This window comes from Lactuca saligna, chromosome 5 (genome assembly GCF_052625555.1).
Source record: "Lactuca saligna cultivar CGN05327 chromosome 5, ASM5262555v1, whole genome shotgun sequence".
Classification (NCBI taxonomy): Eukaryota; Viridiplantae; Streptophyta; class Magnoliopsida; order Asterales; family Asteraceae; genus Lactuca; species Lactuca saligna.
The window spans coordinates 203,460,636-203,532,724 of NC_136421.1; the positions used below are offsets into that span (position 1 = coordinate 203,460,636).

At 35.8% G+C, this 72,089-nt stretch overlaps 1 protein-coding gene and 1 pseudogene across 2 annotated transcripts; one reads left to right on the forward strand and one right to left on the reverse strand.

The window, feature by feature from the left end:
- Positions 1-16,523: 16,523 nt before the first annotated feature.
- LOC144998565 (trigger factor-like protein TIG, Chloroplastic) lies at positions 16,524-21,997 on the reverse strand (annotated as a pseudogene). The gene is made up of 17 exons (XR_013660368.1): positions 21,727-21,997; positions 21,101-21,589; positions 20,736-20,944; positions 20,532-20,625; positions 20,225-20,431; positions 19,977-20,125; positions 19,738-19,858; positions 19,497-19,643; positions 19,248-19,402; positions 19,082-19,174; positions 18,899-18,982; positions 18,592-18,672; positions 18,354-18,505; positions 18,183-18,278; positions 17,993-18,051; positions 17,915-17,949; positions 16,524-17,171 (listed from the first exon to the last, which is right to left on the reverse strand). The product of XR_013660368.1 is annotated as a trigger factor-like protein TIG, Chloroplastic (transcript).
- A 2,884-nt stretch (positions 21,998-24,881) lies between these two features.
- LOC144998567 (thioredoxin H1-like) lies at positions 24,882-25,663 on the forward strand. The gene is made up of 3 exons (XM_078958313.1): positions 24,882-25,075; positions 25,165-25,287; positions 25,388-25,663. The coding sequence occupies exons 1-3, from the start codon at positions 24,983-24,985 to the stop codon at positions 25,523-25,525; spliced, it is 354 nt and encodes a 117-aa protein (XP_078814439.1). The 5' UTR covers positions 24,882-24,982; the 3' UTR covers positions 25,526-25,663.
- The last annotated feature ends 46,426 nt before the right edge of the window (positions 25,664-72,089 follow it).

The following is a 72,089-nucleotide window of genomic DNA, read 5'->3' on the forward strand; positions in this document are numbered from 1 at the left end:
TTTCTATTAATCTAAGAAACTCATAAGAACAAGATAATTCAAATCAAACTTTTTCATGTAATTAGTCTAACCTTTAAAATAATACAAAACATGAATCTATTGACAATTATCTTTGAAAATGGATTAGCATGAACATTACCACATCAAAAAACAAGTTTATAAGTTCAAAAACAACTTAGGGTAATGTTCCTAGTCCATTTCTAGCCAAAAACCTCGAAAGTATGCTGTCTGTGGTCCAACTCGTCGAGTGCATGAACACAACTCGGCGAGTTGGATGCATTTTGCCTTGGACTCGTCGAGTCCCTTCATGGACTCGGCAGGTCTGCTGGGCTGACAGCATCAATTTCGATTTTTCAGCTTCTATTGCAAGTATAACAAGAAAACAAGCCTAGGCTTTGATACCACTGTTGGGTTTTGAGCATTCTAACACTCCTAAGTGTACATGCAACCCTAAATACCTTGGATCTATGTTTTCTCTATTATACATGCAAATATGAACATCCAAGGTATTATCCTAATCTAGCATACAAAACTATCAATATAACAAGATAGAATACATACCTCTTTGATGTAGAATGTCTTCATGAAGCTTGAGTGCCTAGTGCCCCAAGTGTGACACCTCAAATGGTTCACACAACACCAAATACACTTGGAATAACTTGAGAGAATTCTACACTTCATAAAATCGGCTAGCCCTCTCTAGAATAATACTAGTGGCCGATTTTCCTCAAGAATAAGATGCTTATATAGTTATACAATTAGGGTAAACCCTAATTGTCATGACTTTCCATTTCCTTGGATCCATGGGTTCAAATACACCATGGAGCATCATATGGGTTTTGGCCCAACTAGATAATCCATGGAGCATTAGCCCACTATACAAGTATGGATGATTTACACAATTAACCCACATATTTAATTAGTCTTCTTTTGATCACTCAATTAATGCTAGATTAATTCTTGATCAATACTAATTAAATAATATCATTATTCTTATTATTAATATACTAGAACTTATAATATATTAATAACCATAAGTGTCTTATTTCTCTCATTTAGTCTATCCAAGTGCATGATGCCATGCAACCCAAATGGACCATGCCGGGTCGGGTCAAGTCTTACCAATTATAGTTATGGACTTAGACATTAATCCAACACATACAACTCTACTGGTGGGCCGGCATTGTGGCCGTAGACCTACCGCTACTGGAAGGTAACTCACCTCACGCCGCTGAAGTCACGTAGACATAATTCCACTGCTGAAGTCCCGCAGACTCAACTGCAACTGTTGGCTGACATATTCCCGAACTGTCAACACCAAAATAACACACAATTAATAATTGGGTTCCACTACACAAGCATGAGTACATACTTTGGATAATTACTACATTACCCTAAGCTTGGCTTTATGCAAGCCCAAGGCCCAATCCATAGGCCTAAATTCAACTAGGAAATCAAAGCCCAATACATGGCCTAATTTTCTAAATTGGGCCCATGCCTATACATGGTCTTATTCAAAGGCCCAACCAAAAAGTCTAGTCCAAGATTTGGTATTCTAATAGCCCAATACCTCATAATCATGAAGGCCCAAACTATGGCCCATATATGCCTCAATTTTCCAAATTGGGCCCAACTCCTCATATGGGCCTTACCATAAAGCCCATTAATTATGTCGGTCCATTTGCTTGATCTTGGATGACCCATTAATAACCTAATCATCAAGGCCCAATAGAAAGGCTCAACAATAAACCCAAGTGAAATTAGGGTTTCACATAAAATGACGATTAGGGTTAAGTGTTTCTAACTTAACCCATTGAGGACTTAATCCATTAAGTCCATCACTCTTCTAAATAAATCATATGGTGTGATTGGGCTTAACACACAATTCCATTCAAGTGGCCCAAATGTGGGTCCCGATAGGTCCAAGCCCATAAATCAAATATTAGGGTTTCCAATCCCCATCTTAGCCCAATTGGCCCAATAGCTAGGTCCTTAAGCCCATTATGGTTTCCTAAGGTCAATTAGGGTCCATTAGACCCATTAAACACATGTTTGGGCTTTAATGTCAATTAGGGCTTTATTAGGCCCAATAGGGTTTCACTAAGCCCATTAAGGCTTCTTTGGGCCCATTAGGGTTTTAGTCCCTTGTCCAAACATCCAAATCTAATCACGACATCAACGAGGCACACCGCCACCCGGCACGGTGGTCGGTGGCGGCAGGAGGTGGCCGACACCACCTCACTGTGGTGGTTTTCAGTTTTCCTTTCATTATTCCAACTTATAATTACACTTTACAATGCTAAATCTCAAATAAACACACACACACACATAAACACGATGGTGCATGGTGGTAGCCACCACCTCACGGTGGTGACGGTGGATTTCTTGATCTATCCAGCCAACAAACCCAATCATACATCACTGATATAACACATACCCACTATTATACTTAGAACAATAACACAACCACCAACCCGGTGGCGTTTGGCGGCGGAAGAAGCGGTGGCAGCCACCACTTTGAGGTGGTGGCGGTGGGTTATCCGTCCAAAATCACTCCAATAATCATCACCACACAACAACTACATAAACACTTGACTACACACCCATGATATAACGCATACCACTAGGACTTGAAGCAACAGCACACTCGAACCCATGTGAAACACAAACATGGCAATCCTTTGGGGTGACATACGGTGACCGAAGCACATGAGAGTTGCACAGGCGGCGGCTAGTAGTGACTGCGTGAAGCACTGAAGATATGAGAAAAAGGAATGGAACGAGCAACAGTAACATTGACGAAGGAGGAGGGAATTCGTTCGCTCTTCGTCTTCTTCACGGAGGTGAGTAGCGGCAACAGTCGGCTGGAACTCGTCGGATCTGAACAACGAATAAAGGGTGTTGGCTGGAGGTTGACGAACGACGTTAGGAGGATCCGGAGACGGCAGCGCCAGTGAGGGTGGAATAAGGGTGGGGGAAAAGTGGCGGTTGTGCTCTCATGCTAGGGTTAGGGTTAAACGGGGTGGTGATGGCTATATACTCCCCTCTCATTCCAACTTTTGTCATAATGACACTTATGGCCCCTCCTTTCAGCAATACTTACAAAGCTAACTCCAAATTTTACCCTTTCAGCCCCCAACATCAAAACCTATAAAAATTCAACTCTATCTTTTACCAAACGGCCCTTCACTTGAGAATCTTTTGCAAAATAAATCCAAAAATTACCTTTTTATCCCCGACTTTCAACCCTCTTTACAAATTGAGTCCGAAATTTACCATTCAACCCTTTAAACTTCCAATTATAACTTTTTAACCCCCAAAACTTTCAATTATTTATTTTAGGGCTACTATTCGTTCATTAATTTATATATTTATCTAATAAATAAACAGGGTATTACATGAACTCTACTCTCTCTCTCTCTCTCTCTCTCTCTCTATATATATATATATATATATATATATATATATATATATATATATATATATATATATGATCAGGTTCATTTGAGACCATGCAAATTTTGTCAAACCGTGAGACCAAATCTAAAAATAATTTTAAAATGAAAAACAAAATGAAAAATCCAAAAATTCTTTTTTTAATTATTATTTACGGAACTTTAATTACCTACAAAAATATAAAAAAAATATTAAAAATTACCGTCTTTTTTTTTTAAAACACGTAAAATATTCTAATAGAATATTACACTGTTAATATTCTAATGTGATTCTTAGAATGTTAGAATATTATACTAGATTTTTAAGATATGTAGAATATTCTACTTATTCTACTACAATATATATAAAAAAAAGTATTTTTTTATAATGTTTTAGTATTTTTTTTATTTGGGAAATATAAATTCCGAAAATAATATTTGAAAAAAAACTTTCGAAAATTTTCACTTATTTTGAATTTTAAAAACGTTTTTGTTTTATCTACTAAATAAATTGCTAGGATTGCGTCTCACAGTCTCATAAAATTAGGTCGTCTCACTTGAATATAACCTTATATATATATATATATATATATATATATATATATATATATATATATATATATATACACACACACACACACACACACACACACCGAGGCGGGTAAAGATAAATATGTGATTTTTTTACTTTAGATTGGTTACAAGCTGTGCGGCTAGCCCTTTCTGGATGGCAAAACCAATTCTTTTGAAAACAATATTTGTGGATCTAGGAGATATGACATTAGAATGCATGACCCGTTGGATTCTATTGAGGAGCTCCACCGCCTCTGGTGCGAGAAAACGAAATGTATCGAATGCAAAAGGTACAAACACATGTTGATTTTCTATTCATGCATTCTCGTGCTTTACCACTTTTCACGCATCGGCTTTCAAAGCGGCATGCCTAACTGTGAAACCCCCGCTCCCCAAACCAACGAGAGGAGAGACCCCAGTAAGATCCACGCACACATGATTTCCTCCTGTCCGTCCAAAGACCAAATTGTCAGTCGGTCTAAGTGTGGAACTTCCATCATGCAGATCCGTCAAAAAGTTCACCGGCACTTCTTTCTTTACAGAAATACCATCACGTCAACAAGAATCAAAGAGAACAACCCAAAGCACATCATGTCTATACCTAAAACCAAGGAGCTCTCTACAATGAACTGCGTGTTCCCCAAAGGTATCCAAACATGCCTTGCGGCAAACTGGGCATATCTCATCAATTGGGAATATGAGAATCATGAGGCGGCAACGAAGGATAGTTCGGTACTCCACAGGAGACATATCCTAGCCAAGACCATCAATAGGAACAGTTAGTAGAAAATCCTGAGCATGAGCTACCCGCAGACACTCAAAGACTGCTTTCTGTCTGACACTCATGTCGAAGTCGACTTCCATATCTTGGACGATTTTGCTAAAAAGGGCACACGCCAAAGCTTTTTAGGATTTAGTGGGGTAGTGTCCTTATTAATGAAACCGCTACAGTCAAATCCCGGAATCGTATCGCAAAGACAATTCAAAGCACATAGGTAATCCGAGTCCATACCACATACGCTACTGTCACGTAAGATGTGGTCTTGTAATGCCCAAGATTGGGCCCTCGAGGCTACAAATGCGTAGGAGGAAACCTCGTATGCCGAATACAAACCCAAACGACCAAAATGTATAGGTAAGGAAGCCAGGCGCCATTGAATGTCTCCAAAGAAGTGGCCTCCACATACCACCATATCCTCGATAGACTTGCACAATCCTTCGTCAAAGAACAAAGCTGCCTCTTCTATGTCTACCGGATGGCATGTCCTTAAACCGAAGAAAAGTTTTGCAATGCCCATACATGATCGAAGCAAAAGGAGCTCACTCTGCGGGTCACATAGTTGTGGAAGAAGGCCCATCAAATCAACAACATTGACCGTTCTCTTCATGGCCAACCCGCTAATAAACCCTACGTCTCTGCTAACAGCCCCCCAAGGAGCTTCACCCCCAAAGAAGGTCTCCGTATATCCGTTGGGAATAAATTGGCACGAAGCTTCCTACCATCACAGGATGGCCAAAAAAAACTCCGTTTTCTTGATGTTCAACTCAAGACCCAAACCTATACCATGCAACCGAATAATGTTTAACACTCTAGCCACCTCCTCTGAATCCCCAATGACAGTCCCATCATCTAGATACCAAGCTTCGAGAAGGAGCTTACAATTGTCTCTAATCTTGTGTACAAGCGGGTGCAAAACAAGGGCAAAAATAAGAGGGCCCAAGGGGTCACCTTGCTGCACCCCAGTGGAACACCATATATATATTGGTCTCCGATATAAAGCCTCGCTGCTTTCCCGTACAAGAAATTCACCCACAAAGAAATTGAAGGGCACATCTTCTTAACCTTGTGGAGCAATGCTGATCGATCTACCAGATTAAAGGCATTCGATAAATCCACAGTCAGCATTACAAGAGACCCATCAGCATGGTGTTCACTCAACACCCTATTGGCACTGTGTAACACAGCCTCGGCACCGCCGAATACACCAACCCCGAACTAAAAATCATTAAGGTACTTGGCCATTTCTTTACCCACATCTTTCATGGCAACCTTGGAAACCAAACGTCTCCATATGGTGCCTACTATAATTGGACGGATCCCGTTGTTAGGTTTAAGTAGAGGCGTGAGAGGAGCGGACGCAACAAACTCTGCCAAAATGGTTGGACATCTTCCTGCTAACCATAAATTAACCACTGAAGTGATAGCATGTATGAGATCTATGGCAATAGCAGACCCTTCTCCACAAAGGGAATCTAGTAAGTATTGAGCCCTCAAGCCATCTCTCCCGTAAGAAGTTCCTTTAAGGAAGGGCTTGATGCAACTAAATACAAAGTCAAAGTCTGCTACAAGGGGAGGTTCAGAAATATGTGATATACTTATCCATTGATATATTGCAAAGAGAAATAAATTAATTTGAGGCCAAGTTGGATTTTTTTTTTCTTGAAGTAGATGCGAACAAAAATTTTAATAGGTAATGTCATTTAAATAATTTCCATTTTGGGCTACAAAATCTAATTTATTATTAGCATTTTCTTCATTTTCATTTTGAAATACTATAGAAAATAAAATAGTGAAAGAATTTTTTTTTTTTTTTTGGTTTTGGATATCAAATATCCGAATCATCAAAAAATTTATAAAATAATTATCCGTATTTGAATTCGAAAATTTTGATATCCGAAATTTCGGATTGAATTTTCGAATCAGATTTACAGATATGAATATTTTTGAACACCCTAAATGTATATACATTTACCCCATAAAAATTATATATACTATTAATTGTTAAAATTTTTGGGGAACATGAAATTTTTTTCTCTTTCTTCTTCTTCCACTCAAGTTTTCCTTTTCATAAAAGCACCCCAGCTCTTCTCCTTTTTCCTTTCCATCTTATCTGTTTTCGTGGCCACCTTGCCACCCTCCTCCAATACAATTTGAGTCACATTGAAAACTCCCCGTTCCCATGTTTCTTCATCCAAGAAGATACACATACTAACTTCATTTGGCAACCTCTCTCTTTCCCTCTCTCTCTCTCTCTATCTCTCTCTCTCTCTCTCTCTCTCTCTCTCTAGAGTTTACGTGTGAAGTCGGCACCAGCATCCACTTCAGTTTCAGTGACCACCGCGACGTACCGCTACCCCTTCTTGACTGTTGAGTGAGCGGACGACATTTCTACGACGACATGCTTCGGTTTTACTTCCACCGTTACCAAACCCCCAACACCCATCGAAAACGTGTTTTCCCCTTTCTCTATTTAAATATCATCCACCACCCTTCCCTTCATTCATTTCACCCATACCCTCGAATCAATATGTTTATCCCTTTTCAAATTCAAATCCTTTTCTCAGATTTCTTTCAAATTCATCCAACCATGTCTCAGGTATATGTAATTTTATTGTCAATGATATTATTAGGGTTACGTGATTGAGCTGTTTTATCCATGTTCCTTTGATGTTTTTTATTATCAAGTTATCTAATTTCTGATTTTCATGCTCCGATCATTTTGATTTGATCTTGTAACTTTTGTTTCGATCGGTCTTAAACCACTCTTAAATTTTTGTTTATGTTATCAAGGTTTAGAGTTGGATTATTATTCAATTTTAATGGAATCATGTAAAAATAATTTTGCTATTAGTAATTGTTTTGTAGAAGAATTAGATTCTAATTTTTGGACCTTTATTTATGTTGTTTTTGGAGCTTTCCAACGCGGGTGGAATGTCGTTTTCCTCTGCCTCTCTTCTCTGATCCACTTTCCTCAACAAACAATTTCAAACATTCACTTTACACTTTACACTCTTTGCTTCCCACCTTTTTCTCTTAATTTCTTCATAGTCTTTTTGGTGATCAATCCTAAAAAGTATGATGAAAACCTCAAAAAGGAGTAAACAAAAAGCATGTCAAGAGATTGAAGTTACCATTGATTGGGAAGTAAGACTTGGAGGTATGCTTGTACATAAGAGAGTTGTCGGGTCGGATCCTGGTTGTGTCGATTCCCAATCATTAAATTCAAAGTCTCTCATGAATTTTATCATCATCATATATCCTTACCCTCTCACTCAACTTTTGGTAACCCTCTGCTTTCTTTCTTCTTCACTCATTTGTTTGGATCAACGATGTCATCTTTAAGTAATCTTGAATCAGGGTTGCGAATCTTTCATGTTATTTTTTAATTAAAAATGTGACCTTTAAAAAATCTTGAATTTGGGTTATTGAGGTTGTTTTTTTATCATTATTCATTTAGCTCTTTTCCCATGTTTTGGTTGGATGTTGAGTTAACTTTTCTATATCTTACTAAGCCTATGAATCTTGATTATGCTACATGTTATAACATAGTGATTGTTTGACTGTCTAACTTTCAAGATCATTATTCGTTCTATCATGATACTATCATTCAAAATTGACCTTTGGTTGTAAACTATCATCACTCAATCTTGATCCCTGTCAAAGTTAAGTTGATCATTTTGCCATATGGTTAAACAATCATACAAGATTTCTTTAACAAACAACTTACAAATCTATTTTAATAGGAATGCAGACTGTTATATATATATATATATATATATATATATATATATATATATATATATATATATATATATATATATATATATATATAAGCGGTGTGTACTTCAGAGAATGCGGCTTCAACCCTAACCTTCAAAAGTAGTAAAGTATGTTTACTTTCTGGGGAACGGGAAGGATCAGAAGTGAAAAATGTTCCTGCTGCAGAGAGTAAAGGTATGATGGAATGGAATCACAAGCGAATGGAATTAGAATGAATGGAATGAAATGGGTCATTACATTCCATTTATAATGTTTGGTTGGATTTGCAGGTTTCCAATTTGATACAAAAGATGGAGATAGAGTTATTCCTAGTTTTCTTGATGCCATAATTGGAATTCAAGGAGGTGAAACAAAATCTTTCTCACTTACATTTCCAGATTCATGGAAACAAGAAGATCTACGTGGCCTTCCTTGTCAATTTATAGTAAGCCCCCTCCTCTTACAAAATTTGTTAATAATCTACACGAATATTAATTTTCTTGCAAATGTATCACTAGGTTGAATGTAAAGAACTCTTCTATAGAGAATTACGAGAGATGAATGACTCCATTGTTGATAAGGTTCTTACTCGATGCACCAAATTTCACCATTTTTGCCTCATAATTATAGAGATAATACCATTCCCACTTCAGTTTTTGTTTATACGCATGATAACCTTATTTACGAAATCAGATGGCAATTTCTTTTTAATTTCAATAAAGAATTAATTAGTTTCTAATAAAACCAGTTATTTTAAAGATTAACCTTTCATATATACCATTTTCATGTGAAACTAGAAAATGTAAAGCTTATTTCCAGACTCTCCATCTCGCCTTCTTTGCTGAAAGGTTTTTGTCATTTTCCCAGTTATGTTATTGTAAAGTGTTTTAGAAATTACAACTCATTATAAACAACATCAAGAATATTTGATAGTTGCTTTAGTTAGGCAAGTGAACTTTGGAATTTCCTTTGAGGTAGATGACAAATATGGAGCCCTAGATGTTGGGACAAAACTTCATGCTGCAGAAGAATCATCTTGCTAACAAATGAAGGATGGGATTTCTCTCTTTCGTGACATAATTTTTTGCTTCTCAGGATAAAGCATCTTTGCAAAATATATATATATATATATATATATATATATATATATATATATATATATATATATATAATTATTATAGCATTTATTATTCTCCTGGTGTAAATTTTATTTGTCTTTTCGATAGATTCTGAAATGATAATTGAAAATCCGGGCAAGTAATAAACAAACGGATGAATGACTCCCCAATAGAATTAGCAACAGGGCATAACAAAAAATCATAATAAATGTCATTCTTTCTTAACTTGAACATTATAGAAATTTTGTCATTTCGAATTACATATACAACCTGAAAGAATAAAAAAAATAAGATGACTCAGCGTCAACGGACGCACATGATTCTTATCTAGTTCTAATAAAAAGTAAAAAATATAGATTTTTGATAAATTATGGAATAAAGATAAGATGAAAAGTGCTAATATTGTAACATTGCATTTTAATTAATAATTTAAAACATAAGAACGGAGAAAGAAGCAAGGCAGGTGGCATATAACTCATAAGTCTAAAACCATAACATGGAAGAAGACAAATGGAAAAAAGATTTATTATTATTATTAAATAATAAAAATGTGGATTATCAATTAACGGACCTACAATATTCAATATCTATGAGTTTTTTATCATAATAGGGTGGATGGAAAAAATATTTACCATTTTAGTGTTCTTTCAAAACTATTTACCATTTTAGTGTTTTTCTTCTTTTTCTTTATTTTTTAGTTTCCTTTTCAGTTTTTTTTTAATTTAAATATCTTATTTTTCTGTTTTTCTTTTTTATTCCACTTTTTATTGTTTTTTTCATTTTTCTTTACTTTTTAGTTTCTTTTCAGTTTTTTTTTTTAAATTTAAATATCTTATTTCTTTTTCTTTTTTATTCCACCTTTATATATATATATATATATATATATATATATATATATATATATATATATATATATATATATATATATATATATAAATGACAACTTTCATTTTAGTTTTTTTTATCATTTTTTACTGTTTTTTAAATATACGTTTTTTTTTATTTAATTTTTTCTGTTTTATTTAAATATCCGATTTTCTTATACAGCCTTTTTACCATCAAATTTTAGCCTCAACATTAAAAAATCATCAAAAACCACCACTATAATCAAATTTTAAGGTGCAAAAATTCCAACATTCACATACAATGTTTTTAAAGTGAAAAAAAAATCTCAATATTGTTTCTTACAAAAAACATTGTAGGTGAATGTCACCACAAAAAAAATCCAACATTGTTTATTACAAAAAGAAAAACATCACAATTAGCTTCATATTGAACCGGTAAAAAATCATTACCTGTAAAAAATATATATATTATTTTTTAAATTACCTTGGCATAGACGGACATCTATTAAGTGGATGACTCTCCAACCATTCTCGAGCACGTGGATTTAACAGGACATAATCGAAAACGATGTCCGTCTATACCAAGGTAATTTAAAAAAATAATATTTTTATGGTATTTGTTATAGTTATTCTCTTGTTATTATTTTTTTTACAAGTAATAATTTTTTACCGATTCAAGATGAATCGAATTGTGATGTTTTTCTTTTTGTAATAAACAATATTGGGTTTTTTTGTGATGTTTTTTTTGAAAGAAACAATGTTGAGATTTTTTTCACTTTAAAAACATTGTATGTGAATGTTGGAATTTTTACACCTTAAAATTTGATTATAGTGATGTTTTTGATGATTTTTTGATGTTGAGGTTAAAATTTGATGGTAAAAAGGTTGTATAAGAAAACCAAATATTTAAATAATACAGAAAAAAACAAATAAAAAAACATATATTTAAAAAAAACAATAAAAAAAGGATAAAAAAACTAAAATGAAAGTTGTCATTTATATATATATATATATATATATATATATATATATATATATATATATATATATATATATATATATATATATATATATATATATATATAAAATAAAAATGTGGAATAAAAAAGAAAAAAAATAAAATATTTAAATTAAAAAAACACTGAAAAGAAACTAAAAAGTAAAGAAAATGAGAAAAACAATAAAAAGGAGGAATAAAAAAGGAAAAAAGAAAAATAAGATATTTAAATTAAAAAAAAAAAAAAAAAAGACAAAACTGCACAAATGGTCCCTGTGGTTTGCTCGAATTTGCCACTTTGGTCCAAAAAAGTTTGGACTAGCACTACAGGTCCAAAGTTTTCATTTTATTGCGTCTTTGGTCCAAAGCATTTTAAAAATTCTTCAAATGACGGATTTACCCTTCTCTTTTTGTTTTTCTCCTTTTCTTTTTCCTTTACTATTTTTTTATTATTTAATTACGTAGGGTCCCACCCTCTTTCTCTCTCTCTCTCTCTCTCTCTTTTCTCTCTCTGTGTGTGTGTGTGTGTACCAAGCTTCCATGAATTACTACCACTGCAAACACAAACAATACGATGCTTACAACCTCAAAAATCCATAATTTTCAAACCTTTATAACCAAAAGAAGTCCTATAAAACAAATAAAAATTGGTACTTAAAGAACACCGTTCATTTGTTTCTCTCTCCTCTTGCTAGTGCTACAATTTGAAGCATTATCATGTCCATTGAAACTGTCTAGTCCATTACCAAATCAATTTGTAGCTTCTGGGTTCGAATGAAAGAAAGATTATGATGGAGAAAAAGATGTTTTCGCTGATAACATTTGGAATGAATCAGAGCAGGGTTTGTTGTGGATCTTCATAGCAACGAGGGTTTTTACAGTGGATCTTCATAGCAACGACGGTGAGGGATTTCAGATTGACGGTGAGAGAAATGAATCTGAAGCGGAGGCGAAGCCCTAATTGGATCTTCATAGCAGCGACGACGGAGCCCCAATCGAAGCTAGGGTTCGTTGTGGCTCCGGCGACCTCGATCTTTATATCTAGCCTTCTTCGATTTTTCTAGGACTACCGTTAGCATATCGACTAGTTAATCCGATGAAGGCTTTGAAAAGTGACATCTTTCTCTTCAACGATGATGCCTTCGACAACGCCTTTGACGACGAAGGATACCTTATCTGCCGATGATGGAAGATGAAACCCAAAAAATTGGGTTGGAGAAGATGAAACCAGAAATTGATTCTCCCCAAAAAATGATTCACAACAAATATTTTGAACACAAAAATCGATTTTGGAAGACGATAGTCACTGGAGAAAGACAGAGGAAGGTTATTAATGGGTTTGGGTTGTAGGGAGGAAGAACAACGGGAAGGGAGTATGTTTTTTATTGTATATGTTCTTGAGAGAGAGAGAGAGAGAGAGAGAGAGAGAGAGAGAGAGGGGGACCCTATGTAGTTAAATAATAAAAAATAGTAAAGGAAAAAAAGAAAAGAAAAAAACAAATAAAGAGGGGCAAATCCATCATTTGAAGAATTTTTAAAATGCTTTGGACCAAAGACGCAACAAAATGAAAACTTTGGACCTGTGGTGCTAGTCCAAGTTTTTTTGGACCAAAGTGACAATTTTGAGCAAACCACAGGGACCATTTGTGCAGTTTTGTCAAAAAAAAACTGAAAAGAAAACTAAAAAGTAAAAGAAAAAGGAGAAAAACACTAAAATGGTAAATAGTTTTGAAAGAACACTAAAATGGTAAATATTTTTTCCACCCACCCTATTATGGTCAAAAACTCCAATATCTATGGCCACCAAGCGTAGGTCTACATCACCTCTCTCAAAATATCTATCATCCCAAAACCGATATGCCTTGCTTTTGTGCTTATAAAAATAGTGATTCCATGTTGCACAATTTCGTCTATACTCAAAGCTAAAGTACGCATTCGCATACTAATTAAACAGCTTCGAATTAGGTTAATTTACTTGAGAGAAACAGACTTAGGGCGAAGATGGCGACTTGGGGAGAAGGAGCGTTGATTAGCTGCCACACCGTCGAGTTATGGCAACAACTCTTTGAAAACCACAAACAAATTAAAAAATTGGTAACTCTAATCTCTTTGTCATATTCTTGTTTATCGAAAGTTGTTATCGTTTTTACATACACTTAATATTTGGATGGACTTGTTGACAGTTGGTTATGGATTTCACGCCCTATGGTAAATTTAATATCTATAACAACCTTGTCGTCTTCAATATCACCTGTATTATTTTTATTCATCATTTCATATTGTACAACCTACATTTTCAAATATAAAATATGAACACATATATTCATATATGCTAATAAAGTAAAATAAATAATGTAGTGTGTAACTAACATGTTCATCAAATTTTGTTTGGAATACTGCAGGCTCCTCAAAACTGATGTTATTCCATAAATCTTCATTATTCACTTCTTCTACAAAAGCCTCTCTAGGTTCTCGGTTCGTAAACACATGCTGCTCCAGTGCATGTAGCCGTTTCAACACCTCCTTTAGGTTGTGTTTCCTACTGCCCCTACCTCTATCATAAGAGCGACCACTAGACGACATACTAGACGAAGATTCGTCTTGTCTCCTAAAATGGTCCCGTATTGGGGATGGAACTGATTTTCGTTCACTATATACATACTATTGAAATGACATATAATAACAAGATATCATCTCACCATCACTCGGTAATATGTTTTGTCTTGATTGTTGTCCCTTCTAAAAAATTGAACATATTAAAAATGCATATAAAAGTATAATAATGAAGTTTATTAATAATAAAAAAATATCTATAAACCTGTATCTTTGAAAAAATCTTCTTCAAATCAAACCATTTCAATTTTTTTGTTGCACTCCATCATTTCATCCGAGACATGTCTCTGTTTTTTCTCAATACAAATCCACATGCACGAACAGCCGGAAGCATCTCATATATTAATATCTACAATTTTTACAATTATAGTAATAAAAGTTAAAATTAAAATAACAAACATAACAATAAAACCATTTAAATATATGTGAATTGGAGCTGTAAATCCTGAAACGGAGTATTTTAAAGTTTAACGACGCTTAGGAAGTGATAAATATTTATTTATCTTGTTCAATGTATCTTCAAGATCATCATACGTAAAATCTCATAGATGGCTACCCCAAGCGAAACTAACAAAACAAAATTTTTTTAGTTATAATATACATTAACATTAATAATATAAAACTTTTAAAGTAAACAAAAAATACATGTTCCAAACATCCAAATTCTCAGCAAAAAAAAAAAAAACAATCTTGTGGTACCCGATCATTTATTTCTTTTCCCAAAAAACATTCACACAAATGTATATCAAACATACTCTAACTGTATCGGCGTCGTCAACTTCTAAGAATAGTTGATTTAAAATAAAACTTTTCAGGTCGCCGATTATCACCGAACTATTTGTATACTTCGGAAATAGCAGCCCACGCAATAAACATTTTTTTTACTACTAACTATTTTTACTGACACTTTTTTCCCGATGTTTTTTGGATACTCCCCAAAATTGAAGCCGGTTATCAAACAAAACTCTTCCGGCTCATATACCATTTTCGTATCGCCTAATCTAAAGTATAACCGTTTTATTCCATCTGGAGATAAAACAATGTCCGGTCGTATCTGATGAAGAAACATTTTGTAGAACAGCAATCCTTCCCCTTGTAAACGAGGGACGTCCAACAAAATAACCAAATACGATATCTCTAAATATATCACGTCTGATACCATCTAACACTTCAAATAATTCTTATATATTACATCCCGATCATTTTAAGTTTACAATTGCTTTCACATTGAAATTATTATAATCATGTTGCACAAAACACAATAACATATTAGAAAACTAAACAAACATTTCATTTTAAAATATATGATTATTAAATGCAATAATAATATAAACAATAGTAACAATGCAAATACAAATATTTAATAAATATTTTATATATTTACGCTAAAAAACAACATACTATAACAATTTTTCAACTTAAACGATAACTATATAAACAATTTTCCAAGTTATACGACAAATATACAAACAATTTCTATCTTTCTAATTATATAAAATAACATTTTCTAACAATATAAACAAATAATTTTTCAACTAAAACGATAACTAAATTAACAATTTTCAAAATTATATTACAAATATACAAACAATTTTTAACTTTCAAATTATATAAAATAACATTTTCTAACCATACTACAAAAATTTTTCTACTAAAACAACAAATATACACAAATTTTCAAGTTGTACGACAAATATATAAACAACTATTGTACACATATTATAAAATTTTCTAACCATACTATAAAAAATTTTATACTTCACCAACAAATAGATACAAATTTTCAACTTATACGACAAATATACAAACGACTATTCTATACATATTGTAAACATTTTTTTTAACCATTTTTCAATTTATAAAAGCAATTATACGATAAGAATATACAATTTTTCAAGTTATAGAACAACTATACAAACGACAAATAACATATTCTAACCATGCTATATCAATTTATCAACTTAAACCACTAAGCAAAACATATTCTGAACAAATATTATAACAATTTATTTAACTAATAACTTAAAAAAAATTAGTATATTCTAACCATTTACCAAATATACAACTACCCGATACATACTTTACACAGTCTCTACTTGTATATTAATACAACCACTAACAAAATAGCATTTAAACTTCAAGTTTACTAATAACAAATATTAAAACTATCAAATACAACAAAATTAACCTATCACAAACAATATAATTCCATTTTTTTACACTAACTAATACAATAAATAATAAAATAATAAAGACATATACTAAATAAATTTTAATTAAAACATAAATAGAATTAAAATCTAACCATATTTGTGGGATTGTTGAAATACTCCTTTATTTTCTTCAAAAAATCATCAAAAGGAATCCCCGAGAGAAAGTTTTTTTATATTGAAAAGTGAAAAATGAAGAAAAAAAACGCTTTTATAGATTTTTCCCCATAAAATCGCAGATGAACAGTACAAATCGCAAATGGACTTTTCCATCCTGCGAATGTACAAGTACCTAAAGCACAACTGTGCTGTAGGCAATTGTACATTCGCAGATGGAAAGCAAAAATCGCAGATAGAGCTTTTCCATCTGCGAAATTAGTGGTTATTTTTGCAATTTCTATTTTTTTTTTTTTTTTTGGCTAAATTTGTAAAGTAATTAGTGTATTTGGCTAATTTTGTCATTTTATCTAATTGTATTATATATCTTATACAAATTTACTTTTGAAACTCCAATATTTTAAGTATGGAAGAATAATTAAAAGCTTGAAGTTGGCGGTGTACTTCAGTGATTATTCATATAGTTTGGTTTAAGATTCTATCTAAACTAGAGGGGAATCATGTGCGCCGTTGGCACTGTGTTATTTTTTTTCTCTTGGCAGCAAAAACCTCCTCTGTCAACATTTCGCCATCTCTTTTTCCTCTTTAGGTATGTATTGTAACTCGTCTTACCTAAGAACACATAACTATAGTTTTTTATATCATTTGTAGCAAATGAATACAAAAGGTGTTGCACCTGTTGTGATGGAGCCTTCCATCTACTATCACTTAAAGTTTTCCCAACCTGAAACAGTTAAACAATCACAAAGCTTTAAATATTGTCACATGATTAGTAAGAATGAGATTGTATTCAGTTTGTAGGTATAAGAAACCGAATATAAAAATTACACCAGAAACCAAAAAACATAACAAAAAAGGAACCAATGAGTAACAACTTATAGTGAGTTAACTGTTATTTCTTTAAAGAAATGATCCATAAAATGATTAAATTTCTATAATCTCAATTTAAATTATTCCCAAATCTGCATTATTATGGTATTTGCACTTTAGTAGTTGTATGAAATATGCATTTTAATACCCCAATTCCAATGTTGAAAGTAAACTAATAGCAGAGATGTAAGAAGGCTTTGGAATGGGAATATTGTAGATCTTTTAAAAATGGTTTGTTAATGTCTATTGGGAAGCTGGAATCTTCAAAGAATAGTTTCATGACGTGTTCTTTGACATATGATGATGTGTCAGAGCCACCACGTCCATCAAAATCACCTTGTTGTGGGTTAGAACTCCACCAATCAACTTAAAATAATAAATCAACATTTTGCCAAAACAAAAAAAGATTCTCACTCCATCATCCACTGCAATAGGTCTTCCAAGGCAATCCAACTCAGCTTCCATCTCCTTAAAACCATTATTTATCATGGAAATAATTCCCGGTATTCTTAACCAATATGCTCATAATTCATAAAGTTAAAAACAAACAACACGTAAGTTAAAATAGGAAAAAAGAGAAAAGAAAAAAAAACTCACATCTATGCATTAGTTCCTTTGTCTATGAGATCAACCTTGGTCAACACACATCTTTCAAAAAAAAAAAAAAAAAAAAACCTTGGTCAACACACCAAAGCTCCTTTCACCACTTTTGCTCCCTCTAGCACCTCTTGCACCTAACAACATTCAATGAAACAAAACCCGATATAAATTATCTATCAACAAAAAAAAAAGTAAAATAGTAGATATTAAGAGCCTGTTTGATAACCTCTGAATGGAACCATTCAGTGGTAACCTCTAAATATACCTGCTCTTGAATGCTCTCCTCATCATACTCTTGTGCGTGTTTTTTGAACTCAACAACAGAGTTCTCAACCTCTTTCACAAGCTCGTCCGTTGAAAACTGTAAAAAATAATATTTTTTTTAGTAAATGTAAAAATCATATGATTCTACAATTGTATTTTTTTTTAAATGTACCTCTATATTTTCGTGTTTAAAAATGTCTCTCCAACTGCAACATTCTGCTTGATTACATTTTCTATATTCTCCCTTTGATTTTCCAAGTGCTCTCTCACAGCTTTTGGGCTCGAAAGCATCGCCAACTGTTATTCATTTAGTTTCATGTTTTCCTAAAAAATTAAATATTTAATTAAAAACTTTATAAAAAAAATGTCTCAAATTTAATCAAATGTGTAACATATATTTGTTACTAAACCTGTATTTGTAATATTCTACCTCCATAAAGCTGTCTTCCTTGCTCTTCAAACAAAAATTATGGGATTTCAACTTGAATCATCTGGACACAGGTTTCAATAAATTATTTTGATTAAACAAAAAAGAAAAAAGGAAAAAGTAAACTACAACTTTAGTCCCTGTGGTTTGTCAAAAGGTACAGTTTTCATCTAGATGTTTCAGTTGTTGCACAAGCAGTATCTAAACTCTAAAGCGATTCTTTATTGCATAATTTCACAGAGCATCCATTAAATCCATTGAAAATTACCATTTTACCCCTATGTAAATACCTTTCGAAGCTGATCAGGTATTGCATTATCTGTTGCTTGATCTTTAGCTGTTTGCTCAAGTTCCACAAACCTCTCCAACAATGACTTCCTAACCAAAAAAACATAAGTAAACAACATTTAGTCAAAAGCACAAATAAAATTGTGTAAAAAGTCAAAACATGATTAATAGACAAAGTTTATAACTTGATCGATAGTGGTGCATCCAGTAAGAAGCTTATCAGCAATGGAGTCATTCATCTCTGGTAATTTTCTATAGAAGAGTTCTTTACATTCAACCTACTGATACATTTGCAAGAAAATTAATATTTGTGTAGATTATTAACAGAATTTGTAAGAAGAGGGGGCTTACTGTACATTGACAAGGAAGGCTACGTAGATCTTGTTGTTTCCATGAATCTGGAAATGTATGTGAGAAAGATTTTGTTTCACCTCCTTGAATTCCAATTATGGCATCAAGAAAACCAGGAATAACTCTATCTCTATCTTTTGTATCAAATTGGAAACCTGCAAATCCAACCAAACATTATAATGGAATGTAATGAAACATTCCATTCCATTCATTTTAATTCCATTCGCTTGTGATTCCATTCCATCATACCTTTACTCTCTGCAGCTGGAACATTTTTCACTTCTGATCCTTCTTGTTCCACAAAAAGTAAACATACTTTACTACTTTTGAAGGTTAGGGCTGAAACCGTATTGTCTGATGTACACATCGCTTCAATAATATCCATGTGATTTTAAACTGAAATAAAGAGACAAAAAAAAATGGTATTTGGTTAAAGAATGTATCATCACCAAACATGTATATACATTTTCAAATTCTAAATTTGGGAAACCGAATCATGTGGAAGGTTTGAGAGGTTTTCTTTTCTTGAGAGCCTGGCCATTTGGGCATTCGATAGCATTGCTGAACAAAATTAATGTGTTCAGAACATGGTGTGTATGGTGCATTTTGACCTGTGTTAAAAATACCTTATAAAGTTAGTGAGAATCTATCGAATCCGTAGGACATCACCAATAATCTGAAATTGTTTAACAAATGTTAACATAATTTTTTTTTTGTAGGAAATTGTACCAATATTATAGACTAAACCTCCAATGGGACATCATATGGTACGTGTCCTTCCAAAATCAACATCTTTTTCAACGATGCAGCTGCAGTTTGAAGAACATGCTTGATTACTTCTCTAGGCCTAAATTTTGTAGCCTCCAGCTTCATAACTCCTGAAAAAAATCGTAACTTTTACATGCTACAAAGTATAAAAATGGGGTTTGAACATTAATCTATTAAAAAATAGCAATTATAAATGGATGAAAAATAACCTGACCCAAATTTGGAAAGGTGAAGAATGTCATTTATAAGTTGAAGAACTAAATCACCAGAAGATAACATAACACCCAAGAGTTGGTTCTAATCCTTATCGACTTTTGTAGTTGATAAAATCTCTGCCATGCTAACGACCCCAGATAATGGAGATCTTATCTAATGTGACATGGTTGCCAACAATTGTTTTGTTGTCATTGTTTCCTCTAAAAGAAATTGATTCAGGAAAAATGCTCAACAAACCATTTTTATATAAAAAAAATAAAATAAAATTTATAAGGTTTAAGAGAAGAAAAGCTTACCAACCTGTAATATGAATAGTTTTGTTAACTTCTGTCTCTTTAGCCTTCTACACGGCTATTTCTTCCCAGAGTTTTACCATATTTTCTCTCCTTTTTATCTGTCACATGATAAAAAAAATATCAAACTATAAAACTAAAGTGGGTAGATTTTTATAAGTACAGTGTTGTTAATAAGAAGATGCTATAAGAAACAAATGAAAGAAAGTACCTAATCAGTGATTTCCATGCCCATGTAATTTACACCAATTTTCTCTCCATCTTCGCTGAAAACGGGTTCAACATATATTAAAAATCTTTTGGCACCAAATAATTCCGTATCACACGTTATTTTCCCTTTTCCTGGTAATCCTTTTTCAAGAACTTCTCTTTTGAAGTATTGGGATTCCTTCACAGCGCCACCTTTGAATATTTCTACATCTGTTTTCCCAATTATAGCATGTGCGTAGTGTTAGGGAAAAAAAGACATGGTTCAAAAATATTCTATTAACTTACAACAAATATTAACTTTGATGATCATCAAAATACATCTTGTCGTAAACTTGGAAAATGATTAAAAATGAAGCGATATCACACCTCGTTCATTAACTTTAAATTAAAATGGATTTATCAGTCATCAATGGATCTCCTGAAAGTAGTTCATCATTTGCGGATATTAAAAAAGAAAATAAGTTGAATTGGAAGAAACAAACTCAAGGTCACCTGAAAAAGTAATTGAGTTAGAGAGAATATGATTGAAGTTCGGTGAGACATATTAACAAACACTTGGTATGCAAATTTTGTAATTTTTCATTTTCTGGCCATTTGAGATGGTGTCTGGCGCATTTTTCCATGGCTTCTATGAATTTCCATGTGACCTGACAAACTGTTGATTGTCCAACATTGAATGATGCTCCTACTGAAACTTGAGATTCACCAGATGCTAATCTTCTTAAAGCGATTGCAACTTGTTTTTCGACACTGAGAAGTCTTCCTTCGATGATGTTGATGAGTCAGATGAAAATCGGAAGTCGCAAACCCAGAGGAACAACACCCTGGATCATCACATACGCGTGTTATGTATACCTAGGCATGAAGAAGTGGAAGAAGCGATGGTGATTCGACTGATTGAACCATATGGTGAACAAACCGATTTCTAGGGCTCAGATCGACTGTTACCTGTTTCTTGAAACCAAATAATTAAACCCGCAGATAGACAATACCTAAAGAGGAACAGAGACGGAAAGCAGCAGAAGCAGACAGAGAAGAGACGTTAAGAAGAACAGAGAGGCCAAAATGAAATTAGTTCTCATTCTACACCGCCATATGTTTTTCCGAGTCTTATGTTTTGTTTTTTATTGTACCGCCCTTATCCTCCAATAAAATTATCCACCGCCATTCACTGATTGGAAGAAAAAGGCGGCAACCAACGCAAAGGAGAAAAAGATAAGCACAAAGAAAAAGAAGCAAATCAGCAAGGAAAATCCAAAACACCGTGGAGAAGAAGATAAGGACGAAGGAAACTAAACTATTGAGCAGGTAAAACCGTGCGAAAATGAAAAAGAAAAAGACTTCTGTGGCCAAATAAGAAAGAGAAAAAGGTTTACTGTTCCCCAACCTTTTAAGCTTTTATGTATATACTAATACATCAATGTCTGATTGCATTTGTTATTTTTTAAAATTTGTTTATTAATTTTGTTTGATGAGAATATCAAACTCCTAATAGGGATCTCGATCCATACAAGGAGTAGATAAGAAAAAACATGTGTACAAAGAAGTTCAATAATGATAGTTACCATTATGCTATTTGTTTACTTCCAATTTTTATTCATAAATACAGACTCCATACTTGAAACTCCACATTGAGGCTTGATGAATAAAAAAGGTCAACATTATCTACGAACAAAAGAAGTAAGACTTTTAAAGTGTGCTCTTGGTGGTATGCTTTCTGCCAAGGGTTGTAAGAGAAAGGCAATCATTTTACTATATTTCTGATAGCCTTAATGGAATTAGTTTTTGTGATTGTTGATTTTAGTTAGTTTTACTTTGTTAGATATTTTATAGGATCATTATGGAGTTTTTTGATGTAATAACAAAATATTGTGAAAAAAGGTTTTGAAGATCCGATATCAAAAGAAAGAACCTCATCTAAATTAGATTTGCAGAACTCATTTTAGTTGGTTTTTTAACTCATGCATTAATTTTGAATACAATATGAAATGTGAATTAGAGTGTATGGTGTGTCTTAGATATGTAGTCAAATAGATGGATATACTTTGGTTTGTTTATTTATGCATAAGGAGTGCTTTTTTGTCTAAGTTAAATGATATTATTGTCCGGTGCCATTATAATATAAATTCAGTTATGTTATTAGGATCATGTTTTGTGGATCATAGTTATGATCCATAACTTTATTGTATCAATTTAAATATAACATTATGAATCCAAAAGGTTTATGATCCTTAAGTTTTGATTCAAAATGTAATGATTAAAATCATATGTTCCACAATTTAGATCGACCCAAAACGAGTTAAAAAAAAAAAAAAAAAAAAAACAATGAGGGTAAAAATATAATATATTGATCCAAAATGATGTTGAAAATAAAATGATTCAAAATAGTTATTGTCAAAACATGTTATGATTCAAAATGTTTATGATATTTTTTATGATTTAGAAATAGTATTATCGAGAATGTTTATGATTTTTGATTTGTTATTATGAAAAAAAATCTAATAATTCAAAAAAGAAGATAAGAACAAGTTAAGAAAATATTAGTCGACCACGTCATGGTTGTAAGTTTTCCTCAAAATAAAACTAAAAATGTAATCACGAGATTTATTTTACCAGGGGGGAAATAATTTATTTTCTACTTTCATAATATATCTATATAACTAAATAAATTTAATTATCATCCCACAATAAAATATATATATATTTCTTGCAAAAGTATTTACCAAAAACAATCCGGCCCACCACCAAAATATATATTTAAAAAATAAATAAATAAATAAAATAAAAATAAAAATAAAAAAAAAAAAACTTCAAGAATAGCTCACCAAACAACTATATATTTAAAATAAAAAAAAATTAAGAAAATAGTTCACGGATGGGCTCAATGAAAAACACGGAGCGAATAGTTAGAGGGTATCCACTTGTACAGGACTTGCCGGCGCACCAAGATCAGCTCATGTTTATAACTTTGACAAAATTACCCTTAATGAATATATATGTTTGATTAAGTTATGGTTTTTTATTTTATTTTATTCTAATAATATACATGTTAAATTAAGTTATGGGAAAATTATATATGCTCTATCCATTGATGATGTATTGCAAAGAAAAAAATAAATTAATTTGAGGCCAAGTTGGATTTTTTTTTTCTTTTGAAGTAGATGCGAACAAAAAGCTAATAGGTAATGTCATTTTAATATAATGATAAATAAAGAAACATATAATCTAGGATCGAGACGTTAATGAATTGTTTTATTCCAAAAATTAAGTATTTATTGTCATTTTATTGTTTTCAAATTTATGAGACATCTCAAGGCCTAAATTTTCATTTTGGGGTATGAAATCCGATTTATTATTTGCATTTTCTTCATTTCCATTTTAAAATACTATAGAAAATAAAATAATATAAGAAAATTATTTTTTTCGTTTTGGATATCAAATATCCGAAAGGAGAAAGAAGTAAGGTAGATCGCATAACTCATAAGTCTAAAACCATAACGTGGAAGAAGACAAATGACGTGGAAGAAGATAAATGGAAAGAAGATTTTTTTATTGATTTTTAAATAATAAAAAGAGTAAATTACACGAATGGTTCCTATGGTGTAGAGTAATTTACGTGTTTGGTTCCTAACTTATTTTTTTAACTCGGAAGGTTTCTACTGCTTGTTTTTATTACTCGTTTGATCCCTGTCTTACCTAAGAAAAACTATTTTGTCCTTGAATTTTTAATTTATTTAAATAAACGCACCCCCAACCCTACCCACTCACATTACCTTACCAATCCCACAATTTTTACCTATTTAAATAATAGTTTTTTAGGTAAAACAATGATCAAACGCGTAAAAAAACAAACAGTAGAGACTAAACGTATAACAAAAACAAACAGTAAAGATTTTCTGAGTTAAAAAAATAAATTAGAAACCAAGTGCGCAGATTACCCCAAACCATAGAGACCATTCGTGTAATTTGCTCTAATGAAAACGTGGATTATCCAAGTTGCAAGGTAAACATGATACCATTAATTAACGGCCCTACAATATTCAATATCTATGGGCCACGCAAGCGTAGGTCTACATCACTTCTCTCAAAATATCTATCATCCCAAAACCGATATGCCTTGCTTTTGTGCTTATAAATAGTGATTCCATGTTGCACAATTTCATCCATACTCAAAGCTAAAGTACGCATTTGCATACTAATTAAACAACTTCGAATCACGTTTACTTGAGAGATAGACTTAGGGCGAAGATGGCGACTTTGGAAGAAGGAGCGTTGATTAACTGTCACTCCGTCGAGTTATGGCAACAACTCTTTGAAAACCACAAACAAGTTAAAAAATTGGTAACTCTAATCTCTTTGTTATATTCTTGTTTATCGAAAGTTGTTATCGTTTTCACATACACTTAATATTTAGATGGATTTCTTGACAGTTGGTTGTGGATTTCACAGCCTCATGGTGTGGTCCATGCCGTATGATGGCACCGATCTTTGCCGAATTAGCTAAAAAGTTTCCCGATGTTATCTTCGTTAAGATTGATGTGGATGAACTAAAAGTAAGATTCTTGTATCTTCTTGACTTCTTCATAGTTAGAGATTATTGCAGGGTGTTATTATTTTCAGCACTTAGAAATAACAAGTTGGTATAACAAACAGAGCATTGCTGAGGATTTCTCAGTGGAGGCAATGCCAACATTCATGTTTCTTAAAGATGGAGAAGTAGTGGACAGAATTGTGGGTGCTTCCAAAGATGCACTCCCCAAGAAAATCGAGACTCATAGGGGATCTGCATAAGCGTAGCACAAATACATATTAATGGCTTATTTGTCTCTGCAGTGTCATTCTAAGCATGTTTATGACTTATATCTATGATGTGAAGAAGACCAGTAAATATTAAAAGATATGTTTTATATGTAAAATATTTTGTTTCAACTGCCGTAAGTTATATCTTGTGGAAAAGAACATTAGATAATTGGTAATTGTAGTTTAAGGAGGGTTGGTTACCGTGTTTTGCTACAAATATGATTTAGTAATAATATTTGTAACGAGACTATGGGAATGATCACCATCAACTCACTGAAAAAAATAATGCTACATCTGTCCCACGTCAGCTTCACCACCAATCCACTAGATATAAGAAATAATCACCACTCCAAAACATTTTTTTAACATTAAATTAAATAAAAAAACATCATTAATAAAAACATAGAAAATAATAATAATAATAATAATAATAATAATAATAATAAAAAGAAAATTAGGGGAGAGGGTTGTTCTACTTTTGACCCAAACTCAAGGGACCATACTTAACAATTGTTGAAAAATGTGTGCTTCTTCCTCGTTAAAGGACGACGTCTCTATCGTCTTCTCCATTTAAAATACCTGCAAATGTTAATGATTTTTTTTTAAAATTTTTGTATCCTCCAACGACTCCAATCACTCAAAACGGAAGCCAGCCAATAGCGCCCCTCGTCTTCGTCCGTCTTCGTAAAGACGCCACAAGCAAACCATCAGGTCTAGAGATGGTGTTCGTGCGTCTTCAACCCTCCAGGTCAGCTCCACGCGTTGGTAGATCCCTCCACTCCGGATAACCTAAAATAAGTTAATAATGGAAATTACTAAGTCCTCCTATACACACAAACTAATTACACTGAAATCAATAAACAATTATTATATTAATTTCATTAATGCACAATCAATCCTATTAACTATTCCAAACACTTTGTAATCTATAAAAATATTTCAAACATTAATTAGGGTTGTTTAAATGGTAAAATAGAATGTTTTATTAGCCAACCCCATAATCTATCTATACTCCTTTTCATTCTATCTTGAATTTTTTATTAACTAATTCATAATTATATTATAATTATATAGTTTATCTGTAATTACCTTATGATTGCATTAATTTTTTTATCATTAATTATTAACCAATTAACTATTTTACCTATAAGTTTAGCCAATTATAAATTAATGATAAATACTCTTTTAAAATATATATATATATAAATCACTAATATTTTTAAATATATTTAATAAAATATTAGTTATATAATTAAAAAACATAGAATATTTTGTTAAATAATTAATATAAGTTATTAAAAAACAAGTTGATCTAAGTAAAATGTTTTATTAAAAAATTTGATGTAACTATTAACAAAACTGTTATAAAAAAATAAAAAATAAAATAAACATTTTTTTTTGTTTTTAAGAGCATCTTTTATTAAAGAAAACGTAAGTAGGTATAATTATTAGCCAATTAACTATTTTACCTAGACAAAATTTCACGATTGGTCCCTGTGGTTTACACAATATCGCACTTTGAGGACTTTCTAGCAAAAAGTCACGCGAATGGTCCTTAAGGTTTCATTTAATTGCGCGATTGGTCCTTGACCCTAACCCCGTCATTTTTGAGCCGTTAGTGAAGGGGTAAATTTGTCTTTTCATCTTGTTGTGCATCAGAGTATATAATTTAAGGTCCGCCTTTGTATCCTTCTACTTCTCGTTCCTTGCCTCTGTTCTTCCCTCCCTACTCACATTCTATTCCAAAATTGAAGAAGATGGTGATATGCCACTGTGGAAGGCCGACGATTTTGGTGACATCGTGGACTGACTTGAACCCAGGTCGTCGATTTTGGTCATGCTCAAGGTTAGGAGGAACATTCAGCTTTTTTGGATGGTTCGACCCTCCCATGTGCCCTAGGTCAACTGTTGTGATTCCAGGGTTGTTGCGTGGAAGAAACAATCTCGAAGCAAAATTGATGATGGTGAAATGGCTACTTTGTCTGAGTTGGTTGTTTTTCATGGTGTGTTACCTTTTCAAGTAAAAAATCAAGAAGCATTGGGGGGGGGGGGGGGGGGGGGGAATCTATAACTTGGAATCTGTCTTTTGGTCCCATTTTTTCATAGCTTTTGAAGGATTTTCCCTATGATTGTATGTAATGTTGGGACAAGAAAATGTAACAGATATAATATGTAATGTAAGTTTGATGTTTTGTTTTAATGTGATGGATATTATATTAGCAAGGAAGGAAATTGTCAATTTGATTGCATGTAAGTGTAATGTTGATTATTAAAGTGCAGTAACATAGCCAAAAAACTAATTACCAAAGTAGCATTACCATTAACCATAATGCATGTAAGTGTAATATCATGTTACAAACATAGAATACCCAAAAGACCTATCAAAAGTAGTTGTTTTGACTGACATACCATAACCAAACTTAGTAAACATGTTCTAACTTTAATTAGACATAATAGCAAAAGATTACTTAGAAATACAAACTAAGCTACAACATGTTTTCCCTTCTTTTGTCCACCCCCCTATCCAGCTTCACTAGGACCTCCCTGCCCCTTGCAAGTCCTAGCATTGTGACCTTTGTTGTGGCATTTGCTACAAGTGACTGTCAAGTGTTTCCTACTTAACTTGGTACTTTGAGTTGGCTCATCAACTGCCCTCTTCCTTTTTTTCTTTGGCCTACCAACCTATAAACAAATTCATATGGTTACATATTAACAAGTTTATTAAATAGTTTCAAGTTAAATTAAACAAAACATGTATGACAACAAACCTATTTGTGATGTTTGGGTGGGAGAAGGGTTGTTGGACAATCAGATCTAGGCCACATGCTCCTTCCATTTATTGGGTCAATTGTGTGTTGGTATATAACATTCCATGTACTGAGCCAGTAACATTTGCTCACCCAAGCCTCAGGATCTCCACATTCTGACCCATTCTGCATCTTATCATACATTGCAGCAATAGCATGCTGGCATGGAATACCTGTAATGTCCCATTTCCTGCAAGTGCAACTCCTCTCTTTCAAATTCACAACATACTGCTCCATCCATAGACCAGTCACTTGATATTTATCAGCTCCATTAAATAGAACCCTCATCTTACTTGCCTCTGTCTTATTGTTTTCTAAGATTGTTGTTGCAGTTGTACTTAGAGAACCTTTGCATTTGTCTAGCACCTTATGAACATTTACTATTCTCTTTGTGAGGTATTCTCTAATATATTCCAAACAAGTGATTATAGGCTTGTCCCTTGCCTCATCTAGCTTGGAGTTAAATACCTCACACAAGTTATTTGTTAAACTATCAGTCAATGCCCTTCCTATATATAAAACCAAACAATTAATTACTGAAATCAGTTATGAAATATGTTAGTGAAAAGAGTATGATACTTACCAGAGAAATGGGATCTTGCCCAGTGTTTTGCAGGAATTTTACTTAAACACTCATGTGCTTCTGGGTTAAGCTTTTCAGTTTCTCCATAGCCTTATTAAATTTTGGTATGTTGTATACTTTTCCACAACACCATACTGCTTCCCTCAATTCATCTCCTTTGTGTTTCAATTTCATGTTGTGATACACATGTCTTAAACAGAACCTTTGCTCAGCTGATGGAAATAACTTCTTTATTGCAGCCAAGATTCCCTGTGAGTACAATTAAAATAAGTTAGTAAATGAAATAATAAAAAAAAGTAAAAGTGAATAAAAAGTTAGAGGGTACCTTTTGCCGATCTGAAATGAAAGTGAAGTTAGATGAAGAATTCAAATCTAAGTCATCACCCAAGTGTTCCAAAAACCATGTCCAAGAGTTAATATTTTCAGTCTCTACAATGGCATATGCAACTGGGTAAATGCCATTGTTCGAATCAAGCCCAACTACAGTAAGAATTTGTCCTGGAAAGGGACCCTTCAAAAACGTACCATCAAATCCAAGAAAATCCCTCAAACCTTTTTTAAATCCCTCCTTCAATGGACCTAAGCATATATATATATATATATATATATATATATATATATATATATATATATATATATATATATATATATATATATATCCGTTTGAAGATCCTTGTCTCAGAAGACACATTGGGTTCAGTTTCAACATCTATCTTCACAGTTGTTCCTGGATTCTTTGACTTCAATTCCATGGCATATTCTCTCAAAACACCGTACTGCTTTTCATAATCACCATAAACATATTGTTTTGCCATAGCTTTGCCCCGAAATACTTTCATCTTTGATATTGAAAGTGAATACCTCTGTACTAACTCCTCTTGTAAAGCACGTGTAGGGATCTTGGGGTTACTTTCAACTTGATGCAATATGTTGTTAGCTAGAAACTTAGATGAACAAGCCCTCATTGTCCTTGTTTGCAAACAAGAATGAGAATCTTCGTATGTTTTGACAGTCCAAAGTTGTTTCTCATCTGCCCTAGATATAAAAAGAACCCATGGACAAGTTGTTTTCTTGGAAAGTACTAAATTGCCCCTATCTTTATTACTGTCACCAGTCAATTCAGGAACAATACCCCTACACTTTAACCTAACTCTTGTCTTGTCATTCTTTACATAATGTAGATCCCTCCTTTCTTTTACAGAGTAGTTGGCAATAACTTCTCTTATTTTTTCCTTTTCCTTGAACGTCTGACCAATCTTAAAAGCTTTAGTGTGAACCTCACCAGATGAACAAGCAACTGGTTTTAGAATGGACCTTAACAATTTCTTCCTAGGCTCTTTTTCACTAGCAAATGACTCAAATACATCATTGTCTAAGACTTCTAAACGTTCATCTTCAATGTCTTCCTTTTCCTTAGTATTATTGTTTGTCGGATCAAGCTGGCCCAAGTCAATGTCTTCATCAAGTACACTACAGAAGTTGATCATGTTCACCTCCACATCATCTATCAAAGGTTCCTCATCAAACACTATTTTTTTTGCATCATGCTGACTATCAAAATCACTTTCATCTGCACTATCCTCACAATCATATTCGTCATCTACAACTGGATCATTATTCATAACTAGCTCATCATATTGGTCATCTATGATTGGCACATCATTCATAACAGGTACATCATTCATAACTGGTTCATCATTCAAATCTGGTTCATCATTCATAACTGGTTCATCATTCAAAACTGGCTCATCAGTCATAACTGGCTCATCATCCATAACTGGCTCACTATCCTGTATCACTTGTGAAGGTCCATCAAATGTTCCATATGGCACAATGGACTGGGAGTAGTCTAATTTTTTCCTAGAAGACCCAACAACTTTTCCCTTCTTTTGGTTCCTATCTAGTTCAGGGGATACATCAGTAACCAACTCCTCAATAATAACCTTGGTGGGGGACAAAAAATAACTGTTAACCCTTGTATGCCCATGCTCTATGTAGATACTTAAAAGGTTATTTTTTTCCACATAATTTGACAATACATGCACATCCCCATCATTTCCTAGAGGTAACAGACCAAAGTCCAACTCTACTTCTGGAATAAGAAAATGATAATACAAAGTTTGCCCTTCTACGTACCCTATTTCTCGAACCATTGTATCCAACTCATGCACAGAGAATACGTCAATATCTACGAAGTCAACATAGTCTATTGTTCCATCTACGTACCTTCTCCCAGGGCTTTTCGTGAATATCCCACCATGATGGATTTTCAGAGTGAAATAGTTGCTTATTCCCTCTGAAATAAAGAATAACAAAAAAAATTTCAACAATTTGGGCATAATATCAAATCGAGAAAATCAAAGATCACTTTAGTAAGTCACTTACGGTATATCCTTTCCAAATCATAATTTGATGCTTTAGTGTGTTTGGAACGAAGTGACCATAACGTTAACACCATTATCGTTTTCAATCGACAGATGATCCTCTGCCTTGTGTTCTGTTGGAGAAGACGAAGATGAATGCGAAAGGGTAATGGGTAGCTGAGGAAGATGATTTTTGTACTTAATTACAGAGTTCATGCGTATATGTGCATAATGATCGATTATTAGAGTGACTGCAAGATGAAAAGACAAATTTACCCCTTCACTAACGGCTCAAAAATGACGGGGTTAGGGTCAAGGACCAATCGCGCAATTAAATGAAACCTTAAGGACCATTCGCGTGACTTTTTGCTAGAAAGTCCTCAAAGTGCGATATTGTGTAAACCACAGGGACCAATCGTGAAATTTTGTCTTTTACCTATAACTTTAGCCAATTATAAATTAATGATAAATACTCTTTTATAATATATAAATCATTAATGTTTTTAAATCTATTTAATAAAATATTATTTATATAATTAAAAAACTTAGAATATTTTGTTAAAAAGTTAGTATAATTTATTGAAAAACAAGTTGATTCTAAGTAAATATTTTATTAAAAATTTCGTGTAATTATTAACAAAACATTATAAAAAAATAAAAAATTAAATGAACTAATTTTTTTTTGTTTTTAAAACCGTCTTTTATTAAAGAAAACGTAAGTAGAGATCGTAAGAGATTTAAAGTTATAAGGTGAATATGGAGCATATTCAAAACTTATGGTTGTAACTGTAAAAACTTTTTATGTATTAAACCCTATCGACCGCTAAGAATAAAAGGAGCGAGAGAAATGCTTCTCCGACGAGTTTTCAGGTTGGTGGTTCGACCAAACTTAAGGTGGTCCGATGCTGTGACGGTAAGCAACAAGAAATTTTGTCGTTTATATTGGTCTCTTTAACGGTGGTTTATGGTGGTAAGACGAGATTTTTGGGATGACTTTCAGTGGCTGACGTGGTTTCCGGGATGGTGTTAGGTGGTCGACGTCTCTCTCGGCGATGATGGTTCATGACAGTGGTAGGTCGACAAAAGTGGGTTGAATGCGATATATCTAATTCATTCGATCTCTATCTAGATCTTGTTCCAGTTCACTCTGACGGTTGGTGTCCGACGACGGTGGTTAATAGCAGTGGAAGGTCATCTTCAGTGGGTTGATCATTGTTCTTGTTTTGAGTGATGAGTGTATATAGTTAAAATGTTATTTTGATTAATGTTAACAATTTCTTTTTATTTTATATAAGAGTAATTTATACGTTTTATTGTTGTATTTAATTTAATTTTTTATATGTTTTATATGCCCAGAGTCTTTAAAACCAACAATATACATCACATGCATCGTTTAATATGTTGACTTGAGGACACACTATTCGAAATCTTAAAATGAGTATAATTTTTATAAATTGATTACAATCTTGAAAAAGCTGATATAAAATAAATGATTTAAAATATGGCTATCAAACCTATAATGATTAAAGGGGTAGAGTTAGAAAAATCCGGGTAAAAATAGTAGTACCCATTTTTAATCTATAAATTAAATGTGCCTAAACTATGTTATTTAAAACTAATGTAAATGTGACTTTTTAATTTACATTAAATATCTTTATATTTATATTAATTTTCAAATAAAATCGTATACTTTTTAAAACTTTATATATATATATATATATATATATATATATATATATATATATATATATATATATATATATATATATATATATATATATATATATATATATAAACCATACTCCTATGGCCACTGCATTAAAAACTATATATAATAAAATATAAATTTGATGTTATTAATTATCAGATAATTCAACTATTGAATTATTATAATTACTGTGTAAAATTGAAAAATATAGGAATTCAATCGAACAACATAAACAATATTCCATTAAGCATATTGTGATGATCTATAGTAACACGCCAAAGTGGTAAAATAGTAGGTATGATATTTTTAAATTAACGTTCACATGATGAGCACCTTCAACTACATATATAATTCTAATATTTGAAATATAATTATTTTCAAACTAATGCATTATTTAGTAACTAAAGGTACGTTTAGAAATTTTTATGACGATGACATAACCTAAAGTTTGGTCACATTTTGCATCCAATCCATCAATTCTTAACGAAAATTGAACACGTAGCAATTATATTATTATTAGTAACTAATAAATCCACTCGATGCTAACATTACTGTAACAACATACTAATGAATTTATACATTATCCGTTTTGAATGACGATGTATCATCGAAAAAATAATTACTTTCATTTTCATCTGCTTCATTTTTGTCTATTGGATGCATATCTGTTTCAAATGACAATGTTACGTCGAAAAATAGTCACTTTCATTCATGCTATTATTTTCATTTACTTCATCTGGCTCCATTGGATGTAATAATTTCTCTAAACATAATATGGAGAAAAACATATATTTAACAAAAAAAAAAAAAACAAACAAAAAAAATGTTAAGTAGAAATACTTGATAACATGTGTCACCAATTTATTATTCGAAACTTGCTATTTAATAAAATCTATATTTATAATAAATATCGTACGTTTGCTTTTAACGAAAATTACTTTCATAATGACGTTACTTTCAATTTAACAAATAAGAAACATCAATCGTCTATATATAGAGAAAACTAAAACCAAAGTTTCATTTTTATCTCTTCTATTTTTGTTAATGTTTCATAGTTTATATTTCTTATTTAATAAAATATTTTTTTAATAATATTTAAAATATTTATTAATATTCATTATTACTATTTTTATAAATGTATTCATTAGATCGTTTTAATTATACAACTTTTATATTAAATAATATGTTTCCTTTGTTAGTTTTCAAAATTAATAAAGTTTTAAGGGTTTAATATATAAATTAAAAAAATTTAAGATCTTTTTAAAACTACAATTTAAACTGAAGATATAAAATTATAACATTATATTTTATTGTTAGATTGATTGGTATATATATATATATATATATATATATATATATATATATATATATATATATATATATATATATATATATATATATATATATATATATATATATATATATAGACGGACACAATGATTGAACCTTATCAATATAATCATTGAATCTTATATTATCACATTATTACACATAATGGAACCCGGATTGGCACACATACACTTTTATTTGAACGTGTTAATAAATATCTTTAATGGATAATATAATTTTAAATGTATTTATAATAACATTGTAAAATATTCAGGGTGTGAGTGGTTGCTATATTATAACATATCATTTAGTGAAAAATAAATTTTTTTATAAACGAATTTGAATTTATAGTGATGCTAAAAGTAAAAACTATTCACATATATTTTTAAAAGTTTTAAGAATATTAACATATAATTTTATATAAGTATTTCAAATAACTAAAGAGTAAAAACATAGGGTTTGTTTTGTAAGTTACCTGTAAGTCTAAAAGGAAGAAAAGGAAAAAGATATAAAAAGAATTGAAATTACCAAAATACAAACTACCATCTTTATCCCATTTTTTCTAAGGCTGGGTGGTATACTCTCAAACTTGACAGTTACAACCCATACGTCAGCCTTTTCAAACTACCATCTTTCTCAACCACTCCTAGTCAGCCTTTTCATTATTTTCATCAATAGCATACTTATGTACTCACGAAGCAAGAACAAAACACTGTCAACATCTACAACCAGCCTTGAAAGCATCAAGCCGAAGAATATCGCGAAGAAAGCACTGCAGGGATGGATAAAACCCTCGAAGTCAAAAGACAAAGCTTATTATTATAAGAGTTGAGTTGGGCGCTACCCGGGTGATCGTCGATAGGTTAATCCAATCTGCCCATTTTATGCTAATACAGATCGTGGGACTCCATGAAGTATCAGTATCTACAATCTTGGCTTGAGAGAACGGGATTACTGCAAGACTTTGATAGTCATTTCAGAAGACTATAGGAACATAACTAAGTATTAGCGTTGCTTACCACCCTCAAACCAATAGTCAAAGTGAACGAACCATTCAACCACTCGAAGTTATGCTACAAGTCTAGGTGTCTGAATTCAGTAAGTCAGGGGATACCCAGTTGCCCTTGACTGAATTCTCATACAATAACAACTATCGCGCGAGCATCAAGATTGCTCTTTCCGAAACTCATTATAGTCATAAATGCAGATCACTCACCAGTACTCTCATGAGACCAGAAACCAATTGCGAAACAACAGATAAGATAATCCAAATCAAAGCTTGACTTCAAGCATCGCGAGACCGACATAAGAGCTATTCCGAAAAGCGGCGTAAGCCATTAGGATGCCAAGTCGGGGATCGCGTGTTATTAAAGGAATCTCCTTGGAAAGGAATGATTCGCTTTAGGAAATGAGAAAATCAAACCCACGATACATCGGACTATTCGAGATTCTTGCTCGGATTGGTCCAAAGACTTATAGGCTACAACTGCCTGTAGAGCTCAGCAACGTACACCCTGTGTCTCGAATCTGAAAAGATGCATATCAGATGAGACTCTTATCATTCCTTCACAAGAAATCAAAATAAACGAGAATCTCATGTTCGTCAAAGAACCAGTCGAGGTATTGGATAGGAAAGTAGAGCATACAAAACAAAGCCACATTTTGATTGTGAAGGTTCAATGGAACGCTAAGCGTGGACTGAAATCCACATGGGAAATGCGAAGATCAGATGAAGTACCTATTGTCTCATTCATGAACCTACCTTTCAAAACAATTTCAGGACGAAATTCCCTCTAACGGGGGGATGATGTCACAACTAGCATTTTTGCTAGGAAATTCTACTCTCATGCAATCATTCACCTAGTGTGATAACTTGTACTCTAAGTGAATACTATAATCCATTCTCATTCCAAATACATCTCATATGTTCAAATAAGGGTTGGAAACCCTAGAAATCCCGGCTCAAATTCATTATGGACTAGGATTCTTTTATTGGGCCTAATGGACCAATAAACCTTCAACTTGAACTATATTGGGCTTAAAGACCCTAATTGGGTTCTAAATGGACCAACATTCATAAAACTCAACATTTTGGTCCATATGGGCCTAAAATGATTCATTTTACCCTTATTGGACCTAAAGCGGACTAGTTATCTCTAACGGGCCTTGTTGGGCCATAAATGAATTAATTAGCCTTAATGGACCACAAATGCATTCCTTTGTACCATCTTGGGCCGTGAACCACCTTAAGAGCCCAATGGGCCGAAAAATATTAATTGGGCCTCATAATTTCGAACTAAGTCAAGATAGGGCCTAAACTTATCTCAATTCCTTCACTCATGGTCCAATCTCGGCCCAACAAGAATAATACAAAAAAAAAGAATTAACAATTAGATAATTAAGTGTTGCCACCTCATATTTACATAGAGGGTTTCCATGCAATTATACCACATGCAACTAGGCTAATCCCATATATCAATACAACATCTTGTCACTTCTTTCTTCTCTTCTCCTCTTCCTTCTTAATCTCGGCCTCCCAACTTCCCATTCAAACTTCATCTTTTCTTCTAAATGCTCTTAAAAATACTCTCTCAATTATCTCCCAAAAACCGTGAATCTTAGGGCGATTCAAGGAGTTTTCATCAATTTCATCCTCTTGGTAAGTTTATGACAAAATCTTTTGTTTTGATTCAATTTTATGCTAAGAATACTTCCCTTACTCTCCAATTTTCATGATTATTGACCTTAGAATAACCATCATTTCAAAAGTTTCACCAAGAAGCTAGCTAGAGTCATAACTTACACCACCTTCTTCTTATCTTCATCAAAGCCGATATCCAAACCCCAAGGTGAGTTCATACCCCCTTGTTTTTGGTTTTTACTTTTTTTGGGGGGAGAATACAAGTTGATTTGAGTAGATCTATGTGTATATGCATGATTATGTGTGATTTCCTTGAAACATTTGGTGATTATGTGTGATTTCTTCACTAATCTACAAATATGTTAAGAAACTTGAAGTGTATTACTTGGATCTTTATATGAATCTTGAGAGAAGTATGTTTTATCAAACATAATACATGTAAACTAGTATATACTGGATTTATACACTTGATATAACAAAAATGAGTGTTGTGCTTAGAGATCTATAAACTAAACTCACAAAACAGCATTTGACAGAAAAGTTTTGGTCCAATCTCGGACTGTTTTGACCATTCAAATGGAAGTATTTTCCAAAACTGTTTTACATGGATCAAGTTCAGGTTTATACCTTTAAAATGACTACTCGCAAGTTTTCATACGATTTTTCTACAATTTTTGGCAAATTTTACAAAACTGCCTATCATATTTGAAATAATTTCGGACCAATCTGTGAAGATGAATAATTTCACACTAGTTTGAAGCCATCAAAAATTATGAGAAAATTGTTTTAACAAAGTAGACAAAATTTCCAAACTTCCAGAATTTACGGATCCAAATTTCGACTTACGATGAATTTTTTACAAATTTTCTAAAAACTAGGTCAGAAAAGCCAAAAACCAGAAAAATGTGCATTTTCACAAAAATCAAGCAAAAATGATATTTTTGACAAAAATGAGTTTATAAATGTTATTTTTACCACAAAGTAGTCATCAACACAAGTTTTTAACAAAATTGGAGATCAAAGTGTTATTCTTACAAAAATTGGGCCTAATTGTAAATTTTATGCTTATTAGGCCAAGAACGTCATTTTTACAAAAATGAGGGCCTTTTATATCAAATTTGTAAATAATCAAGCTAAAATAAACAAAACAATAACAAACGGGTTAAAAACGATATTCATATCCTTATTGGGCCTGGAAATATTAGACACGTATAGTGAGCCTTAGTGGTCCACTTACATGTTTATTGGGCCTGAGAATGGGTTTTATATGCGTTCTACTTTTTATACTATTTTAGTGAATACTTGAACTAAAACCAATGATAAACCAACAAATGAATTTAATTTGATCATTTTCTAGGTTATTGGGCCTTAATGACCCATTTCTATGTGTGATAGGTCCTGTATACTATTTACATGTTTATTGGGCCTCACTAACCCATTAACATGTGCGGCAGACTTTGGATACTAGTTGTGTGCTATTTGGGCCTGTAAATACTTTATATGTGAATTGATCCTTAGTTGTCGTTTCATATATATTTCGGGCCCATGTTATATAATCTCATTCCATTTGGGCCTTGAAATGATTTACATGTTTAGCGACGCCTTCGTGGTTCACTTACATGGATCATTGGTCCTAGAATGAGTTTATACATTTTTCTTCGCGTAAATTCGATTAAGGATCTAGCGAGTTTTTTTTTATCGGTTGGCACCTATTAAGTGTACGATCGTAGCCTGTAGTTATAACCAGAGTCTCCTGGAGGGAGAATGGAGATTTGTGTATAGATCTATACGGGGTTGACACCCCACACCTCAGTTGTTCGCTACAGTTAGACTTACTCAGTCTAGGGTGACGAAAACCTTATTCTATTTTTCCGTCGGCGTCTAACGACGCCAAGACAGGCGAAATTGTCATTATTTAGTATGGTTATGACGGCTCGCTTAGAGGAATTAACGTTATGAAGTTTACGGAAGACATCGACATTTTTTTTAGGCAACGTCGGGTTGTCTGGGAACATTCTCTTTACGCGCTCTTAGATTCTCTACATTCTCTTTACCTTTTTAGTCAAATAAACAATAGCATACATGCATTAATACAAGATCTAACACAAACACACTAAACAGTTTTCAGAAAATATCGGATTTTCTGGTGGTTTTCAAAGTTATACAAATCATTTTCACAAACATGCTTATGAACTCACCAACATTTTTATGTTGACCATTTTCAAAATAACTTGTATTCTCAAGATACCGTTGAAGCAGGATGAACGAAACAAACTAATGGATATTGTGTGATATTTTGTTTCATCATACTCTTACTATTTTGGCATGTAATATTCAAATACAATACTCGATGTAAACAATGAATGTCGTATTATTACATGTGTGATGATGATGATGTTATGTTTCAATTATATTCACTGTAATGATATTTCAAGATGAAGTCACGCGCAAGCCCCCGGACGTTTCCGCCGGCTGGTTCGGGGGTGTGACAGATTGGTATCTGAGCATTGTTTATAGTGAACTAGCATATCTAATCATACAGGATATGCAACTATAAATACAATGGGACTAAACAACTCTGAACATAATAATTAAAAAAATACATACCTTTGTGTGCATTTTAGAATAATAACACAACAAGAACAGTAAAAGTCTTTGGAGGATTTGAACATCGCTATTAAACCCGGACAGTTATGTAATCGTATTGGGGGTGAATGTAGCCTGATCAACTACATTCATTCAAAATACGACCAACATGTGTTAAGGAGTAATTGTGATGGGCAATGAATCAAAAACTTACCATTTAATTATCCAAACAGCTTATAGAACAAAACCTAAACAAAACTAAAATTTCTATAGGAGTAATTGGTATGCTATTTGTTTCTAGTATTTATACCCCCTTTGTGAAATACACAATAGACGAGTATCATTAGCCAAGAAACCCCTATCTCCCTAGTCAGGGAATAGCAATGTGGCTCGACTCATAGGAGGAACACGAAGTAGAACTCGCAGATGGACCCGCTGAGTCAATAGTGGGCCTCGAAGGGGAAGAGCCAGAGGGCAATGATGATGATGACTCGGATGCAGAATCCGATGTCATCAATCATCCATGAAAAGCCAGAGTACCGACTTATTGTGTGGGCCCCGGTGGCCCCATGCCCCCATGGGCACACGATATTTGGAGATAGAGTCACCAGCAGGGGATACGACCACATTACGGTAGGAACCGGGATCTCTTCAATCTTAGGCATAGGGGACCAGCTGACCGGACCCTCCCAGTCATGGTCTGGCGCACCTGAGGTATTGATAATCAAGCTCGGGACACCCCAAATCGAACAGAACAAATGAGGTTTGCCATTGAGAGAGACAAGAGACAAACACATGAAGTGAATGGAGACTCTCGAGCAAGACAGTTAGTTTGGGAAGTACGACTACGAGATACCGAACAACAAGTAGCTCATCTCCGAGGTGCATCCACTTCATCGGCACCACCACCAGACACTTCCCGCCACAATTAGGATCAGCCTTTTCTGCTCCCCCCTACTATCCGACATGACTCTCTTTCGTGTACTAAGATGGTACTTACCACTGGAACAATTATGTGCTATCTTTATTTCATATTACTACATAGACTCAATTATATGCACAAGAGAACCCTCAAAACCGCTAGGTACTTAAGGGTCTCGAAACCAGAACAACTTATATACTCTAAGGATAGACATGACGATCGTGCCAAATCTGTGATTACCTACTACCGCAAATACATCATAGGGATGTAGATGGAAACAGTGAGAATTATGCAACAAGATGCAAAATTTATAGAGTACAACCAGGAATGATGATCATTACTTACGATCTGGATTATCAACGTGAAGCAGGAAAATGCCATCTCGCAAGAATAACAAGTGAACCCGCGAGACACCGCTCCTGCAGATGGACTCTGCTACATTCCAAGCTGCTGTAACGGCAGCAGTAACTGTTACGATGGCGTAAATCAATGCAAACAACCCCAATGGAGGCGGGAACAACATTGACAACTCCAGCCAAAGGAACGAACATGGAAACCAACAAGTGACAACCTATCAAGGAACTCTAAACCCTAAGCTTAAGAGCAGGAAACTGAGGTCTGGAAGTAAGAGAAAGGGACAACACACTCAAGGGTTCTCAAGGAAGAAACATGTTGATGCTGTTCATGCGACCATGACCCCTATTATACCAGCACCAACAAGACCATATGCTGGAAGCCTTCCAAAATGCAACCAGTGCAAACTCCATCATAATGGAGCCTGCCGAGAGATGTATTGTAACAAATGCAACCGAAAGAATCACACTGCCAAATTCTGTAGAACTTATCCATGTCATAATCATCAGCCAAATGAAAACGACAACAATCGCAATAACCCTAACAACAACACCAATGATGAGACCAGTTACACCTGCTATAGGTGTGGAGGAACCGGTCACTTCAGGTGCAGTTGCCCCAAGGATAACAATCAAGGTGCAGAAGGATCAAAAAGGGTCTTGACCTTGGGTCAAGGCGAAGCAGTCCAAGACCCGACGGTTGTTATTGGTACGTTCCCACTTAAGAACTCTTTCGCTTACCCATTATTCAATAGTGAAGCTGGGTGAAGCAGCGTTAGTAACAAATTCGAGCACTTACTAAAACAACAACCCCGAAAGCTAAACTAAGCCTTTACGGTGGACGTGACTAATGGGAAAAAACCAAATTAACATAGGATATTTATGGGGAGTACACCTTAACACTAAACAACCATTCATTACAAATAGATTTGATGCCAGTAAATATTAGGAGTTTTTGATGTGATAATCGGCATGGTTGGGTTAAGTCCCCATCGTGCTGATATTATGTGTCGCGAGAAGGCCGTTTGCCTTCACTTTCCCAATCACAAAACTCTAATAATCCATGGTGATAAACCTAACATCAATCCTCATCCAATCTCGTGCATCAAGGCACAGAAGTGCCGGCACCAGAAGAACTACGTTTTCCTTGCTCATATTATGGACAAGACCGAGGAAGAAGTAAGCATACAATGTATTCCGGTTGCATGCGATTCTCCGAATGTATTTCCCGAAGAACATCCGGGAATACCTCCAGAAAGACAGGTCGAATTTCAAATCGACCTAATACTAGGACCCACATCAATTGCCAATTCACCTTATAGGTTAGTTTCTGCCAAAATTCGTGAGTTATCCAGTCAATTGAGAAGAATTGTTGCGAAAAGGATTCATCGGACCAAGCTTCTCACCCTAGAAAGCTCCGGTCTTGTTCTTCAAGAAGACGAATCCTTCAGAATGTGCATCAATTTTAGGAAATTGAATAAGTTCACTATAAAAAACCGATACCCACTCCCTCAGACTGACGATCTATTTGGCCAGCGCCAAGGAGTTAGTTACTTCTCTAAAATAGATCTAAGAACCGGTTATCACCAACTTCTAGTCCGAAAATACGACATCCCACAAAAAAAAAAAAAACTGCCTTCCGAACTCGTCCCGACCATTTCAAATTCATTGTGATACCCTTTGGTCTAACGAATGCTCCCATGCTATTCATGGACCCTATGAACCAAGTTTTCTCAACCACTCCTAGTCAGCCTTTTCATTATTTTCATCAATAGCATACTCATCTACTCACGAAGCAAGAAAAAAACACTGTCAACATCTGCAACCAGCCTTGAAAGCATCAAGCCGAAGAATATCGCGAAGAAAGCACTGCAGGGATGGATAAAACCCTCGAAGTCAAAAGACAAAGCTTATTATTATAAGAGTTGAGTTGGGCGCTACCCGGTTGATCGTCGATAGGTTAATCCAATCTGCCCATTTTCTGCTAATACAGATCGTGGGACTCCATGAAGTATCAGTATCTACAATCTTGGCTTGAGATAACGGGATTACTTCAAGACTTTGATAGTCATTTCAGAAGACGATAGGAACATAACTAAGTATTAGCGTTTCTTACCAACCTCAAACCAATAGTCAAAGTGAACGAACCATTCAACCACTCGAAGTTATGCTACAAGTCTGGGTGTCTGAATTCAGTAAGTCAGGGGATACCCAGTTGCCCTTGACTGAATTCTCATACAATAACAACTATCGCGCGAGCATCAAGATTGCTCTTTCCGAAACTCATTATAGTCATAAATGCAGATCACTCGCCAGTACTCTCATGAGACCAGAAACCAATTGCGAAACAACAGAGAAGATAATCCAAATCAAAGCTTGACTTCAAGCATCGCGAGACCGACATAAGAGCTATTCCGAAAAGCAGCGTAATCCATTAGGATGCCAAGTCGGGGATCGCGTGTTATTAAAGGAATCTCCTTGGAAAGCAATGATTCGCTTTAGGAAATGAGAAAATCAAACCCACGATACATCGGACTGTTCGAGATTCTTGCTCGGATTGGTCCAAAGACTTATAGGCTACAGCTGCCTGTAGAGCTCAGCAACGTACACCCTGTGTATCGAATATGAAAAGATGCATATCAGATGAGACTCTTATCATTCCTTCACAAGAAATCAAAATAAACGAGAATCTCATGTTCGTCAAAGAACCAGTCGAGGTATTGGATAGGAAAGTAGAGCATACAAAACAAAGCCACATTTTGATTGTGAAGGTTCGATGGAACGCTAAGCGTGGACTGAAATCCACATGGGAAATGCGAAGATCAGATGAAGTACCTATTGTCTCATTCATGAACCTACCTTTCAAAAGAATTTCAGGACGAAATTCCCTCTAACGGGGGGATGATGTTACAACTAGCATTTTTGCTAGGAAATTCTACTCTCATGCAATCATTCACCTAGTGTGATAACTTGTACTCTAAGTGAATACTATAATCCATTCTCATTCCAAATACATCTCATATGTTCAAATAAGGGTTGGAAACCCTAGAAATCCCGGCTCAAATTCATTATGGACTAGGATTCTTTTATTGGGCCTAATGGACCAATAAACCTTCAACTTGAACTATATTGGGCTTAAAGACCCTAATTGGGTTCTAAATGGACCAACATTCATAAAACTCAACATTTTGGTCCATATGGGCCTAAAATGATTCATTTTACCACTTATTGGACCTAAAACGGACTAGTTATCTCTAACGGGCCTTGTTGGGCCATAAATGAATTAATTAGCCTTAATGGACCACAAATGCATTCCTTTGTACCATCTTGGGCCGTGAACCACCTTAAGAGCCCAATGGGCCGAAAAATATTAATTGGGCCTCATAATTTCGAACTAAGTCAAGATAGGGCCTAAACTTATCTCAATTCCTTCACTCATGGTCCAATCTCGGCCCAACAAGAATAATACAAAAAAAAAGAATTAACAAGGAGATAATTAAGTGTTGCCACCTCATATTTACATAGAGGGTTTCCATGCAATTATACCACATGCAACTAGGCTAATCCCATATATCAATACAACATCTTGTCACTTCTTTCTTCTCTTCTCCTCTTCCTTCTTAATCTCGGCCTCCCAACTTCCCATTCAAACTTCATCTTTTCTTCTAAATGCTCTTAAAAATACTCTCTCAATTATCTCCCAAAAACCGTGAATCTTAGGGCGATTCAAGGAGTTTTCATCAATTTCATCCTCTTGGTAAGTTTATGACAAAATCTTTTGTTTTGATTCAATTTTATGCTAAGAATCCTTCCCTTACTCTCCAATTTTCATGATTATTGACCTTAGAATAACCATCATTTCAAAAGTTTCACCAAGAAGCTAGCTAGAGTCATAACTTACACCACCTTCTTCTTATCTTCATCAAAGCCGAAATCCAAACCCCAAGGTGAGTTCATACCCCCTTGTTTTTGGTTTTTACTTGTTTTTGGGGGAGAATACAAGTTGATTTGTGTAGATCTATGTGTATATGCGTGATTATGTGTGATTTCCTTGAAACATTTGGTGATTATGTGTGATTTCTTCACTAATCTACAAATATGTTAAGAAACTTGAAGTGTGTTACTTGGATCTTTATATGAATCTTGAGAGAAGTATGTTTTATCAAACATAATACATGTAAACTAGTATATACTGGATTTATACACTTGATATAGCAAAAATGAGTGTTGTGCTTAGAGATCTATAAACTAAACTCACAAAACAGCATTTGACAGAAAAGTTTTGGTCCAATCTCGGACTGTTTTGACCATTCAAATGGAAGTATTTTCCAAAACTGTTTTACATGGATCAAGTTCAGGTTTATACCTTTAAAATGACTACTCGCAAGTTTTCATACGATTTTTCTACAATTTTTGGCGAATTTTACAAAACTGCCTATCATATTTGAAATAATTTCGGACCAATCTGTGAAGATGAATAATTTCACACAAGTTTGAAGCCATCAAAAATTATTAGAAAATTGTTTTAACAAATTAGACAAAATTTCCAAACTTCCAGAATTTACGGATCCAAATTTCGACTTACGATGAATTTTCTAAAAACTAGGTCGGAAAAGCCAAAAACCAGAAAAATGTGCATTTTCACAAAAATCAACCAAAAATGATATTTTTGACAAAAATGAGTTTATAAATGTTATTTTTACCACAAAGTAGTCATCAACACAAGTTTTTAACAAAATTGGAGATCAAAGTGTTATTCTTACAAAAATTGGGCCTAATTGTAAATTTTATGCTTATTAGGCCAAGAACGTCATTTTTACAAAAAGGAGGGCCTTTTAAATCAAATTTGTAAATATTCAAGCTAAAATAAACAAAACAATAACAAACGGGTTAAAAACGATATTCATATCCTTATTGGGCCTGGAAATAATAGACACGTATAGTGAGCCTTAGTGGTCCACTTACATGTTTATTGGGCCTGAGAATGGGTTTTATATGCGTTCTACTTTTTATACTATTTTAGTGAATACTTGAACTAAAACCAATGATAAACCAACAAATGAATTTAATTTGATCATTTTCTAGGTTATTGGGCCTTAATGATCCATTTCTATGTGTGATAGGTCCTGTATACTATTTTCATGTTTATTGGGCCTTACTAACCCATTAACATGTGCGACGGACTTTGGATATTAGTTGTGTGCTATTTGGGCCTGTAAATACTTTATATGTGAATTGATCCTTAGTTGTCGTTTCATATATATTTCGGGCCCATGTTATATAATCTCATTCCATTTGGGCCTTGAAATGATTTACATGTTTAGCGATGCCTTCGTGGTTCACTTACATGGATCATTGGTCCTAGAATGAGTTTATACATTTTTCTTCGTGTAAATTCGATTAAGGATCTAGCGAGTTTTTTTTATCGGTTAGCACCTATTAAGTGTACGATCGTAGCCTGTAATTATAACCAGAGTCTCCTGAAGGGAGAATGGGGATTTGTGTATAGATCTATACGGGGTTGACACCCCACACCTCAGCTGTTCGCTACAGTTAGACTTACTCAGTCTAGGGTGATGAAAACCTTATTCTATTTTTCCGTCGGCGTCTAACGACGCCAAGACAGGTGAAATTGTCATTATTTAGTATGGTTATGATGGCTTGCTTAGAGGAATTAACGTTATGAAGTTTACGGAAGACATCGACATTTTTTTTAGGCAACGTCGGGTTGTCTGGGAACATTCTCTTTACGCGCTCTTAGATTCTCTACATTCTCTTTACCTTTTTAGTCAAATAAACAATAGCATACATGCATTAATACAAGATCTAACACAAACACACTAAACAGTTTTCAGAAAATATCGGATTTTCTGGTGGTTTTCAAAGTTATACAAATCATTTTCACAAACATGCTTATGAACTCACCAACATTTTTATGTTGACCGTTTTCAAAATAACTTGTATTCTCAGGATACCGTTGAAGCAGGATGAACGAAACAAACTAATGGATATTGTGTGATATTTTGTTTCATCATACTCTTACTATTTTGGCATGTAATATTAAAATACAATACTCGATGTAAACAATGAATGTTGTATTATTACATGTGTGATAATGATGATGTTATGTTTCAATTATATTCACTGTAATGATATTTCAAGATGAAGTCACGCGCAAGCCCCCAGACGTTTCCGCTGTCTGGTTCGGGGGTGTGACAACTGGGCATAAAGTGTAAATTCGTATAAATTACAAGGACTGAACTCGTAAAATTCTCCATTTCTCACAATTGCTAGCACAATTTCGAAGTTGGGTAATATTTGCCAACATTTCGAAATTTTAGGGGCTAAATGAGAAACTTCAGCTTTCTTTACAAAATATGTTCATCATGTCGAAATTAGACCATTTATGCCATTTTGTCAAAATATTAGGAACAATTCAAAACATTTGTTTTCTTCTTTCCAATTTGTTACACAGACAACAAATTCAGTTTTCATATACTTGCGTTCGTCAACGAACCCATCGACTATTCGTTAATTTAGCATATGTAACCCTTCGCTACTCGATCTAAGGTACTCGACCATCGAACACCGTGATTCATTCTTAGGCGATTAACCAATGAATCCAAGACTTCATTCTTCGCATTTCATGATAGTTACTCCAAAATCAAATTCCCAAAATACAACCTTTGTTATCGAGCTTATATCCAACGACACAAAACCATGCATTTGCTTTTCATTCAACCAAACACAAGTTAGGGACTGATTATGTAAATCATATTATTTAATTAGTATTGATCATAAATTAATTTGGTGATAAAAAAAGGCTGATTAAATTGGTAGGGACTGATTATGTAAATAAGTAATATTGATAGTTTGGGCTCATGGACTATATTGGTTTAGGGTGGACGAAATCTCTATGAGAGTCTATAAGGATTTCATCCATGGATTTTCCAATAAGGGGTCCATATGTTTCTTAGGGCCTAAGCAAGGAAATTAGGGTTTCGAAGTTGATAACCCTAGAAGCCTAACTATAAAAGAAATCCTAAAGGCTCCCAAAACCGTCCCTAACCATTCTAAGAGAAACCTTGGACGTTTTTAAAGCCTCTCCTATCTCCTTTGTTCTTCCTTGTTGATAGTGGTGTTTGTGACTCCATTAGAGGTACAACATTTGAGGCACTAGGCTTTCAGAAGTCAAGATCAAGAAGGATCGTGATTGTTATTGCTACATCACAAACAAAGTAATGTTTCTAACCCTAATTATATGTCAATTTCGAATTATATGCTAGCTCATAGGGTTTATTGCTTTGGTATTCAATGTTTTATGTTCAAATTAGAAAAAACTAGATCAAAGTAATTAGGGTTGCATGTACATCATAGGAATGGTGATATGCTCATAGACCATCAAGAAGGTTCAGAGCACACCTGGCCTTCTAGTCAGCTGGGCAAGAGCAAATGAAGAAATTCCCCTCAATGTCGGACAACCACCTCATGGATGTAATCAGGTCCTGAACTCCATCAAATGTCGGAGGCTTCATGTAACATCTCGAATTCAGGTGTGTCTCTTAAACCCTTCTCTTTTTCCCAAGTTGTCATTGTAAGCCTTATATGAACAATTGAGCTTGTGAGTATGTTGGGCGTACTAAAGGGTACGTTGCGCGTACTCGTGCGCATAATTTTAGGGCTTGTACGGTGGGCGTACTGGAAGCGGACTTGCCTGGGTACACTGGGCGTACCCAGGGTTACGCCGGGCGTAGCGGGCTCAGCTGTAAACCCTAATTTAGGGCTTGTACACTATATAAGGAACATTACGGCCTTGGCCTCAGCCCCATCTCAGAGACTGAAACCCTAATAGAGAGTCGTCCTTCATTTCTAGCTAGTGTATTGGTGTTCTAAGCTTCAAAGTGTTATTTCTAGGTGGTGGAAGAGAAGAAGAGGTCATTTTGGAGGCTAGAAGTTGTGAGCCAGAGTAGATACGGGCTTTTCAGAGGTTGGAGCTTCTTCCTGAGGTAAAAAGCTCAAAGCTTGACTTGTTATATATGTAGTGTGCTTCTTGGACCAATTTCTAGGGTTTTTAGTCCCAAGATGGAGACTTTATGAGCAAATGGTCTCCATTGGCCCAGATCTATCATATTTCAAGACTATTAGAGGTGTATGTTCATAAAAATGCAATTTTGGAGGCTAGAAGTTGTGAGCCAGAGTAGATACGGGCTTTGCAGAGGTTGGAGCTTCTTCCTGAGGTAAAAAGCTCAAAGCTTGACTTGTTATATATGTGGTGTGCTTCTTGGACCAATTTCTAGGGTTTTTAGTCCCAAGATGGAGACTTTATGAGCAAATGGTCTCCATTGGCCCAGATCTATCATATTTCAAGACTATAAGAGGTGTATGTTCATAAAAATGCAATCTTGGACGTGGATAATGAGCCATGCATGAGATGTTGATCTTTTGAGGAGAAAGGAAAAGCGTTAGAGGGTATAAGGACCTTTATAGCCATGCAACGGCTTAAAGGTTCCGACTTTATGGAATAAGAGGGCTAGAAAGAGTCAGATCTGGAAGTTGGGTGAGTGTCTTAACCGATTAAGACCAAAAACCAAGAAAGGTTGAAATTGAGACTTACGCTGGGTGTAACTCTCAGTACGCACAGTGTAAGGGGCTGATACCCTATTTGTGACTCGCCAGTGTACACCCTGCGTACAGAGAAGGTACGCACCGCGTACTACCTTCAGTTAACTTTCGTTGACTTTTAGGGTTTTGGTCAACCCTTGGACTTTCAGGGTCAGGGAGGGGTAAAATGGTCTTTTACCCTTCTGTGGAATTGTAGAATGGATTTAATCTAGCCTTGTGAGCCATTATTTATTGAGACTGTTGTTATGTGATTAGGCGGGGGCTAGATCAGTGTGTTCGAGTGCGAGATTATCCGAGATACCTGAGGTGAGTCTTCTCACTATACCTTACCTAGAGTGGTACTTAGAGTTATGTGACAGAGTATTTTGTATGTTAATTATATGATATGATACACTGCATTATTTCTATGTGATTTATGCTATGTATGTTTCAGAGTTTATAGAGTTAGAACCGGAAGGTTCACAGAGTTAGGACCAGAGGGTCCATAGAGTTAGGACTAGAGGGTCCACAGATTTATAGCCTCGAGTGGCTAATATGTGTTATTTGTGGTATTTTGGGGAACTCACTAAGCATTTATGCTTACAGTGTTGTGTTATGTGTTTTAGGTACTAGTGAGGATCGCGGGAAGGCGTCAACATGATCAGTACACACACGAGGAGTTTTTATGTATTATGATCTTGGGTTGTGTTCTATGGATGTTATATGATAACAATGACATTTTTATATTAGAGCCTTGGTTTGAGGGATTCGGGTGCACCTTCGGGCGTATCTAAACTCAAACTGAGGATTTGAGAGATTTTCAAAATAAAAATTCACTAAAATTTCTCAAGTGTAAAAGGTTTTTGAAAGAGCAACGCAGAGCAGTCTGTACGATCAGCCAGCACCCGAACGGTGATTTCCCAAAATACCCTTACATTATGAGTTATGTGATATGTTATGATATGATATGCATGCTAGAGTAGGCTAGGTATTCTTATTAGGGCTAGAGTGGCCTAATTTTGTGATGCCTTAGCCTAGGGATTTTGCTGCTAGGAGATGCTTGAGAGTGAATAGATGGCAGCGAGGAGCTTATGAGAGATCTGCTAGAAGGTAGACTCTGTATAGAGAGAGTAGAGTACTTGGGACTTGGGATCCTAGGAGGAGGACTTGGGATGAATACTGATGCGGTGTGGACGGTAGTATTGGGCCCGTACTACTGAAGACACCGGAGCAGTGCGCATCCCAAGTAAGAATCCTTCGGGTACCAGGGAACAAGTAGGGTCAAATTATCGAGTGCGTGTATGTTCGAGCGAGTCTCTGATATGTTTTATGTTGTATTTCATAGACATCATGGTTGGGACACGCCACAGACCGGGGACCACCGGAGTGAGCGATGAGGAGCTCCGCCAGATGATTCATGAGGAGGTGGTTGCGGCCATCCGGGCAGAGATTCCAGAGATGTTCGGGTCTATCAAGACCACTCTGATGGAGACTTTCGATGAGAGATACACGGCGGTTACTGAGGTTGCAGCCACTGCAGCTACCGCAGCTGTTGCTGCTGCCAGACCTCAGGGTGGCGATTCGTTGGTATTCCGGGAGTTCAGCAACACGAAGCCACCAAAGTTTGATGGGACGCAAGATCCGATTGCTACGATGAGTGTTGGGTTTTGAGCAATCTAACACTTCCTAAGTGTGCATGCAACCCTAATAAACCTCGGATCTATGTTTGTCTAAATACATGCAAAATAATAATTTTCCAAGGTTTATAACCTATCTAACATGGCATGGGGAACATTTCAACATAAAAGAGTTAGAAGAAATTACATACCTTTTGGTGAGTTTGGTTCTAAGGAGTTTGAGGGCCAAGCACCAATAGTGTGAATGCCTCAAATGGAATCACAAACACCACAAACTCTTGGAAAACTTTGAGAGAGTATACACCTTGTATAAAATCGGCCACACACATGCACACACACACACACACACTAGTTCACTAGTTTTCTCTTAGGCTCCATTTCATGCTCCATAAGCATGCTTATATAGTGTGCATGGTTAGGGTGAAACCCTAATAACCCATGTCTTTTCCTTTCCAAGGATCCATGGGTTAAAAGCTCCAAGGATCATCCATGGACTTCCACATAAGCCTAGCCCATTAACAAATGAGTATTAGCCCACACTATATATAAAACAAATAGCCCATAATCTAATTAGTCTTCTTTTTAATCTCTAAATTAATTCATAATTAATTTAAGACTAAAACTAATTAAATAACGTAACTCCATATTAATATATTATAACTCATAATATATTAATAAACATATGTGTATAACTCTCATAAAATTATCCATAATAGTTTGGATGAGATGCAACCCAAATGGACCATGCCGGTCGGGTCAAGTATATACCAAATAAGTTATGGACTTAGACACCTTATCCAACAGACTCCCACTTGGATAAGTCTAATAACTATATTTGCTTATAACTTCAGGAACCAACCAGCAATCATAGCTCTTGAAAACTCCCTTGAACAATGAAGACTCTGTCGAACTATGAAGCGCCATTTTAGATAAGTGATCACACAATCCTCTGTTCTCATGATATCAACCGGAAAAACACATGGAACTGTGTCTTGCTTATTGTCTAGCAGTTGTTTCTCGATTTTCCGATTTGTTTGATGAAGAACTTCACTGAACACATCGGTTTAGTTCTGACCAGGCCTGGTACATGGGTCAACACAAAATCATCGAGGGGCCCAGATATCGCTTCTATTTCTAGAAGGAACAGATAAACTTCGACTGATATGCTTGTTCTACTACTTATTGAATTGTACACAAAGGCACGTTTTATAACATCAAGTTACTGATGCGTTTACATGCAATCAATGCACAACCAACTCATAGGTAACAACTCATATCTCTAGGTTTAAAGATTTATATGATGTTATCGTCTCACGATCACTCGAGATAAATTCCATGAAGTGATACAAGTGAGCGTGGGTTTATACCAATACTCATAACTTATGAGTACTCATGAATGTTGCAGCAACCATTGCCATGTCTAAACACCTTTAAGGCATCTACAAACCCAATTCATGACAATCTTGATTCATACCTACTTCCGACGTATGATCGATTATGGAGGTTTGAATAAATTAATTATTCTGGAAGTCAAAACATGCAAAACTGAAACAATAGTCAATAATTGACAATGATAGTAACACTTTACTCATAAATAAATCACAAATTTTATTCATCATCAAACGTCGATTACATTTTACAAGTTTCAGGAAAAGTATCTAATCTGTAAAACTGATATCGTCCCTCAGCCCGATGCGTCTTGCATGCTGAAAGTGCTTAACCCTTGTCAGTCCCTTCATAAGGGGATCTGCAGGATTCTCATCCGACGATATCCTCCTTGTCACAAGGAGTCCTTCTTCAATCTTGTGTCTTATGAAGTGATATTTTCTTTAAATATGTCGGGATCTGCCATGATCTCTTGGTTCCTTGGCTAAGATAACCACACCATTGTTGTCACAGAAAATCTCTATAGGTTCCTTAATAGCTGGTACAACTCCAAGGTCTCCGATGAAATTCTTTAGCCACATCGCCTCCTTTGCTGCTTCACTCGCTGCTATATACTCTGATTCACAAGTCGAATCAGCCATCGTCTCCTGCTTGGAACTCTTCCAAGAAATTGCCCCTCCATTTAAGGTAAAGATCCAGCCTGACTGAGAGCGGAAATTATCCCTATCAGTCTGAAAACTAGCATCACTATACCCTAATACTCTCAAGTCATCACTCCCACCAAGGATAAGGACCCAATCCTTAGTCCTCCGCAGGTACTTGAGAATGTTCTTTACCGCTGTCCAATGAGCCTTGCCAGGGTTCCCCTGATACCTGCTGACCATGCTCAAAGCAAATGCCACATCAGGACGGGTACAAGTCATAGCATACATGATCGAGCCAACTGCGGAAGCATAAGGTAATTGGCTCATCCCAGCTATCTCTGCCTCTGTACTCGGACTCTGAGTCTTACTCAGTTTGGTATTGCTTTGGATCGGTAAATCTCCTTTCATGGAATTCTCCATTTTGAACCTTTTCAACACCTTATCCAAGTAGACACTCTGACTAAGTCCAATTAGTCTTCTACTCCTTTCTCTTAATATCCTTATCCCTAGGATATAGGTAGCTAGGGATGTCAACGGGACCAAACGGGAGCGGGAATAGCTGCCCCCGCTCCCGCCCCCGAAATCAATTGTTGCCCCCGCTCCCGGTCCCGCCCCCGGCTCCCCCGTTTACATAGCCCCCGGTCCCGTTCCCGGTTACCTCCCTCACCCCCGGTCCCGCCCCCGTTCCCTCGGTTCCCCCGCTTAAAATTCGTTTTTTTTTTGCTAAACAACTATTTTGTGTTAGGCTAAAAAGCTTGTTTTTAATAACTTTAAAAGTTTAAAACATAATCTTTTAGAAACTAAACAATTAAAAATTCAACATTACGAATTCAATATTACAAAACGACAATTCCATCAATCTTAAAAATATAAAATATGACAAATCCAATATTACAAATATAAAATACTTACATATCAAAAAATATATGATCAATTCACTACCTCTTCAATATCTATTAATTGAAAACGGGAAAGTGAAACCTAACCTACACTTAAAATTAGAAAATCTATTTTGTATATGTATTTTATATTAAATATATATTTTTTTACATAAATGTACAACCGGGGCCCCGCGGGAGTACGGGACGGGAATACCAACTCCCGCTCCCGGTCCCGAAAATAAGCGGGGTTTAATTTTGCCCCCGCTCCCAGTTTTTTTAAAAATTTAGTCCGATACGGGATCGGGGTCCCACGGGAGCAGGGTTCCACGGGGGTTTTTGACATCCCTATAGGTAGCCTCCCCTAGGTCCTTCATAGCAAAGCACTTCCCAAACCAGGACTTAACCTCCTGCAAGGTTGGGATGTCATTTCCTATGAGTAGTATGTCATCCACATACAGTACCAACAAGCTAACTATACTCCCACTAGCTCTGACATACACGCAAGACTCATCTTCGCTTCTCGAGAAGCCAAACTCTTTTACCTTCTCATCAAAACAAAGATTCCAGCTACGAGATGCTTGTTTTAATCCATAAATGGATTTCTCAAGCTTGCATACTCTATTAGGGTACTCTGCACTGACAAAACCCTCTGGCTGATTCATGTACACATCCTCAGCCAACTTTCCATTAAGGAAAGCGGTTTTGACATCCATTTGCCATATTTCATAATCATGAAATGCTGCAATGGCTAACATAATTCTAATAGACTTAATCTTTGCTACCGGCGAGAAGGTTTCATCATAATCAATACCTTGAGTTTGAGTAAAACCCTTCGCAACCAGTCGAGCCTTGTAAGTATGCACTTTTTCCTTCCATGTCTGTCTTCTTCTTGAAGATCCATTTGCACCCGACTGTTTTACGTCCTGGTACATGGTCAACCAAGTTCCAAACTTGATTGTCATACATGGACTGTATCTCGTTGTCCATAGCCTCCTTCCATTTAGCAGACTACGGGCCTGCCATGGCTTCCTTAACACTGCTGGGTTCATCCAAATTTACCAGTGTACTATCACTAATAAACGTATCACCTTCTGTAGTAATATGAAAACCATAATAAAACGAAGGTGTGTTCCTAACCCGTGTGGAACGCCTCGGAGGTACAGACTCGTCAGCTGGATCAACAGGAGTTTCCTCCTCAGGTTGATTGCTAGTGTCTGAGGTTCCTTCACCAATTGATTCTTGAATTTCTTCAAGATCAATCTGCCTCCCACTGTCTCCTTGGCTTATAAATTCTTTCTCACGAAAGATCCCTCTTTGTGCTACAAAGACCACATTCTCATTGGGTCTGTAGAAGAGGTAACCGAAGGATTTCTGTGGGTAGCCGATGAAAATACACCTTTCACTTCGGGGTTCAAGCTTATCATGAGTTTCACGCCTCACGAAAGCTTCGCAACACCAAATTTTGATGTGGTCCAAATTGGGAACCTTCCCAGTCCACATCTCATGAGGTGTTTTGGTAACCTTCTTTGTAGGGACTAGATTAAGGATATGGGCGGCAGTCTCTAAGGCATACCCCCAAAAATAGATTGGTAACGAAACTCGACTCATCATAGAGAGAACCATGTCCAACAAAGTTCGATTACGCCTCTCAGCTACACCATTCAGCTGTGGTGTCTTGGGAGGAGTCAATTGTGAGACAATCCCACACTCCTTAAGATAGTCAAGGAACTCGGTGCTAAGATACTCACCACCTCGATCGGATCAAAGCATCTTAATGTTCCTGCCCAATTGATTTTCTACTTCCTGTTTGAATTCCTTAAACCTTTCAAAGGTTTCTGAATTATGTTTGATTAAGTAGACATACCCATATCTACTAAAATCATCAATAAAAGTCACATAATACCGATTAGCATCCCTTGTGGCGGTTTTGAATGGCCCACATACATCAGTATGTATTAGGTCCAACAAACCTTCACCCCTCTCACAAGTTCCAGTGAAGGGTGATTTTGTCATCTTTCCAAGTAGACAAGATTCACAACTATCATCCGATTTAAGGTCAAATGATTCCAAGACTCCACTCTTTTGGAGTTGGCCTATGCGTTTCTTGTTTACATGTCCAAGACGACAATGCCACAATGATGCTTTATCTAGGCTAGTAGAAGAATCAATATACAACACATTATTTCCTAAGTAGTCTACAATCGACACAGTTTCATACACACCATCACAAGGTAACGCTTTAAAATAAAACACATTTTTAAAGAAAGCATTAATACCACCACATTCATTATCAAACGAAAAGGTAAAACCTTGTTTGTACAAAGCATGAAAAGAAATAATATTCCTCGCCATTTCAGACGAGTACACACATTTATTCAAATCTAATTTTAACCCATTATTAAGCAATAAAGTATAAACTCCAATCTTGGAAACAGGTGAAGCCTTCCTATTCCCCATGATTAAGTTTATCTTCCCGTGCTCCACATCCTCACTTCTTCTTAGGCCCTGCAAATCAGAACATATGTGAATACCACATCCTGTATCAAGCACCCAAGAGTTAGAATATGTTGAGTAATTAGACAATATGGTGTAAATACCTGCATGGGTGGGTTTCACTTTCCCATCCTTTAGATCCTGCAAGTACTTAGGGCAGTTTCGCTTCCAGTGTGCCTTTTCATGGCAATAAAAGCATTCAGCATCCTTGGGAATGGCAGAAGGAGTGGCAGAACCGTTCTTGGCCTTTGATGAGGAGCCTTTAAGAGACTTTCCCTTGGTACCCTTCGAAGGGTGCTTCCTCTTCTTCCCTTTGCCTTGCCCAATAGCTAAAACAAGGGTAGATGTTGGAGTAGGAGTAGTAGAGGTAACAACCGCCTTACCCTTAAGACCGGATTCCACGGTCTTCAAGAGTCCTTGAAGCTTGCTGAGGGTAACTTCCTCCTTGTTCATATGATATGTCATTCGAAAATGATCATAACAAGAAGGCAAGGAGTGCAAAATGATGTCAATTGCCAACTCCTCAGGGATGTTAACATTCAGTTTCAGCAAACGGTCCACATACCTTTGCATCTTTTGCATGTGGCCCGTGATGGATTCACCATCCTTCATGAGGGTAGTTATTATGGAGGAGATTATTTCATACCGCTCCTGACGAGCACTCTGATGGTACCTTTCCATCAGGTCTTGGTGCATCTCAAAAGGGTAGAAATCTTCATACGACTTTTGGAGCTCGGCTGTCATCGTGGCCATCATGATACATGCCACCTTAGTAGCATCTCTCTCATGAGTCCTGAATTCAGCGATCTCCTCAGGAGTAGCAGTAGACTCATCAAGTTCTTTTAACTCCTTATCGAGGACATATTCCTTGTCCTCATAACGAGTAACCATCCTGATGTTCCTAATCTAATCCATGAAGTTGGAACCATCAAAGATGACCCTCCCACAAAGATTCATGAGAGAGAAAGAACCAGTTGGGTTAGAGCCCGAAGCATTAGTGTTGGAAGACATCTGAAAAGAGAGTAAGTTTAGATTAGATATATAGAATCCTTAATAAGACCCCCAAATGTAATATTAAGGCTTGGATCCAATCACAATATATTACACTTAGAAGAGGGATGCCATAATCTAAGTAATAATATATTTGAAAGGTAGGTGAATGACGATTGACCAATTTCCACCATGAAAACGAAATGATTTATTAGGTTTAATTGGATTTGAAATTCCTAGATTCTTTTGAGATTCATTGAACTTTTCAATGGCATGTTTCAATCTCGATTGTGCCCTTCAAGTTTTGTGACTGGGATGCCGAGGATCACAAAACAAGGTGTGAATAACCATCTTAATTCACTTGGTACTCTTAATATTATCACCTAATCAATGTGCCGGTTAACCACACACGCTCCATTGATCTATGACAAACATTAAGTCACCCTTCGTGATCCTTACTAGTCCTAGTTAGTGTGCTGGTTAACCACACACGCTCCACCAACGACTTGGTAAGGTACAAAGTGTGAATTCCATGGACTAGCACCATGTTCACATTTTCCTAAAATAACTAAGATTGGGAATTAAAAGAGTTTAGTTATTTTATAATATTCATTATACTTTTAATGAGGATTTAAAGTCATTGTTCTACCCGTTCGGCTAACGACCCTCCACCGATCAAGCAAGCGGTGGGTGAGAGTATACACCCATTAAGTCGCCATTTTATAGGCAACAACCTTATACCCACCTTATAGACCGGCTTCGTGAATGAGGCCTACTAACGGTAAAACGACTTATTCTTATACATATATATAATAATTAACCATTAATGTTATAAATAGTATAAGGGTTGAATTTTAACTATTAAAACTCTAAGGGTTGGAATTAAAGTTTATTAAAGTGTGTGAAACTTTACAAATTCCAAAACTTAAGGGCAAGTTTTGTAACTTTGCAAAACTCTTCATTTCATAACTTATGAATTAAAGGTTCATAAAAATGAAGACTCTTCATTTTCATGGAACTTATGTGTTTTAAGTGTGTGTTAAATAAAAGTGACCTTTGGTAATCCATAACTTGAGGACAAATTATGCACTCCATTAAAACACATAAATGATAAAGAATTAATCCTAAACAATTCAGCAAATAATTCCTATCATTTTCTAAATTCATAAGAACATGAACATGATCATCAAAAATTCAAGAATTATATGAACACATAAAATCATGGAATTTTGATATATGCTATTGTAAATGGATTAGAAGAACCATTACACCAAGTAAAATAAGTTTTATAACACCAAAACAATTTAGGGTAATGTTTCTAGTCCATTTCCAGCAGCAAAAGTTGACAATCTGCACTCTTTCGATCCTACTCGTCGAGTGCATGAACTGACTCGTCGAGTAGGTTGAAGTTTGCCATGGACTCGTCGAGTCCCCCCAATGGACTCGGCGAGTCCACCATGCAGACAGCAACGATTTCGACTTTTTTCACTATTTTGCATCAAGTATCAAACAAGCAAGCCTAGGCTCTGATACCACTGTTGGGTTTTGAGCAATCTAACACTTCCTAAGTGTGCATGCAACCCTAATAAACCTTGGATCTATGTTTGTCTAAATACATGCAAAATAATAATTTTCCAAGGTTTATAACCTATCTAACATGGCATGGGGAACATTTCAACATAAAAGAGTTAGAAGAGATTACATACCTTTTGGTGAGTTTGGTTCTAAGGAGTTTGAGGGACAAGCACCAATAGTGTGAATGCCTCAAATGGAATCACAAACACCACAAACTCTTGGAAAACTTTGAGAGAGTATACACCTTGTATAAAATCGGCCACACACATGCACACACACACTAGTTCACTAGTTTTCTCTTAGGCTCCATTTCATGCTCCATAAGCATGCTTATATAGTGTGCATGGTTAGGGTGAAACCCTAATAACCCATGTCTTTTCCTTTCCAAGGATCCATGGGTTAAAAGCTCCATGGATCATCCATGGACTTCCACATAAGCCTAGCCCTTTAACAAATGAGTATTAGCCCACACTATATATATAAAACAAATAGCCCATAATCTAATTAGTCTTCTTTTTAATCTCTAAATTAATTCATAATTAATTTAAGACTAAAACTAATTAAATAACGTAACTCCATATTAATATATTATAACTCATAATATATTAATAAACATATGTGTATAACTCTCATAAAATTATCCATAATAGTTTGGATGAGATGCAACCCAAATGGACCATGCCGGTCGGGTCAAGTATATACCAAATAAGTTATGGACTTAGACACCTTATCCAACAATGAGATGGGTTTCTGATATTGAGGGATGTTTCTATACGTGTTCATGTCCAGAGCATCTGAGGGGCCGGTTCGCGCTGAACCAGCTTCGCTTGGGAGCGAAGGACTGGTGGAAGTTTGTGACGACGCACTTGTCGTCTGCTGAGCTTGCTGCGGTGACCTGGGAGAGGTTCACTGCTATGTTTCGTGATGACTACGTTCCCCCGGTGGAGAGGGAGCGTTTGGCCCAGGAGTTTCTGACCCTCAAGCAGGGTACTGAGTCTGTTACTGTGATCACCAGGATGTTCCATGAAAGGGCAATGTACTGCTCTGAGCACGTGTCTACCGAGCAGGCACGTATGAGTCGGTATTTGAGTGTTCTGAGGAGGGACATACGAGAGTTCATGGTGAACTCGTCATACTGAACATTTGTCGAGCTTCAGACAAATTCTCGGAAGAGAGAGATAGAGCTCGAGACTCAGGTTAGGGAGGAGGCGGAGTCTCATCGGAAGGATCGGCGACCGACTCAGTCCCAGCCCGCAGCCAAGCGGGCCAAGCTCGCCGATTCGAGATCAGGGAACCAGAAGGGCCGTACTTATGGCAAGTGCGGCAAGCGTCATGAGGGAGTGTGTAGAGAAGGGTCACGCTACAAGTGTGGTAAGGAGGGGCATATGGCTAAGGATTGCCCCAAAGGATTTGCAGTCTATTTTCACTGCAACCAGACTGGACATCGGAAGGCCGAGTGTCTGCAGCTACAGGGATCTACCCCTTCTGTTGTACGAGCTACAGAGAGTCGTCCGGTGAAGGCCGAGGCACCGAAGGCCCGAGGGAGAGCTTTTCAATTGACCGCGGAGGAGGTCCACACGGAGCCCGATGTTGTGGCTGGTATGTACTTATTCTTGTATTTGTATTTTGTTTATGATATGGTGTTTATATTATGTTATGTGTAGGTACTTTCCTTGTGTGTTCTATGCCTGCTTTGGTGTTATTTGACTCGGGTTCAAGTCGGTCTTTTGTATCGTTAGCATTTAGTCAGCACATCAGTATCCGTCGAGAGGCGTTGAGTCGACCGTTACGAGTTTCCATAGCTAACGAGAGAGCATTGTATTCAATGGATGTGATTCGAGGATGTGTACTCGAGATCTTCGGTGTTGAGTCTTCGATTGATTTGGTCCCGATTGTTATGGGAGATGTCTGTGTTATTGTGGGTATGGACTGGTTGAGTAGATTTGGAGCAGTTATAGACTGCGAGCGTCAGCTGGTGACCATACGAGACCCTAGTGGGGGAGTTCTTACGGTTTATGGCAAGGTTACCCATCCTGGGTAAGCATTTTGTTCGGCTGCAAGAGCGAGGCAGAGTCTACAGCAGGGCTGTAGTGTGTTTATGGGTATGTCGTGGATACAAGAGTAGCTGCAGAGAGACCGAGGTCGGTCAATGAGTTTCCGATAGTGCGTGAGTTCCTAGATGTTTTCCCCGAGGAGTTGTCGGGTGTGCCTCCCGAGAGGCAGGTGGAGTTCCGTATCGATTTGGTTCTGTGAGCAACGCCTATCGCCAAGGCGCCCTATCGCCTTGCACCCCCAGAGATGCAGGAGTTATCCTCGCAGCTTCAGTAGCTACTGGGGAAGGGGTTTATACGGACGAGTAGCTCGTTGTGGCGAGCCCCAATCCTTCTTGTTAAGAAAAAGGATGGTTCACACCGGATGTGCATTTATTACCGGGAGTTGAACAAGCTGATGGTCAAGAACTATTACCCCTTACCGAGGATCGATGATTTGTTTGATCAGTTGCAGGGAGCGTCTTGGTTCTCCAAAATTTATTTGAGGTCTGGATATATCAAATGAGGGTGCGTGATGAGGATATCTAGAAGAGAGCATTCAGGACTCGTTACAGGCATTATGAGTTCGTGGTGATGCCTTTCGGGGTCACCAATGCATCGACGGCATTCATGGACCTCATGAATAGGGTGTGCAGGCTGATGTTGGATCGTTTAGTGATTGTGTTCATTGATGATATATTGGTGTATTCGAGATCCACAGAGCAGCATGAGGAGCATTTGAGGGAGATCCTCGGAGTTCTGAGATCGAAGAGGCTTTACACCAATTTTTCCTAGTGCGATTTCTGGTTGTGGGAGGTCCAGTTTCAAGGCCACCTCGTCAACCAGAATGGGATACTAGTCGATCCGGACAAGATCTAGGCGGTGATGAGTTGGGAGGTGCCGAGATCCCCCTTGGAGATCAGGAGTTTTCTAGGGCTGGCTGGCTATTATCGGAGATTTATCCGAGATTTCTCCAAGATTGCGATTCCTCTCACCAAGTTGATCCGGAAGGGCGTCACCTTCAATTGGGGTCCAGAGCAGCATACCTGATTTGAGACACTTTGCCAGAAGTTGTGCGAAACCCCAATGTTGGCCCTTCCATAGGGAATGGAGGACTTTATGGTATATTGCGACGTGTCGATATCGGGACTGGGTGTAGTGCTTATGCAAAGGGGACATGTGATGGCATATGCATTGAGGCAGCTAAAGCCTCATGAGATGAGGTATCCCACCCACGATCTAGAGTTGGGGGCAGTAGTGTTCGCCCTCAAGGTTTGGCGTCACTATTTGTATGGGGTTCGGTGTACTATATACATGGACCATAAAAGCCTGAAGTATTTGATGGATCGGCCCAATCTGAATATGCGCCAGCGGAGATGGTTGGACGTGGTAAAGGATTATGAGTGTGAGATCCTGTACCAACCGGGCAAGGCTAACATGGTAGCCGATGCCTTGAGTCGTAGGGCAGAGGGTACCCCATTGTGAGATGTTTGTTTGAGGTTGACAGTGATAACCCCGGTGTTGGACACCATTCGGGTGGCCCATGTGGAGGCCATGAGACCGGAGAACCATAAGCGAGAGCGTGTGATCGGGCAGATATCTGAGTTCATTACTGATAGTCGGGGGCTTATGACCTTCCACGGCCAGATTTGGGTGCCATTTGAGGATGGGGCACGTGCCACCTTGATGGAGGAGGCACACAAGTCAACATTTTCGATCCATCCCGCATCCACTAAGATGTATTTGGACCTAAAAAGAGACTATTGGTGGCCCTGTATGAAGAGGGATGTGACGTGGTTTGTAGAGAGGTGCTTGACCTATATCAGGGTTAAGGCCGAGCACCAGTGTCTGCATGGTAAGTTGTAGCCACTTGGGGTTCCCTAGTGGAAGTGACAACATATTTCCATGGATTTTATCACCAAATTGCCGATGATTGCGAGAGGAATCGATGCAATCTGGGTGATCGTCGACCGAATGACAAATAGAGCTCATTTTCTTGCTATCAGTGAGAGTTTTTTTGCTGAGAGCATGGAAGAGGTGTATGTGAGGGAGGTGGTATCACGACATGGTGTACCGATCTCGATTGTGTCAGATCGAGATGTGCGTTTCACTTCCAAGTTCTGGAAGAAGTTCCATGAGGAGTTGGGTACTAGGCTCCATTTCAGTACCGCTTACCACCCATAGACGGACGAACAGAGTGAGCGAACGATTCAGACACTCGAAGACATGCTTCAGGCATGTGTGTTGGACTTCGGAAGGAGTTGGGACATGTATCTGCCTTTGGTTGAGTTTTCTTATAACAACAACCACCATTCGAGTATCGATATGCCTCCCTTTGAGTTATTGTATGGGCGGAGGTGTCGGACTCCCATATGCTGGGGAGAGGTCGGGCAACAAGTGTTGGGTAGCACTGAGTTAGTAATTTAGACAACATAGTAGATACAACAGGTCAGACAGAGATTGTTGATAGCTTAGAGTCGCCAGAAGAGTTATGCGGATAGGTGACGATCCGATCTCGAGTTTCAGGTTGGAGATTTTGTACTTCTAAAAGTGTCTCCTTGGAAAGGGATGATTCGATTCAGGAAAAAGGGCAGTTGGGGCCACAATACATTAAATCGTTCATGGTAATAGCAAGGGTGGGCAGGGTAGCATATCGATTGGAGCTACCTGCGGAGTTGAGCCAGATTTATAATACCTTCCACGTGTCTCAACTGAGGAAGTGTATTGCCGACGAGTTGGCAATGGTACCGTTGGAGGACATTCAGGTAAATGCGAGCCTGGATTATTTTGATAGACTGATCGCGATTCTGGATCGAAAGGTCAAGATTATGAGGAACAAGGAGGTGCCTCTGGTTCAGGTCCAGTGGCAGCATCGGAGATGGTCTGAGCTGACTTGGGAGCCGGAGTCAGAGATGCGGAAGCAGCATCCAGAGTTGTTTGCAGCATGAGGCTTCGAGGGAGAAGTATGGTTCTAGTGGGGGAGAGTTGTAATATCCTGAATTCAGTTGTGTCTCTTAAATCCTTCTCCTTTTCCCAAGTTGTTATTGTAAGCCTTATATGAATAATTGAGCTTGTAAGTACGTTGGGCGTACTGAAGGGTACGTTGTGCGTACTCGCACGCTTAATTTTGGACGCGGACTCGCTTGGGTACGCTGGGCGTACCCAAGGTTACGCCGGGTGTAGTTGGCTCAGGTGTAAACCCTAATTTAGGGCTTGTGCACTATATAAGAAACATTATGGCCTTGAACTCAACCCTATTTCAGATAGTGAAACCCTAATAGAGAGTCCTCCTTCGTTTCCAGCTAATGTATTGGTGTTCTAAGCTTCAAAGTGTCATTTCTAGGTGGTGGAAGAGAAGAAGAGGTCATTTTGGAGGCTAGAAGTTGTGAGCAAGAGTAGATATGGGCTTTTCAGAGGATGGAGCTTCTTCTTGAGGTAAAAAGCTCAAAGCTTGACTTGTTATTTGTGTGGTGTGCGTCTTGGACCAATTTCTAGGGTTTTTAGTCCCAAGATGGAGACTTTATCAGCAAATGGTCTCCATTGGCCCAGATCTATCATATTTCAGGACTATAAGAGTTGTATGTTCATGAAAATGCAATCTTCGACGTGGATAATGAGCCATGCATGAGATCTAGATCTTTTGAGGAGGAAGGAAAAGTGTTACAGGGTATAAGGACCTTTACAGACATGCAACGGCTTAAAGGTTCCGACTTTATGGAATAAGAGGGTTAGAAAGAGTCAGATATGGAAGTTGGGTGACTGTCTTAACCGATTAAGACCAAAAACCAAGAAAGGTTGAAACTGAGACTTACGCTGGGTGTAACTCTCAGTACGCACAGTGTAAGGTGCTGATACCCCATTTGTGTCTCGCCAGTGTACACCCCGCGTACAGAGAAGGTACGCACCATGTACTACCTTCAGTTAACTTTCGTTGACTTTTAGGGTTTTGGTCAACCCTTGGACTTTCAGGGTTAGGGAGGGGTAAAATGGTCTTTTACCCTTCTGTGGAATTGTAGAGTGGATTTAATCTAGCCTTGTGAGCCATTATTTATTGAGAATGTTGTTATGTGATTAGGCGGGGGCTAGATCAGTGTGTTCAAGTGCGAGATTATCCGAGATACCTGAGGTGAGTCTTCTCACTATACCTTACCTAGAGTGGTACTTAGAGTTATGTGACAGAGTATTTTGTATGTTAATTATATGATATGATACACTGCATTATTTCTATGTGATTTATGCTATGTATGTTTTAGAGTTTACAGAGTTAGAACCGGAAGGTTCACAGAGTTAGGACCAGAGGGTCCATAGAGTTAGGACCAGAGGGTCCACAAAGATATAGCCTTGAGTGGTTAATATGTGTTATTTGTGGTATTTTGGGGAACTCACTAAGTATTTATGCTTACAGTGTTGTGTTATGTGTTTCAGGTAGCAGTGAGGATCGCAGGAAGGCGCCAGCATGATCAATACACATACGAGGAGTTTTTATGTATTATGTTCTTGGGTTGTGTTCTATGGATGTTATATGATAACAATGACATTTTTATATTCTTTATGAATGATAGTACGTTTTTGGAAAATGTAAAAATTGTTTTGAATTTGGGCGTTACACTTCATATTATCGGAGTCCTGATACTGGAAAAACCTCCCATCACCAACCCCAGCAACGGCAACAACTACGGTGGCTGTAGCAGCATCAACCTTAGTCAAAGCAATATAACACTCATCAAAGTACTCCACCATGTTAGTCTTAACAGACACAAACATATCTAGCAACTGAGCTTGGAAGTGAGCAACAACCTCCTCCTAAAGGCTCTCCCAAATCCTGTCCTCGGACATAGCTGGCCCACCATAACTGCCAGCTCCCGATCTTGATCCAGATCCAGTCTCAAATCGTCTCATCATAACCACACTGGAAAAAAACCAGGGAGATATCAGATAACATACATATCATATCATGGGAACCAACTCCCAACCAAACCCTAGGGGTTGTGACTTCCATATTACGTGTACGAGTCCTATGCTTTCAGTAGTATGAGCCCATACTACCTTCCATACATACTTGTATTTGTCTCAAGGATCATCACAACAACCCTAACAATACATACTAGCATACATATACATGAAATCCTCACACCCATGAGGAAGGCTAAACATCTTGAAATTGACCGGATGACCCCACACAACTTACCCATGAAACTTCCACCAACCCTACAACACTCATACATGCTAATCATACATAACATTAGAACCTATAGACAGTTGAACATATGATCCTCCGCTCAACCCTTCATCAAACAAGAATAGGAAATAAGGCCAAACCAAACATTCTCAGGCTATAGAATCTTAGTTATGTATAACCATGATGCATATACTAAGCAACTACAGTAATGATGTCAATTAGGGGTGGCAAATCTCGACCCAACCTGTAACCCGACAATGATCCAACCCGAAAATAGATAGGTTTAGGTTGAGATTTTTGACACGCCAACCCACCAACCCTTTTATTTTATGGATTGGGTTAGGTTATCTGTTTGGGTTCGCAGGTCAACTCGCCAACCCATATATATATATATATATATTACATGTTAAAAACTGATATTTAAATATTAATGAAATTTGATTTCCATCTGTATTCCTAATATTCCGTATCATTGTATTCCTTCCGTATTTGTAAGTGACTAATCTGCATTTGCGGTTCATTAATCAGAAAAAGAAAAAATACACGTCGTTATTTTCACGAGTTAAGGCCACTTTCTATGAATGTCTCCATTTTTCATTTTTATTTGGTTGTTACCAAATTTATGAAATTATGTTGAAAACCTTTTTTTTATGTTAATTACTTTAATTATTTTCTGAATATATGTTGAAAAAATCTCATTTTTTAAACTGTGTTGCTTATTTATTAAACGAGTTATACGGGTTGGGTTTGACCCATTAACATGTGAACCCACGAACCCATATACTTAAACGGGTTATATGGGTTGGGTTGAGGTTTCCAACCCACCAACCCGTGACCCACCAACCCGTCAACCCATATATTATACGGGTTGGGTTGAGTTTATATTTTCTGACCCGCCAACCCGTGACCCACCAATCCGAACCTAACCTAATTGCCAGGCCTAATGTCAATTTAATATAAAGAAGAATCCTAGGCTATCATGCATCCTATAATCACACAATTCTATCATGCAATCCGTGAAGAATGCTTGCCTATCGCTAGTAACATATCACAATATCAAATAACAGTGTGGTACTTTGGGGTCTACTTAATACCTCCAACTGATCGTACACATCATACCCTCTTTGATTATTTGAAAATACTTTGAAAATTCATTTTTTTAATCTTTTCCTTAGTTTGAGACTAGATTCACACGAATGTTCCTCCAATTCACTCTAACCAAGGCTCTGATACCAACTTGTAATGTACATAAAAAATCATGAAAATTTAAACTTTTAATACCAACCCAAAATCATAAATTGTTTACAGCATAGTTTTCAAAACATGTTAAATATCAGAGTTTCCCAAAATCATACGTCAAAACACAAGGATGTGTACGGTCACACCTTATCCTTCCGATGATCATCTGAAGTACCTAAAATATAACCCAAAACTGTAAGCCCAAGCTAAGTGAGAACCCTTAAAATATCAACACATAAATATATAACAAATACAATTAAAAACATACTATGGGTCCAATCAAGCACTGGGTTGGAATAACCCAGGCCCCTCAACCATTGGGTTGGAATACTCTAGGCCCCTCAACCATCGGGTCGGAATACCAATACACTATGAGTCCAATCATCCTCGGGATGGAATACCCTTAGGCCCCTTAACCATCGGGTTGGTATGCCCTGGACTGTTGGCGTACGCACAAAGTAGTGAAGTCTCAGCTACCAACCAAAAATGTGCACATGTATAATAGATAATCATATAACAGTCTACAACTAGTCAAACAGATCTACAGATCACTAAGGATATCATCACCTTATATACCAAGATACTGATCTAACATATCACTACAATACAATAGCATGCATAACATGATATCAATCCAATGGTCGGCCTTGGTTTCTTCGACTCGTAAATACAGTGAGGAAAACTCACCTAGCAAACAGAATAGAAACTGATAAGGTCCTGACTCTATATCTCAACTCTCTAACCATCACCTAATCCCACAAATTGACAAATTCCATCAAAATCCCAAAATACCCAAAATACCCTCAAGGTCAAATGTGGTCAAAGTTAACTAGTCAAACTCACTAAGTCACTTATGTCAACTCAGCCTAGTCAACCCAATCGAGCTGACCTAGTGTAAGTACACGTGGAGTACTATAGATGTACGTATGGCATACACGAGACCTCGTAACTTAACCACCATCAGGATGGTTAACCGAGTACGCGGGGGGTACCCTTGCGAACTTCAAACTCCATTAAGTGTTTAATGGATTAATCATAAAAGTCCATATTCCAAATCCAAGGCTGTAATACACTCTAGAGACATAAAGTTTCCAACTTTATGACTTTACAAGTCCAATTAGTGCTTAACTCAATGTCTTAATCCATTAAGACCTTCAAAAAGATGCATGGAGCAATTCTAACGAATAGGACTTCATTTTTATGGATAAGGACCCCTCCTAGAGTCTGAATGGACAAATCAAAACGTCTAGAACATGCCATGCTCAAGATGAGACCTTTGGGCCGAAAAAGTAACATAAAAACACCCATAAACAAAATCTAGAAAACTAGCCATCAATGTATGGACTTTATATCTGGAAATGATGGAGAATGGTGTAAAAATTCCAGATCTAAGATGCTTTTTACCTCTAAGATGAGATTGGTTCCTTCCTTCTTCTTCTAATCACACAAACACACACTTTAGTGCTCGAAATTGCTTCACAATGGGGGGTTCTAGGGTTACAATCACGAAAGAGAAGGTGGAGGTTATTTAGGTTAAGGGAAATGAGGCCATAAGGATGCTTAATAACAGCCAATACCTAAAATTTAGGGTTTCCTCATTTACCATGTACGCCCAACGTATACACTAGTACACATGGTGTACTCTTCCTTGCCAGAATTACGAAAAGGACACTAGGGTTCTAATGCACAATTTCTTGGACTTAGGGACCAAAATGCAATATAATAAAATTAAAGGATTGAAATTAAAAGTACCTTAAATTTGGGATGTTACATATAACATACTACAAGGTCTATTTTATCCTATTCAAAAACATGTATTATCGACATTCATCCAGTGGTTAAGTGACCCTATCCCACTAGAGATTATGATGGCTACCTCAAATATCAAAAGATATATCCAAGTAACCAGGTCATCCTGTGCCATAAGAACCTACTAATAACAAGTGAGTGTTTTTTACAGAATGAGTTGTGAATTGATTCCACAACTCCTAAAATGTTCCAAGAAGACTTGGTTTACAAAACTTATTTTCTTTATCACAACGAAAGTTTAATGATGGTATCATTAAGTTATATTTCAATATTCACTATGAAAAAATTTGAACAAATCAAAGTTTTCAACAATAACGAATAAAAAGTTGTCAGTGAAATTGATTAAGCATATATCACCAAATCTATTTATGGATTGAAAAGATTACATACATCACTTATGTATAATTCTTTATCAAGCCTTTTGTTCTTTAACTACTAATAGATATAGACACTTGTGAATCATCTTCCCATATGATTTGGATTCACATATATCAAATGAATTACGCTCATTTGCCTTCAAAAATACCATCCTTTTGAATTTGGTATATATGTTTTATATTTATATAGTCATGATGATTATGACATTGATCAGTTCCAATCAAATATCAGTGATTTTTTTTGGGGTTATGACCAGACCTATAAATTTAATGAAAGCTTATATATTTACTTCATAATTAACATAATGTGAAAATATTCTTTAACACATAATACATCGTTTCAGATCATAAACGTGAATATCCATTAAACAATAAGTAAATCTATATTTATTCATAAATTTCAACTGTTACATGTTCCTATAAAATAGGTAGAAAGCATCTCTTGTTCAAATAAAACAACACTTGTTATCTCTTCATAAAGGAATGCCATTCGTATCTAATAAACAACACATAATATCAATTATTAGTGTCACCTAAAGTATAACATACTTAAGTGGATGATGGAAAAATAAATAGTTCTATCATATAGATATTTGAAGTCTTGTCCAAAACAAAATTCTTTAGCTCGATGAGATTAGAGGAGCAATTTCATTTTTAGTGTCCAGTTTCTTCCATAATAGAATCAATACTAATCATTTGGTTATTTCTTGATTTCTAGTTTTATGTAGTATTTCCCTTAATTGAATTATAATTCTATTTGAGTATACAATCTCTTAAATCTCCCTTTATTCAATGGTTGAACAGATTAGAAGCACGTTCTACTGTTCATATTGAATATATGTTTTACTTGATGAGACATCTGATATGTTTCAAATATATCTAAGACTTTCTACAAGTCAAGGTTAATTACTCTAGTATGATGTGAGACATATCCATATCATCACAGTAACACTTTAATCAAAGTATCATGATCAGACTAATTGGCTTGCAGATGTTATTCAGGTGTGCGAGCTTTCAGTATATATAATTTCTATATATCGTTAAGGTGGAACTGCAATATATTATATTAGTTATAGAAATTATAACCATTAAATGTTACTTTTCTCTTGAAACTCAATAAGAGAGAGGTTTGCATGGCATAAGAGTATTAACAGTTATTAATAGAATTTAACAAAGTTTCATTTAGTATTTTCAATATCAAGTCTTTAAAAATTAATACTTTATATTGTTTCTTAAAACATAAATTTATTAAAGTCTAGGATCCAAGTAACGAAACAAGTAAATGGTTAGATGACCTTTATCCCATAAACTTAATCAAACTCGGTAGGTAGCGATTACCAATTGCATACAATATATAAAACCTAGATTATGGGATCCAAAACAATTATTCATTAACTTCGCATGTTTATCCATTTATGCCTTGGACCGCTTATGCTTAGGTAACATTTATCACACAAGATTCTGATCAAATCATCCTACTTGAAACAACTTGTAGTATTCCAACTAAACAGTGACAATCTAGCCCTTTAGACATTAGAAACTACAAAACCACCTTGAACATCATATGAAATTCCTAATAACTAAGTGACCCTGTGACACTAATACGATACAAATGATAATGAGTATTCTTCAAAATGATGACAATGGCTTGCATTTTTAGAAATCGTTTTATATATGATTTACAGTTATACTTTATAAAAAAACATGGTCTCACGAATATTGCATGCATCCAACAATTCATGCGCCATTTTGTAAAATTCATATCACTTGTTTTTTAGGTTCTAAATAAAACTTCATTTTATTTATCATTAGCCTCGATCAATTATAACTAAAATCCAATAGTCAAAAATTTAATCGTAGATCGGTTTTAACAACCGGTTATAGTCTTAATAAAACTTCATTTTATATTTAAAACTTGGAGTTTTGGATGAGTTCTAAAATCACAATTTTAAATCTCCTTTTAACAATCAAAATCTTATGCTTCATTAATTTGTAGAATAAACTAATTTTATTTTATAAACTCAGTTTTATGCATATTATAATAAAAGTCATATTTTGACAAACCAAAACTTAGATGATGATAATAATATTTTAAATATCATTTTTCATGCATAAAATAATATCAACATGTTGCGTTATGTTTAAAACACCAATATCATATATTAAGTTTCGACGCAAAAAATAATCACTAGTTTTATTATTTGTCATTATAACACTATAAACCGATTTTAGACTTTTTAATAAAAACTCTTTATTTATTATAAAAACATGGAGTTTATAAAATGTTTAAACATCTTTTAAACCATTTCAAATATTTTAAATTTGGATATTTATAAGTTTTATAATAAAACTACTTTCAACAAAAAATTCGATTTTTAACCGGCAACAGTTAAAACGTTTTCATAATATCCGTTTATAAACA

Excerpts from the sequence above, each read along its gene's own strand:
- LOC144998567 (XM_078958313.1), top strand. The coding sequence starts at position 24,983 with ATGGCGACTTTGGAAGAAGGAGCGTTGATTAACTGTCACTCCGTCGAG. Across the intron at positions 25,076-25,164 it reads ACAAACAAGTTAAAAAATTG|TTGGTTGTGGATTTCACAGC; the intron begins GTAACTCTAATC and ends ATTTCTTGACAG. Across the intron at positions 25,288-25,387 it reads TTGATGTGGATGAACTAAAA|AGCATTGCTGAGGATTTCTC; the intron begins GTAAGATTCTTG and ends TATAACAAACAG.